Raw genomic sequence first — 71,494 nt, 5'->3', positions numbered from 1 at the left:
AAAAAGAATCTTCTTCCGCTCACTGTAAAAATGTAGCAGGAGTTTTAACGTGCCAGCAGCTCAGGAGGCTAAGAGAACTTGGCCACTCAATTTGCTCGTCCCAGTAACTATCCATCCAGAACACGGGGAAAAATTAAAACAGATCCAGACCTTTCCCACCTTCAGAAACAGGTCAGACAATACAACTGTCAGAATTTCTGTCTTTTCTCTGTAAATTAAAGCTGCTATCAGTCTATCTGGGAACCATGGCCCTGCTCCAACTCTGCCAAATTACTGAGAGAGAATAGAGATGCCCCTTCACACCAAGAGACAAGGAAATGATGAAAAATGCTGAAATAATTCAAGTAGGAGGACAAGAGCAAGGAGAAGCAATGTGTAAAGATCGGCACTTTCAGAAAGTGGGGCTATCAGACACCTGCTCAGTGGAGGCCCACTTTGGAAGCGCTGCAATATAAGCAAAGATCCCAGGCACCCGTGCACCTCTAGAGTAGGAGCTTTGAGGTCAGAAAGTGTCATTTCAATTTTGCATCATAGCACAGTACTGAACACAGCATAACTACTGAAAACAGGAAATTGAATGCAAGATATTCATTATACAGGTGATGGTATTGCTGAGAAACCAACCTGGACAAAATGAAGCAGCCCAGAAATTGGCCAAAGCAGGAGGCCACTCTGTGGGATGGAGGAACAAAAGATGGAGGCAGAATTATCAGAACCAGAGAGGGACACCACCCAACAGCAACTGGAATCACTGCGGCCTGTCCAGCAGGGGATGGAGTCACAAAGGTTATGCGGCCACCCAATGCAGATAGAACAGAGGCACCCTGGTTGCACCCTTACTCCTGTCCTTCAGCCTCCTGCCCCTGCCTCCTCTTGCCCATACCCAGAAGGAGGATGGTGAGGTAGGAGCCTGAGAAATGCAGCCTGTGGCACAGAGCAGGCTGAGGAAGGGCCAGGAATGGGCCCAGGAGCACAGGAGAGGAGAAGCACCATGGGTGTTTCCATGCGCTGTGGGCCAGGCCATGCTCCCAGGGGCTGGTATCAGTGACGCACAGGCCCGGGGAAGTTGAGGTGTGGTGGAGGGACAGACGGTAAGCAGGTAATTACCACCCTCCCCAGAGATGTGATAGGTACATCAGGACTCAAAAGGGAGTTGCAGTCTGGGGAAGGGTGCTTTTCATAGAGCAAGCGCCCCTTGAATGCCCCCAGGAAAAATGTTAAAATGGTATCTCCCAAGTGGGTAACACAGACTCTGTATTCATATTGCAGAATCTCTTCTCTTAAAAACACCATAAAAAGGTCCTAAAGGAATTATTGTTGCTCTTTTTATTTCTTGTTCCCCATGATCAAATGACTTCTGTCATCGTTGAGGGATTTCGACTGTCTCTGGAAAAGGATGTCTAGAGTAACCCAACCAAAATGAATGCTGTGGTAAGAAGGCCATTAGGCTGGAAAGACACACAGCCCAAGCGCCTTTGTAGACTGTACCAGTCAAGCAGGGAGGGAAGGGAGCAAGAACAAAGCCGGCCTCTGCAAATGTAAGGAGATTTTCCAGTAAAGTGACAATAATTTAATTATAAAACTGCTTCTGATACTGCTACCCATGAAATCTTTTTTGGCAAAAAGACTGACAGAGTAAGTACAGCAGGCTGAGTGATTACCGATAGGTTTGAATCAGAGCCAGATTCAAGGCACTGCACTGGCTCCCCGGGCAGGGTGCTCGAGGCGGCGGGCTTTGGATCCAGCCTGAACCCTTCTGCTAGCTTCTAAGCTGAGGCCACCGTGCTCCCTCGAGGCACATGAACAAGTTTTAAGTCAGTGCGCTGAACATCAACATTCTTCTCTCCTGATTTATTTATCATTAGTACAGAATATTAACACGAGTTGGATTGATTTCTGCAGCAAAACGCAGATGCTACTGCAATCACGTTAGATATCGTAACTACAGAAGCATCATGTTTAAAGAGCAAATCGCTCTCCCCAGAGAGAGCCACAGGAGCATTTCCACCCTTCACTGGCCCACGGTGCTTCTGTTTTGTACCCAAAGTTTTAACAGCCCATGAAAGCTGATAAACACCTTTCCATTAATAGCAGGCTAAGAACGCAATCATCATTAAGTGATTTTTAAGCCTGGGTGTGACTCCATTTATATTCAATTGGTTTTTTAAAATGTGGCTTTGTATTTTACTGGGAACCATCCAGATTTTTATTTAAAACAGAAATGCATTTAAAAAAAAAAAAAACTAAAAAAAGAAAAAATACTACACAGTTTCTGTTCTGGACCATTAATTTTTCAGTCAGATCTAACTATCATTTAATTGGTTCCTGATGCTAAAACTTGGATTCCACTTTAAACGCTTGAAACTAGAGCATATAGAATAATTTGTTATGCTGAGCTATTCATCCCAAATGTCCAGGGAAAATAAACCAATCTCAAAATAAAACTGGGCTACTTTCTGTGATGACATAAATTAATAACATAGTCAAAGAAATAAACCTTGAATCTGTTTGGCCCCCCAAAAAAATCATTAGAGTTTCCATGATGAAGTAATATTTAATGCATATGTTTAATGTAAAAGGAGGTCTGTTAACTAAAAAAACAAAAATTCTGTGAACATACCTTTAGAAGTTCTACCTGATTTACCAAGACTCAAAATCATAATTCAGAGAAATCTGTTTTTCTTGGGTATCTAAATGAATTTTGAGTACTCATTATATTTTCTTTTTATGGAGCAATTAAAATTAATTCTGGTAATATTTTAATCCTATGATTAATTTCTAGAAGGAAATTTAAACTTTCCAAAGATATTTCAAGGCAGTCTACATTGTTACTCTACAACTTCAACTCTGAAAAAGAAAATGCTTTATAGACCGACTTTTTTTTTTTTTTGTAAGAGTAGGAAAAAATTATTGGTTAACTTGGGAATTTAGCCAGAAAAGTGGCTTGGGAGATCTGCATTGTAAATAGGTTTCTGTTCACAACAAACAGTCAATTTGTAATCTGGCTCAACTAACCAGCTTAGAAAAACAACCTCTGAACTGGAGGAATTCCACACATGCAGATAAGCACTAGTGAAAATCCTTGTGAAATAACTGCTAGTTCAGCACGCAGCCATGCAACTTGGGAACCACTTCTCTGGAGAGATGCCAAATTAGTTAGATAATTGCTCCAGCCTGAATGCAGCCCTACAGGTGCTACCCAAAATTCTTTGGAGCTTTTCAAGGACAGCTTGCATGTCCTCAGCTATCGACCTAAACAATGTTTCTGCAGCATCGGGAATCGCAAAGTATTTTGTAAATGAGAGCTCTCTTTACCACTGACGTGAAGTTTAAAGACAATATAACTGAGCTCTTTTCCAGTGATTGAAATTGCAAAAAAGAAGAAGAAGAGGGCATATAATATGCAATTTATTTAATTAAGAGAAGGTTGGGCATATAATTGCCTAGTCTTCCAAAACTGGTTTTGAAATATACTAATAAAATTCGTTCTTATTGTTATTTTAAGTCTAACCCCCAAACAATGCTTTCATCTACTAGCTATGTGTGTATTTTTTAAAGTTTTCTATTCATCAGCTCCTGATTAGTTGTTTTTGGTTGTTTTCTTTTCTATTCCAATTTTGAGTAGCAGTATCAGAAGCATTTTTGTAATTAAATGATTGTTGCTTTTCTGGAAAAATCTCCTTACACTTGCAAAGGCTGACTTTGTTTCATTCTCTTCACCCCCTAGCTGACTTGTAGTCTATGAAGGCACTTTGTGTGTCTTTCCAGCCTCATGGCCTCCACACCAACATATCAGAATATTCGTGCTGCTGCATGGCTGAGTTTGAGCGTTGATCCAGGATCCAGGAGATCGCAGTTTGATTCCTGGTCAGGCACGTGCATGGGTTGTGGGCTCGATCCCCATCGGGGGGCGTGCAGGAGGCAGCCGATCAATGACTCTCTCATCACTGATGTTTCTCTCTCTCTCCCTTCCTCTCTCTGAAATCAATAGACATATATTTTCTTAAAAAAAAGATATTTCTGCTGATTTAAAGATCTCTCCTTGTTTTTCTTTGTAGCAACAGCTTCCACTGGCAGGAAGGTTTGTTAGCTTCAAGATACTGTTTGACTTCGTGCGAAGAATTCATCATCTCCCCCAGGCCCCTCCCCAGAAACTTCTTCCACCTCTGGTACTACCTAGATCTATGAGCTGGGCCAGGTCACAGGACAGAAAACTGGCCAGATTCGGAGATTTCCATTGCTCCCTCAACCTCCGTATCTAATCATGCACTAAGACCTGTCCAGTGCACCCCAAATGTGCCTCCATTTCATCTCATTCCAATCCTTTGCCCATTGCCTTTGATGAGGCCCTTATAATTTTTTGCCTGAATTATTGCAATATTCCTTCATATTCTCTCTCCACGTTCCTGCTCTCCCCCTTCCCCTTCTGTTTTAACACTAACCAGGTAGGTCCCTCCACTTTATAAAATCCTCAATGGCTTCAATGCCTGCCGTCTACTCTCTGAACTCCTCAGCAGGCCTTGTAAGACCTCTGGGCCCCATCTCTGACCAATCTACATATTTATTCTTGTTTGCATGTCCTCAGACTTCTTTCCTTTTTTGCTTTGAGTCTGCATAGACTATCTTTCCCATCCCTCCCTGTAACGTCTGTGTAGAGAATTCCTTGCGGATTTGGGTTCTCCTGCCTCCTACAAGGAACGCCCGGCCTCCCACCCCCATCTCCACCCTGGCAGTAGGGCTTTCCCTGGCCTTCCTTCCTGAGCACTATTCCTCCCACTTTTAGGACACTCACCCCACTGTCAGGGAATTAGCAGTTTACAGAGACTTGTGAGTTCCCTGAGGCTTGGGATGTTTTCTTATCAGTTTTTGTATTCCTAGCACCTAATCCAAGTCCCAAGAATCTGAAGGGCCAGGGCACTTGAAGAAGGAAAGAAAGGAGCCAGAAAAGGGAAGGAAGAAGGGGAGAAGGAGAGAAAGAAGGAAGGAAGGAAGGAAGGAAGGAAGGAAGGAAGGAAGGAAGGAAGGAAGGAAGGAAGGAAGGAAGGAAGGAAGGAAAGAAGGAAAAGGTCCAGAGAGGGGGAGGAAACCACTTAGATATCTGTGTAAGAATAAACACGTTTAACCAGCTGAGAGCCAGCTACTGAAAAACTGCACAGTGCCCCATACAAAGAAAGGAATACATCCTTTGCCTGTACTTGGAAGCTGTGTGTGAGGCCTGAAAAAAATAGATCTAAAAAGACAGTACAGCCTTTTCTAACATAACTGGTCATGTGTTGAGATTGGTTTCTGAAACCAATAATATCCGAAAGTAAAGAAAATAATGAATGCCAGAACGGTGTGCGGGGGTGGATTTTTCTCCAAAATACACCCCAGAGATTAAAAGGGAGGGGGAGAGAATAAAGATTGACTAGACGTGAGGGGAGCCAAAAAATCACCTTTTCCCCCCTTTGAAAGGCATCAGGGAAAGGAAAGGGAGACTGGACATTAATGGAAAAAATCAACCACTCTGATTACAATGTTACATATTTTTTACTCGCTCAGAAGGCCGGGGGAGGGGTCGAAGGGTGTGTTTTTACTAATGATTAATCTCTTTCTCTCTGTGTTTTTCAACCTGGTGACATTGTTGAACTTGGGGGAGGGGAGAGAAGAATTAAAGTAACAAAAAAGTAAGTTTTCTCTTATTCCACTAGAACAGATTCCTTAAGGAAAGTTTCCCTTGATCGTTCACTTGATGTCCCCACCAAAATCCCTGCTCAAGAGGGTTTTTCTTTTATGACTTGGCACCTAAACATTCTTTCTGTCCTTACTGTGAAGAGTCACCAAGTAAAGGAAGTTACAGAACAACATTTTCATCCCAAAAGCGATTTATAATAGATAAGGCACCTAAGTTTTGTCTGGTTAAAAAAAATGTAATGCTTCTGAGAGGATCACTTGTTAAAACATTTGCGAAAGATATGAATGTCTTACTCTAAAGGAGCCTGTTCTTTCTATATGGTGGCAAAAAAAAAAAAAAAGCCTAAAGACACAGCAGGAATAAATAATTGTCGGTGATTTATTTACAGAGCCCTGAAGTGTATGGTTCTGAACAAGATATTTCCCAGAGCTGCAGCAGCCTGACATAGCACCAGGCCCTTTTCAAGCTCCCAACTGCTCTTCCACAGACGCTTACCTCTGTTTTCCAAGCTGTATTTCCTGCTCCAAGGTCAGCAACTTATTTCATTTGCTTTTTTTCCTACCACATATGTCTGTCCTATCAAGCTAAACCTCTGGGGTCTCAGTTTCAGTGATGTGGGTGAGACTGACTCAGGGCCATTTAATCAGCAGTCAACCCAAACAGTCACCTGTATTTCATCACTGATGTACTGCCCTTCCCAAATAAGCAATTTAACATTCATTCATTCATTCATTCATTCATTCACTATACATGTAATGAGAAGCGAGTGTATGCCTGCCATGGCACTGAGTTCTGGGGGCAGAGGCTAACAGCTACTGCTCTTCAGTGTGAACTCATAATAGCAACACCAGGTAACAAGTGCTGTAAAAGAGGAAACTGAAAGTAAAGGTGCAGAGAGGAAGGGGAGCCAACACGGACGCCTTTCTCCGAAGCAAACCGAAGTTTGCTTTCAAAGGAGAGCGACTGTACTTAATTGAGACTTTGCTGTGTGAGGCTGCATTTCCACCTGAGCTGTAACCCCATTTCGGAAGCACTGTCACGAGTCACTCCTAAGAGTGGGAGCCATGAGCTCAAAAGTTGCTTACAAAGACTGCTCCAGAGCGATTAGCCAAGTGAATATGTTACTGATATTTTTTAGCACTTGCTTTAAGACAAGTGTAAGAATTAATTTATAGCTAAAATACTACCTATTTAATAGAGAAATATCAATCCATGAGGAATAAGTGGTCTCTGTCCTATTAGAGAAATCATATACTTTGGGGCATTTAAGGATATTGTATCACTTTAATACTTGAGATATATGGGGGTGTTACTGTCTATTTTAATGATGGTTTGAAAATGATGGTAAGAGCACATTTCTCAGTTCTCTCTCCATTGACCTCTTAAGCAGTCACTACATGAGTAAAGAGAAAGAACATTAAATCTGAGGTTAAAATGAATCTCACCCAGTTTCAGTGAAAATTGTGTTGAATGTATGCATGGAATTTATTTGGATTAACATTACTCACAGCAAAGATACCAAAAAAGACATCCCATGTGACAGGAAATTTGAGGTTCTCACCACTGTCCAGAGAACATATACATACCTTCCAGTGGTTATGTTACGTTGGAAGGGCACTGGCAAACATCTTGTATATGGCAACATTAAGTATGGGTCTGGAAGCCAGTTAGAAAAGCCCTAAACTGAGTTTATTTGAGGGCTTAACAATATAAATTGCAGTAAAAGAGAGACTCTCCTAGAGAAAACTCCTCTCCAATGTAACACTACAAACAGCCATCCAGAAACATATTTCATCAGCTGAGTAAGATCCCCTTGGCAGGCCATCTCCCCAGGGTAAGCCACAACATCTGTAACATCTCCAACCCTGGAGAAAGATGACATTCTCTCAATCCTGGAGGAACCGTATTTTCCCCTTAGAACAAAAAGCATCATCCTAGAGCACAGTCTTGTCAGCTTTATTACCACTGCCAAACCCCACCGTCTCCTCCCCCCAAACGATACACTGTCTCTCTCTCTCTCTCTCTCTCTCTCTCTCTCTCACACACACACACACACACACACACACGGAAATCACCGTAAAGTGTATGATTTCTAACAAGAATAATCATATCATTCATTGAAACTTCTCAGAGTCAAATAATTAAAGTTCTCTGATCTCTGGGGTGGTTAGACCCTCACTTTGGCTTTAGAGGTACAATGGTTTTAGAGGCTCCATGGCTTTAGACCCTCACTATGTTCCATTGGAAAATGAAAAAGGCATCTATAGCAGAGCCTGAAGCTTCTGACCCTTACAAGTCCTTCTTGGGAACACAACTCAGATTTTTACTTGGGCCCATTGCCCCCAAAATATAAGAGAATGTTTCCCAGCCTCCTTTCAGCTAGATGTGACCACAGGACAAAGCTCTGCCCAAGGAGCGGGTTAAGTGGGTGACTTCTCGCAGGCCTGTAGAAAGGACCTGACTCAGATGGGAGAGCTCTTTGTCCTTTGGGCTTCCTTCCTCCCGATTTGCAACATAGGCATGATGACTGGAGCTGTCACAGACAGATGGCCAAAGTGGCTGTCTTGGACCATGAGGTGACTTTGAGAATGTAAGTCAAGATGGTGTCTTAGTTAAGGTAAGCTAAGCTGCTGTAGCAAAGAAAACAGACTCGGTGACGTGGAAAACAGATTACATCTCTCTTGTGCACCGGGTCCAAGTGAGGGTTCCAGGCAATGGGCAATTTTGCTCCACTCATTCAAGGACTCTGGCTCATGGTGTCATCTTTGTTGTGTGGCTTCAAGGCCACTCTAGCTATCACTCTGCAGCCAAAGCCAAAATGGAAAAGTGGAAGCCAGGAAGTGGAAGGAAATGGAAGGCAATAGAGTGGAAGGCCAGGGTCAGGGATCTCCTCCTAGGCAAGTGAGGAAGGAGCTGCCAACATCATTTCTCTACACATTCCATTAGCAAGAGCTTCATCACATGGCCCCATCCCACTGCAAGGGAGCCTGGGAAATTCAGCGCCTCACTGGACAGTCACATTTTAGCCACAATTCTGTTACTATGGAAGAAGAGGAGACACCGATGTTATAAACAGATGCCAGTCTCTGGACAGATGGTGAGGCAGGATGATAGGTGTCTGGGCCCTGATGGCATTTGGGGAGCTGTGCTCTATATTAACTACACCTACGTTTCTTTTATTTGAGAGAAAATTCCATTTTATGTTGTTAAGTCACTTCTATTCTGTAGCATTTTTTTCTTTGCAGTCAAACATGATCCTAAATGGTACAAATTATCAAACCAGACTGTACCCTTAAACATAAGAACATTTTGGCTTATGAGTACAAAAAAATTGGTCAATTAAACAACTATGGTATTTACACTCTAAAAGATTACTCTAACAAGACATTGGAAATTATGGCTGTAATTTTGAATTAGCTTTTAAAATGGAAATTTTTCTTTCTTTTCTCATATTATTTGTCCTTTTTCTTGCAATATACCATGTAATTTCTCTGTGGCCCAAGTATTAATAACATTGGAGCAAAAATTAAGATTTATTTAAACAGTGAAACAAATTCTAGACTTACCAGTTACCTGATAGTTGACACCTCTTTAATCCAGATACTTTATTTAATATGTCATCTACTCAATTCTCCATTTTTAAGTTATGATTTTTAAAATAGGAACAATCACTTAACTGATAAAATCATGTATGAATTAAAAGAAAACATAGAAAGCAAGATATAGATTTCCCATGACATTTAGTAAGTAATTTCAAGTGATATATTTTATTTGATAATGTGTAACTTTTTTTCTTGAGATTGGTGAAAATAACATTCAAATCTAAGGGAACCTCATACTACTTTGAAATCATTTTTTGTTGATATTTGCTTTTATTTATTTTTGTTTTTGTTTTTGTCTTTGCAATTTTATAATCTTTTACATATTTTAAATAAGGTATCTGCATGCTTTTTAACCGTATTATGTAGGAAGCATGTGCACACATAAAACTTGCTTTTGGGGGATCATCCATAAATAAGAGCTCATTAAATTCAATTCTCCTCAATGCCTCAGTTAGCACAGTAACCCTTTTAAGTGATTTCACCACAGCCCTATCACATCGAAATGACTCGGAAATCTGCTTGTTGACGTCAATGAGGTGCTTAAGTATGGGAACCAGAAGACATGGGTTCTGACCTTATGGTCCAGAACTCAAAAACCTGATCTTGAGCAAATCCCTTACTTGCTTTTGATCCCATTTTTCTGATTTGTTAAAGCGAATGTTCAAATCAAATAATCTCTGTATCTTGTTCTACTCTACCAGTTATTTTCCCTGTTCTAAAAGTTCCCCTGACCATGTAACTACAAGGCCAAGCTTTTTTTTTTAAACTTTTTAAAAATATTTTTATTGATTTCAGATAGAGGAAGGGAGAGAGAGATAGAAACATGAATGATGAGAGTCGTTGATCGGCTGCGAGCCCGCAACCCAGGCATGTGTCTTGACCAGGAATCGAACCATGGCTTCCTGGTTCATGGGTCAACCCTCAATCATCGAGCCACACCGGCCGGACAAGGCCAAGCTTTGTAGGCTGTACAAATAGCATAGCTTCATAATAAAAATCCTTAAGAACATGGGAGTAGTCCATGTCAAAAATGTTTACACAATTGTGTAATTCATGAGTCTGTGTTCTCTGCCCTCCATGACAACTTTCAGTAACACTGATAGTCACCTTTTACTGGGAGTGTATTATTTGCCAGGCACTGTGCCAAGCGAATTACACACAATATCTCAGTTAATCCTCCCGACAACCCCGTGAGGGCAGAGGTATTATCCCCATTGCACAGATGAGGAATCAGAGGCTTAGAGTGATTAAGTAATTTGCCTGAGCCACACCGAGTATAGACTAGAACCCAGGTCGGCCTGGCAAACTGCTCTCTCGCCCCCCTTTTGGGCATAACACTTGAGTCACCCATATTTAATTATTCCATTAAGTCTCCATAGTAAATATTCTTTGTGTCCCTCCCGACTTCGTGCCCTTACTTCTCCTAATAATAGATGTGAACATTAATTGAGCACTTGCCACAGAGCTCTGCTCTTTAAATAGATTGTTTCATTTCACAACAATCCTTTGAGGTAGATATGCTAATATCCTCTCCAGGGAAGGACGCTGAGGTGCAGAACAGGTAAGTACATTGCCCAAGCTACCCAGCTAATAAGTGAAAAATAAATGTTTGAACTTACTTCTAATTCCAAAGTAAATAAAAATGTTTAAATTTTGGTAATATTCTAAATTAACATGTATTGATCCTTAACAATGTGCTGGGCCTTGTGCTAATGCTTCAGGTAAACCATTACATTGGATCTTATAAAATAGGTGTTATTGTTACTGATGTCATTTTTCAGATAATAAAACCCAGGCAATCATGGGTAAGTCATGAGAGCAAGTGAGAATGGTTACAAAATCAGGCTTTCACATCAAACAGACCACTGGTTAGAACTACTAGTTGTATGCTTTCAACAAATCACTTAACCCCTCTCTGCCTCAGTTTCCTCATATGTGAAATGGCTGTGTTACAAAGATTAAATGTGTAAGTATATGTAAAGCATTTGAGACACTCTGACATGGCACACAGTCAGACTGTTAAGGCAAAATAAATAAAAATCCAGATTTTGCCTTTTACTACCAAAGTTGCTTTATCTTTCTGTGCCATTTGCAAAATATATATAAAAATAGTGTCTACCTTGTAGTGATATTCTAAGGAGGGGATGAGTAAAGATGTACAGAGAGTAAATTCATAGAAATGTGTTAGGACAGCACATTGCACATAAGTGTTCAATGAATGTAAACTTCAATTGTTTTTATTCAGAGTATAGTCTTATTCTCATTTTAATTCTTTTCTCAGTCATACAAAAAATGTATGTCTCTGTCTCAGGAGCGATCAAGCCAGCCCTGCCTTTGACCTCACAGGAGCAGAAGTGATGCCTAAGGTGGTCAGCCACTCAGGTCATTTCAGGTGAGCAAGAAATGCAGGCCACCGCCTTCTCCTCAGCGCTCAGCCCCAGGAGGGCAGGAACAATTCTCAGTATCTGGGCATGAATGGTACTTGCTGTGCCATGCAAATCAGCAAGTAATTATACCCTGGTCTTGAAATGTTTTCTAAGAACGCGCCTGCCCTGCCCTACTGACTGCAAGGCTCTCAGAGCAGGCCTTGACATCCACTGTTTTGATGACTCCCACAGCGCAAGCTCTCGCCCAGAGTATTGACTGATTACTTGTTTGACTGACTGACATAACAACTGGCCCTTCCCTCGGAGCTGCTTCGCTGAGAGTGCAGGAGCCCTGTTCCCACAGGCAGGGGTGCAGGACGGTTACACGCTGCGGGAACCGGGGTTAAAAGCCTGCCTCTTCTGGTTTCTGATTATGCGAATTTAGGGGATATAATTCACTTCTTTGTGCCTTAAAAAAAAAAAATCTCTAAAATGCAAATTACCATAATCTCTACTCTGAGGATTAATTCATCATGTAAGTACTTAGAAAAATGTCTGCACATATTAAGTGCTCAATATATGTTAGCATTATTGACTGGCTAGCACAACTAACTTAATTTAGTTTGGGTCGCCCGGTCGTTTCACAGTCATATGGTGTGTCCCTATGTGAATGTAGAACAGAGGGAGTTTCCCTCCTTTGGTGGGGGTAGGCTGAGTCCGGCAGGGAGAAGGCTTCCCACAGCAGCTGTGGCCTGCCCATCACCCCAGCAGCAAACGTGTGCCAAGCGCACATACCTTCATGAATCATTTTGGCTGTTAAGAAGCATTCACCAACATGACCTTCTCTTTTCTTCTTGAGCCATGTTAATAAGGCTGTATCACTTGCCACTCACACTTACATACACATGCAAAAAAAATTAATCTTGCAACAATTATATCATGTAGACTTGTCCTTGGGCACTAAGAATAATATCTGTTCCTTCTTTCGCTTATTCTGTCAATATGCATTTACTGAATGTCCCACCACTTAGACACAAGGCTGGGCACTGTAATTATATCAGTGAGAATCCAGTCTTCACCAAAGTTTATAATCGGGGGGGGACAGAAAGAGGTAAAGTAGAAAGAGAAGTAAATAGGCAAATATAAAACCATGTGGTAAGCACAGAGTTTCAGGTGGAGCTTGTGGGGTAGGTTTTAAAAATTAGGCACCGAACCAAAAATGAGAGGTTCAAAGAAGGCTTCCCACAAGAAAGTGGCACTTAAGGTAAGACCTTAAGCAAAACGCATGTTAATTCTCACAATTATCCATTACGTGGGTGGAGAAACCGAGGCAGAATGATACTCATCTGAAGTTGTAAAAATGTATGAGAGTCTCAGGAATAAAACATTGTCCTGAAGACTTGGAGTTCTTTACTTGTACCATCACACCATGTCCCTCCCTCCAAAAGATCTAAACATTTTAAGTTTATGAGTCTGACAACTTCAATGGCATTCCTTACCCAGGCTATAAAATTCTAGCCCTGCCACCACAGAGCTGTGTTTTTCTGAATTTCACAAACTTAGAGATAACACTGACTCTAGTTTTCTGGCCAGCAACAGTAATGGAGCCCAGAACCTCAGTTTGTATTTGAAGACTAACTTTACAACTGCAAAAATGCTGGTGCCTGTAAAATCCAGGCCAGAGGCTGGGGGTGAAAGAAAGGAGCCTTCTCTGAGATTTCCTGCTTTAGGAGAGCGAGAACTTTCTAATCATTTTGTTAATCTTGGTTTTTCCTTCAAAGTTTTTTCCGGAGGGTTTTGTTTGTATCAACACAGGAAAATGTCATGTCACAGCAATATCTATATATTAATAGAGATGCTCTATCTTTTCAAAACTACTCTGGGAGAAAAAGTTAAGTAGCTATGATGTAATTATTTCTCATTTGATATTGCCTAGTCAGCAAAAATACAGAGGTTGGATCAACATGTCAGCTTTGCCTTTAGGCATCAACACGTAACCTACCTCAGAAAATACAGTTTATAAGAAAAATGGTCCTATAGTTCATGCACGCATATGTCCATCTTCAGCTCTGACAATATTACACAAGCATTCATTAACCAAGAAACTTTATATGCCATGGTAAAACTGGTTCAACCAAAATATTCAATGATGTCCTTTGCCAAGCATGTGAAGGCTGTTGCTCTTTCAGCCAAACCTGGCTGACTTCTCCTTCTTACAATCATGTAATTTGACAAATGAGGACATCCCATCCCACTCCCACCCCAATTCATTCCGTCAGATGGATTCTACTACATCAGTTCAAGTGTATAACAAAACAGAGAAATTATTATGAAAATAAAGATGCTATTTTGGCATAATTATAATCAGTAACTTGAGGCGTGCCAAAGTTAAGTCAATAAAGGTTATTTATAAAGCATGAGGTACCACAGTACTGTTAGGAATAAATAGAACCCAGGATTTCAATTTCTAACTTCAGCTAACTCTTTCTCAACCGAAAGAAAGAATTACCGCTGAAGTTCTAGGGAAGGAATAAATGTCAGCAAGGCTATATTTTGGATTCTTTATTGAAAGAATGTTTTAGAAATAAAACATGATAATAATCAGATACTTACTCCTACATGAAAGAATGGATTCATATCAACTTTTGCTTTCATCATCTGACTGTATGATGCCTGTAAAACTGAATATAGGCCAAAGTGCACGGAAGTGCAGAAAAAGCTGGAAGCTAGAACACGTGTTCTCCCAGGGTGATTCTTCTCTTTACTGAGCACTTTACAGTTTAAAAATTTTGTTTTAATTTGACCAAAACTCATCAGATGTCTTCTGTGTGCTGGCATTGTCCTAAGAGTTCTGGCCAACAGGGAAATCAAAGTCCCATCCCCATCATCTCAATCTTTGAAACAAACTCACAAGAGGTGGATGTTATCCTATTTTATGGTTAAGGAAAGTGAAGTTTAACAGGATTAAGTGATTTTCTAAAGATCCTGGAGCCCTCAGACTGAGAAAGTAGTAAGGAACCCTCCTCATTTGACTCCCACACTAGCCTCCTGTAAAATAAATCACTCTACCTCCAGGGGGTGCCCTTGAGCCCTCTTGTGGCCATTCTTGGAGCTTTTTCTGTTTAAAACACCTATTATCTTGAGGACAGCTCAAGCAGTCAGCTGACTGACCTTTGAACAAAATGTTGGAAGAAAGAAAGAAGGCTCAGAAACCAGAGAAGTGGGTGGGATGGAAGGGAGTGATGTAAAAAGGGGGGTAAGATTCTGGTCTTAACCTTTCTCTCCTCCCCGTACCTGAATAAGGGGAAAACTGTCATTATTTTAAAGCAGCTATGAATTGTGATATTAATGTACTCACACTTCTCTTTTAAATAAGCTTGGTTTTTATCAAATTTTACAGTTGCTCAACAAAAATTTAGCTGGTTACATAGAGGATGCAAAAGTTACTCCTAGATTCAAAATAATTTCATGTTCTGCCAAAATCGTACAATAACAAAGTCCATACTTATGATTAATCTTTAGGCTGTGGTTCTTAGCACCAGCTGAACATAAATTCGCCTGGAGAGCTTTCAAACATTACCAAGTCCCTGACCCTCCATAAACTAATTAAGTCAGAAACTCTGGAGATGGAACCCCAGCTTGAATTTTGCTTCAAAGCTCTCCTGGCTACCCTGCTGTGCATCAGAGGCTGGTAACCTCTCAGCCTTTCAGTGCTTCTCAAAGTGTGGTCCTGGAGCCCAGCAGCAGCAGCAGCAGTGGCCTCATTACCTGGAAACTTGTTAGCGATACAAACCATCAGGCTCCACCTCAGGTCCCCTAAAGCAAAACTGTGGAGACAAGGCCCTACAAGCTGTGCTTTAAGAAGCTCCCAGGTGATTCTGGCACATGCTCAAGTTCGAGAACCAATGCCTTAGAATATTTTGTTAGTCAAACAAATGAACAAAATGGAAATGAACTCATAGATACAGAGAACAGATTGACGGTTGTCAGAGGGGATGAGGGTTGGGAGGATGGGTGAAAAAGGTGCAGGGATTAAGAAGTACAAATTGGTAGTAACAGAACAGTCACAGAGATGTAGATTACAGCATAGGGAATGTAGTCAATAATATCGTGATAACCAGGTATGGGACCAGGTGAGTACTTGAAGCAGCGGGGGAACATTCTGTAAAGTACATGATTTTCTAACCACTTTGCTGCATACCTGAAGCAAATAATATTGAATGTAAACTATAACTGAAAACTAAAAATTAAAAAAGTTATAATCTATCTAGTTAAACACCCAAAACAGCTCCTAAGCCATTTTATTTCCTAACATGAGAAAGGATAAGCCACTTGAAAAATATGCTTTGTATTTGGAAAAATAAGGACCACAGTAAATAAATTCAAATTAAATGATGTTAAAAAAAAAAACAAAAACTATTATTTAATTCATTTTTCTGAGTTTTGCCTCTATTTTTCACTGATTTTTTTTTCCCCTTCTGTTTCTAGAGAGCAAATGCTCGCATTTGCAGAGTGCTGCCCTGATGGAAATGAGTTCCCTTTCTCTTTAATTGCATGAGACACATGTGAGCACAGAAATATGAGTTACAGATTTACATGTATTAATCTTTGTGAGAGCAGCATTCTCCAAGTATCATGCGAGCCTCACGTGACAGTCTTGGGTGCCACAGGCAGGCATAAGTTGTTTACATTAGCAAATACATTTCAACAAAAACACATGTTGCCAGTTAGCCCTCTCAGCTCCTCACACAGGCCATTCTGTGGGGAGTTAGACTCTGTTAGAAGAATTTAAATTTAAAAGTCCCTTTTTTATATTTGGTTTCTAACAACCATCTGAAGATCTCAAAACATTTTGGATACATTAGAGTTTCGATTCTCTGTAAATACAAGGAGTTAAATGTGACCGATCCAAAACCAAAGAGTAAAAGTAAGAAATGTAGGGCTCTGCGGGCCTCGCTTTGAGTGAACGTCTTAATACGAATGTTTTCGGGGGGAAGGGGGAGGCGTTGGGGGAACTTATCATCAGAAGCCAAGGAAAACAGCCCATGCTGGAGAACGGGATGTAGACAACCCAGAGAAGTGCCAGCCTGAAAAGCTGAGGGATGTCATTAAAGTGACATAGGCCAAGGACAAGCAAGCCATTTCCATGGGCAGGGCTACTACTCAGCTCATGGGCCCAACCTGTGGGTACAAAATGTAAATACTTATATATTAATTGGTAACTAGTTGGTGCTCTGAGCCCCCACAATGTCATTGTACCTCCCTGGCTCCCTGATGCTCCCCCCACACCTCCCCCACCCCCCCACCCCCTGAGCTCCTACTCTCCCCACCCCCACCCTGCAGCTGCAGAGCCAGTGCCAGGAAGAGCTGCCATAGAGTCTGTTGAATGATTTGAAGATCACCCCTGTATTCATCTAGGTCTCAAAATGACTCAAAAATAAGTGAAATACATTGTAGGTGATGTAACAAATTACTAAAATATTTAACTTCTTAGCTTCACACTGTATATTTTGTTCTGAGATGAAATGCCCTTAACCATACATATATTTTTAGATGTGGCGGTATAGTCCAGCGGACAAGGCCCTGTTCCTAACAGTAACACTGGCATCGGCTGCGTCCATAGTGCTCACTGGTGGCAGTCACTGTCACAGCTGTACTGACACTCCGCCCACCTTGCTTCTCTCGTTGCACACACCTCCTAACTAGACAATGCCATGGGCCACCAAAGGGCTGGTAGTTTCTCTCTCAGAGCAAGCATTTAAAGGAGCACACAGTGGCTTGGGAAAAAAAAATACATAAAAACCACAAACTTTAGAGTTTGAATATAAAAACATTTTTTCACTTTTATTTCAAAGTATTTCTTTCTGCTACATTGAAAGGAAGGGTCTCCCCGTGCAAGTGTCCCGATGGACAGTTGATGAGCCACGTTGCAGATTCTTAAGCCAGGCCCGTTATCCTGATTGACCATCCTCACGCTTCTCGTTCAAGCCCTTTTGGCTCATCGAGCGAGAGGAAGGTGTGGGAAGTGCATGGAACCGTGCAGTCCGGCAGACTGTAAACTCCAGCTTGACCGGGCCTGACTGTCTGCAGCAGGCTCAGCCACAGTCACAGCCTCTAACAATGTTTCAAGCCCCCTCTTCCCAAACCTGCTCATTCAGTTTTGCCTGTTGTCTGATCCACACCCATCAAGCCTCTCCACCTCTTCCTTTTCATTCTCTGCCAGCTTTCTTAGCTGGAAGCTCTACTTCTTGGTCCATTCTTGACCCCAGTGCCCCAGTGCCATGCCTTGCAACCTCAGGACAGTCGCTCTTACACACTCAGCCCCAGTTCCTGGAAGCCCGACCAGGGCAGACCCCCAAACCACTGCTTGCTCGGCACGGGAAAGAAGGGCCAGGTTCTGTCCTGAGCACTGGGACATTTTCACAAGGGGTTGCTGGCCTCTGATCCCTCCCTCCCCCACCGGTACTGCATTTAGTCAGCTGACTATGCCTAAGCACCAGCTCTTACAAGTTCCTTCTCAGAACTCTGGAATTCTGGCCTCACCAAGGCTTAAATTGTTCATGGCACTAGTGGTGAGTCATAGTAAACATAAAAGAAAAGACATTTTAAGATCTATGTAGGAAAAGAGAAAGATTCAATAAAGATGTCTATAGTTTTCAACATGGAAAACTTCCACTTTATATACCCCTTTCTGACATAGCTGCTAATAAAGAATTTCTAGTTAAACTAAGCCCCCAAAGCATGTGTCGTGTGGAAATTTGTTTCCCTTTCTTTGGTTACTCATTTTTAAGAAATTCTAGGAAATATTAATTTAGTGCCCAAGACTTTGCTTTAGCCTTGATTCCTTCATCCAAATTCTGGTGAGGTTTACTATGTAAAGAGGATTAGCTTTAGCATTTAATTTAAGCACTCTGAGGATTATATTATCCATAAATGTCAGTAAATAAGCATTATCTTTATCCTTTGGTATACAAGATGTAACACTCTTGCACTGAACTTGTTTTTTAGTAACAGTTGGCAAGTTTGGTGTAGGTGGGGTTTTTTTAGAAACTGGTGTGTGACCAGCAATGTAGGTCAAAGATCCATCTGGCACTTAAATTCCTTTATTTTCTCCCATTTGCTGTAGGCTTAGGTCAGTTCTGGTGTTTAGTTAACCGGCCCCGCAGCACTATCATTCATTTTCCCCAGAAGTAGACATCTTTGTCTTCAATCATATGTACTCAGATTTTAGTATTTCAAGTCCCTTCTTTATATAAATCCCTGATGTTGAGAAAGAAACACTAAATTAGATCTACCTTAGCAGCAGGAACATTCAGTCTTAAAAGCTTTTCTTATCGATTTGTGCTTTACCACAAATAGTTTCTTTTTGCTTCCTCTTAGTTTTATTATCACATTCCCTGTTATTATGATTCTGCTAACAGATCTGGCTAATAAGTTCATCAAAACTAATGCTCTCGAGAAATCACCTATAAAATTCGTTACCTCAGTCCACTACCCTAAATCTCACCTCTACCAAAATTATAAGGATAATAAAGAAAGTGTTAGATTTCCAACATCTCCCCAAAAGTCTCATTTTCTTTGTCAATTATTTCATTGTGCATTTACCGTTCAATATAAACATCAGGATTTTACTTCCCTTATGATATACTTGCAGAGCCTCCAATGACCTGATGGAGAAATATATTTACAAAATAAGATAAAGCGTTAAAGGTTTCACAAAGCAAAGACTTGGATACCTAAAAGCAGCCAAACAGAGCTCATTTTTCACATTTCTCCGCGATGGCAAGCTGCTCCTCTCTCAGCACCACATGTCTCTCCTACCTAACCATGGTGTTTGTTTCTCAAGAACATTTGTGTAGATAGAGCTAAGAAATTCCAGCACAGCAACATCTGACTGCGTAGGAATCCCTTAGGCCTTATTTATGGGAACATAGAAATGTGGACATTCCTCCTCCACTGGAGATCGGTTTCTTGTAGAAGTAACCAAAGATAACGTAGGCCTTTCTCACATACTCTGTTTTCCCAGAAGTTAAGTTTACATCACTGCTCGTAAGAATAGTCACAAAGGGTATTCTTTTTTAGTCCAAAAGTATAATGCTGTTTACTCGATAGAATTTCAATTTATGACAAGGCATTTTCTACTTCACCACACAAAATATGCTGCAGATATTTATGTCAAGATAACTTACAAAATATTATGATTTGTGTTTTTCTATTTCTTCCTTCCAGTCATTGCCATCTTTGTCCATAAGACTTAGTCAGAGTGAAATTATTAATACCAATAAAATGAAAGATGATATCAGAGGAAAAGAAGATTATGTCCTGTTATTAATTATCACCCAGAATCTGCACTGGTGGTTTTCTATCCTGGCTACATATCAGAGTCAGAATTTGTGAAAATACTCTTGTTCAGGTCACATCTCAGATCAAATAAATCAGAATTTCTGGAGTGGGGTCTGGACATCATGATTTTATAAGTTTCTTAGGTGATTTTAATGGCCATCCAGGATTGGGAAACACTGTTCATCTTGTACCAGGAACTTCGATTTTCCTTATAACTTCACTTATGTCTTTAGTTAGCCTAACGTTGCTAACCAAATGTTGCTGTTAAGGTTCATCAAGTATCCTCACTAAAAATGTAGTTTTAATTCGTTCATTCAACAATATTTGCTGAGTGCTTGCTGCGTCCCAGGTACTGTGCAGATACAGAGCACTGAGCAGGAGCCACGGGGCCTTCCTTTAGGGGGACAATGGAGTAAAAGTCAAGCATTTAACAGGTAAATAAAGACCACATGAAAAGTAAACCAAAGTATTCTAAATTATGATACGTGCATGAAGTAAAAGCCTGTGAGGCTGAGGCTGAAGGATAAAGAGCTGGAAAGAGTGTCTGGGCAGAGGGAACAGCACCTGGGAGCCACCAGGACAGAGCGGGGCTTGTCCGGGGCCTGAAAGCAGGCGCCTGGGCCTGGGCAACGTGGGCTGGGATAGAACAGCGAGGCTGAGCGGCGAGACGCACATCATCAGGGCCTTAAGGTTGTGTTAAGAAATGTATATTATATTTTAAGTCCAACAGGAAGCCATTCAGGTGTTTAGAAGTGGGGGAAAAAGAAGAGGGAGAGTGAGACGAGATCCAAGTCGTCCCAGTTAACATGGGAATGAGTGTCCTTCTTCACTCAGCAGGCGACATTCTGAAAGTAAAATGCTCACAAACTTGTGTGTGTCTGGTTGGTGGAACAATTTAATAGTGTTTATGAAAATAAAGCGCTTATCTTCAAATTCACCCCCACCACACACACACACACACACACACACACACACACACACACACACACACACCACTGTCACCTAAGGCTCATCCGCACTTGTGGAAAATCAACTCAGCTTTGTACTGGCTGTCAATACGCAGCAGTACCATTTCTTTTCATAACTTATTTTTAATGTACTGTTTGTCATTCTGAAAAAATTGATAAAGGGTGTGTGTCATCGTTCTCTTTTATTGCCAAACCTAGTGGCTGTTTTTTGTTACTACAGAGCCTGAGCTCCTTCCTAGGGGAATAAAACACGTCTTTCATTGGCCCAGGAAAGGCAGCATGGTTTTAAGCAAAAGCTGTTCATTTGATTTCCATTGATGAACATTAGCCAGTTGATAAAACTTCAAAGAGAAACTTATACCTACATATAAGCACAATGGATTTCTTATATGCTAATAAGGTTGGCGCTATGGAGAATCCCGGGAAGATAAATATGCTCTGGGATAAATATGACGTTTTGCTAAATGGCTGATTGATGGTTTTGATGACTTCTTCCAAGCCTGGCATAAACACAGTGCCCGAGAAGAAGTCCTCAGGTCTGTACTTAAATTATCATTGTGTGACTTAGACAAATCTCCTATCCGTTCATTAAAAAAAAAAAAAAGTGTTATCCTTTGTATTAATTTCCCAAGGTTGTCATAACAAATACTACACACTGGCGGCTTAAAGCAACAGGAACGTGTTCTCGCACCATGTCAGCAGACTCTAGGGAAGACTCCTTCCTCGCCTCTTCCAGTCTCCACTGGCTCCTGGCTTTCCTTCTTTTGTGGCAGCAGAACTCCAGTCTCTACCTCTGTCTTTACCTGGCCTTCCTTCCTGCGTCTCAAGTCCCCATCTCCTTTCTCTTAAAAAGATACATCACTGGATTTAGGGCTCAAACTAAATCCAAAATGTTCTCATCTTAAGATCTTTAATTGCATCTACAAAAACCTTCATTTTGAGTAAGATCGCATTCGCAGGTAGTGGGGGTAGAACTTAGATATATCTTTTTGATGAGTGATTGTGTGATGAGTTGAACACAATTCAACTCATTATGCCCTTGTAAGCTTTATAGTTAACATTATGATCAACTGCAAAAGAGAAATCTCAAAATAATAATGGTTTAAACAAGAAAAGTTTCTTTTTCTCTCAAGGTAAACCTCAAGTAGAGAAGACAATGTTGATACAGCTCCTCATGTTGTCAAGGACCCAAACTGCTTCTCTCTTGATGGTAAGAGGATGGCCTCTATCCCTAAATTTACCTCATGGACCAAGATAACTGCTGCATCTCCACCTATCACTTCTGCATCCCACTCACCAGGAAGGTAAAAAGATAAGGAGAAGAATACATTCTCTTCTTTCAACAAAACTTGTTAGAAATTCTTCACATTACTACCAGTCATTAGCCAGAATTTAGTCATATAGCAAACCTAGCTGTAAGAGAAGCTGGGAATTAGTTTTCATTCTGGGCAGCCATTTGCCCAGCTGAAAATACAAGAATTTTATTACTAAAGAGTATATGAAAAATAATACTGAAAGCCACCTGAAGATTTCTGCCCCAATAGCAAAATGATCTTCCAGGATTGTTTTGAAGAACTGAACACCCTGAATTGCTATGTTCTGTAAGGAATCCGTGCCTGCCTTAGCTGTTTTGGCTCAGTGGTTAGAACGTCAGCCTGAGGACTGAAGGGTCCCGGGTTTGATTCCCACCAAGGGCACGTACGTCGGCAACCAATCAATGTGACCTTGATGTTTCTCTCTCTTCCTTCCACTCTCTCTGAAAAGCAATGGAAAATATATTCTCAGGTGAGGGTTTAAAAAATAAATAATAAATAAATAAATAAATAAATAAATAAATAAATAAGTTATTTTAAAAAATGAATCAATGCCTGCATAGAAACTGACAAATCTTTGAAATGAACACTTTTTACAATAGTTCCCCTCCCTTTTTTTCCCATGGAACTATTTATTTATTTGGTCTCCATATGCACGAGTTAACAAGTTATCATGTTTATTGACTATTTCAACAGTCTAATCAATTCCCTTGATTGCTAATTATTAAGGTAATATCTCATTGGGATTGCTATAATAAGTGACATGAATGAAAGGTGCAACACAAGCAAAGGAGCATGTTTTCAGTAATTGGGGATTGCATTCAGAAGAAGGAAACAGACTTGGAACAAACAGGGGAGGGAGAGAAACAGCAGCGTCCACTTCAGCAGGCAATGAGCTCTCCATTTCACCTCCAGCTCCGGCAGCTATTCACCACCAACGAAAACTTGAGGCCAGTATAGGTCCTGATCAGAGGACATCTCATCTGAGCTGGTAGAAAAAAGAAATGTTCCAGGAATTCCTGTAACAGTGATATTCAAAGACAATTACAGAACATGGCATTGACTAAGGGAGTTAGCTTAATGTAATAGAGAAGAGGTGGGGAGAAAACTCAGCTCTAGGAAATAAAGTTTGTAGAAAAGAAGTCCCAATTAGCCAGATGGAGTAGTGGGTTGCCCCTAACTCCCTACTAGTGAGCAGAGAGCTAAGACAGAAATAAAAAAAGATCTGGGCACTAGGGAGGTAGACTATCAGGTGGCTTTTCCAAGGACAGCTTCAGAAAAACCTTTGTCGGATCCTGCCAACCACAAAATACGTTATCCTCTGGAACTTTGCCCTAAAGAGCAAGCAAACAGAGGATGCTTGCCAAAAAGTAAGTGGGGGAAGTGTGTCTTAATAACTTGATAGGTGAGGTGTCAGCACAACCTGCTGGTAACATCCATTTACCAACAGTGAGGACAAGTCCCACCAAGGTAAGAATTGACCACTATTTTCTAAAATACGTGCACATTTGTATTTTAAATACTGTGCTCGTTTCTTTATTGACCCATATCTCATGTAAATCCTAAAAACAAGATTGTGTTTGTGATAAAACCCACAGCCAACTCATTTTAGGCCTTCAACTGTCCTGTTCCTAGTTGTACATCTTCTACCCTTATCGAGGAAACCATTGTTTATTGAACTCTGTGTCTAGTTCGACAGACAATCCTGTTATTCTGAATCACTACTTAAGTGAGCAAATCCAAATCTCCCATTAATAAGCCTATGAAGGGAAGTCCTCTGGATTCAGGCACTGGTGGAAGAATTCATGTGTTTTCAAAATGGTAGACAAGGAAAGAGATGTTCTCAGTGTTGTAATTTGAAAGGCAGAGCCACAGTCCCCAAGACACTAAAAAAGAGAAAGTAGCTTGCGTATCATTCCAAACATTACCCAAAGTGCTAGAAATGATTGTGTGATAAAAGATAGAAAACTTTCATTTATTATTGGTTCATCCACTCATCATCTGACCAGCTAGCTACAGATCAGATGACTTTCTTCCTCCCAGAATATTCTTTTCTCTTTCACATCTGTTATAATCCCCTACAAACATCGTGGAGTCCACATAAAAATCATATAAGGAGACAGATGTCAGGGCACTTGGCGCGGTGCAAAGTAATATATCGATGCCCGATGTTGGTACTTCTACACGCACGAACGCTTTCCTCGAGGAGCATTTTGCTCACTCGGACTCACCCCGGGGCCAGAGTAATTGCCAGGGCGTTGAGAGGATTTTGTTTTATGTTCATTGTCATATAGATTGTGTTTCCATTTCATCTTCTAGGTCTTTATCTTGGTTCTTCATTTGTTTGCTGAATTTTCATTTTGCTTGCTCAGGGATAAAGATCTTCTGTTTATGATCTCTCCGCTGCACAGTTTTCTCATGCCGCAGCGTGGACTTGTTGGTGTGTCCTTACAGGCCTCTCTCAGGAGAGCACACGTGTGTGAAGAAGGCGTGACTTCAGAGGCTCTGTCATCGCTGCCTGGCCTAAAAAGTTTTAGAAAGATGAGAACAAGTGAGTTCAGTGGGTGAACTGGCGGTGGAGGGGAGCGGGGGCCCTCAGCCTTGCCCCCTGCCTTTGAGCCCTGAAAACACTGAAACATCCACTCGGACACAGATTCTGTTTCCCTCTAACAAGACCCCTTACACTCTGGCCTCAGTGTTCCCTGACAATAATAATCATGTTGGTGTTTTTGAAGGACCTCAATGTGAGCACTGAACCAATATGAAGTAAGAAAAAAGAGTCAGCTAATGAACAAAAATATCAACTTTATTACTGACAGACTATAGAGGACTTAGTTTACTGTGGGAACCAAATGGGCTTGTTTATTCCCAGCCTTCAGCCTAGTTCTTAGAAACAGCCCACCTGAGGGGAAGTTTGAGACCACGAGGCAGACACATTTACCCAAGTCACTGTCTCCACTTTTCTGAATGGAGAGGGTGAAAGAAGGACCCAAAACTCCCTCATTTTCAGGACTTTTAATAGAATAGCTTCCCACAGGCAAGGCCATTGGAATCATGGCTATCGCTAGGCAAAAACACAGCACCAGGAGGAGAAAGGAATTGGTCCAAAGTTTGGAAGTACACAGGGGTGATCTCTCTTCACAGAAACCAGGAACCGAGGAGGTATTTCTCTCTAGTAAATAATAGTAGGTAACATTTATTGAGTTCTCACTATGTGTTGGGTACTGCTCTGAAAGCTCTACCTGGATTAACTCATTTAATTATTATCTCCATTTTACAGATGAGGAAACTGGGGCACAGAAAGATTAAGCAATTGAATGAGAGAAAAGAAAATCATGTCCAAGTAAAAGGCTTACCAGGAGGCAAAACAACATTATATCACTTACTGAATTAATGAGAAAGGCCCTCCAAGATGAAGAGTTTCTTGTCTTCTATATTTAGGCTTTCTTCTCCCAACACATGGGGGCTGTAGAAAAATACCTATGCTGCTTGTGAACTGGGATGGCCTTGATAGGGTGTGACAGGAAGGACAGGAAGAATGTTCCCCTTTCTCTATATATGTCTCCCGATAGGCTGCTGTGGAACCTGAGTGAAATCCCTACTGACATCTCTCCTCGGGTTCCTGTTACCCAAGATCAGTTGTAAAAGATAAGTGTTATTAATCAGAAAGAATATATGCACCCTTATGTTCATAGCAGCACAGTTTACAATAGCTAAGATCTGGAAACAGCCCAAGTGCCCATCAGTAGATGAGTGGATAAAAAGCTGTGGGACATTTACACCATGAATACTACGCAGCTGTAAAGAAGAAGAATCTCATACTCTTTGGGACAGCACAGATGGACCTGGAGAATAGTATGCTAAGCGAAATAAGCCAGGCAGAGAAAGACAAACATCACATGATCTCGCTCATACGTGGAATCTAAAGAACTTAATGAACTGATGAACAGAACAGATTCAATGACATGGAAGCATAGTTGAGAATGTCAGAGGGATGGAGGAAGGTGGGTGGGTGGAGGGGGAGAGAGTAACCAAAGAATTTATATGCATATATGCACAACCCAAGGACAGGACAATGGTGGGGAGAGGGACTGGGGAGGGGGATGGGACGGGGTGGAATGGGTCATTGGGGAGAAAAAAGGACATCTATAATACTTTAAACAAAAATAACAATTAAATTAAATTTAAATTTTAAAAAGATTTTTTAAAAAAGAAGTGTTATTAAATGAGGGTAACAATGAGTTATATAATCAGCTTTTATCTCCTTGCAATATACTCATTTGGAGGTGGCAGTTAGCCCTGAGAAAAGAGTCCTGAGGAAATGAGACAGAGATTGGAGGAAAATGAGAGGAAGGGGAAGAGGGTTCTCAGGGAGAGAGGACTTGGTAAGAAGGGCTCGAGAGTGAGGGCACCAAGGACTAAACAGTGTGAGCACAAAACAGGGAGTGGGCTGTCCCCCTCTCTCCTTCACTTTATTTGACCTAATATTCCCAACTCTTTCTTAGAGGGATTTTCTTTAAAAACCCCTGTCATTGCCGACAGGTCGTTATTGCCTGTCTATATTGCAACAAAACCACTCATCTGTCCCTGAAGCTCTTCAACTGTCCACTCCCACCAGCCGACACCCGCTATCCCTCAGAGTCATGAAGTCAGGAGTGACAGAAAGGACATCAGTTCTATGATGCTACATATGTGACATTAGTTCCATAATATAAGTTCTTTCCCTGTAGAGTAGTTTCCTGTGGCTGCTATAACAAATTATCACAGACTACACGCCTTAAAATGAATTTATTGTCACATAGTTTTGGAGACCAGAAGTCAGAAATCAAGGTGTTGGCAGGACTATGCTACCTCCCAAGGCTCTCGGGGAGAATCCTTCCCTGCCTCTTCCAGCTTCTGACGGCTGTATGCATTCCCTGGCTTCCTTGGCCTGTGGCCACACCGCTCCAGTCTGCCTCCACCTTCACATCCTCTCCTCCTCTAAGTCCTTTCTTCTTCAGTCAGTCTCAGATCGCCCTCTGCTTTGCTGTTATACCAACACTCGCCATTGGATTTAGGGTCCACCCAGATAGTCCAGGATGATCTCATCAGCTCAAGATCTTTAACTTCATTTCATCAGCAAAGACCCTTTTCCAAATAAATTGATGCCAGTTCCAAGGATTAGAATGTGAATATTTATTTTGGGTGGCCACCATTCCATCTGCTATAACCCATCAGAAAAACAAGTGAGAAAAATGGGAAATTAATGTAGTGTACTGTTTTAGAACCTCAACCTACTTCACCCTGTCAAGAAAAAGTCTAACATGAGAGATTGTACAATGATGCTCTGAAAAGCATGCCAGAGAAAAAAAAACAAAAAACACTAAGTACCTGTCTCAATAATGTTGATAAGCAAGAATGTGATCTTGGAAGATGCATTTATCTTTTCAGGGCCTCAGTTTTCTTATCTATAACTGAGGGGTTGCTCAGATGTTCTTTGAGAACTCTTCCAACCTCAACATCTTATGATTCTGCAGAAAATTCCAGGCATGTTTTAAAGCCCAGCATGCACACAGTTAGAAAACAGACAAAAGTAACGTTATCACTGCTAGTGTTTCAGTCAGCAAACATTGTGAATGACTTCTTTTTGCCAGGAAAAGGCAGAGGCCTCAGTACATCAACAAACAAGCCATTGCATTAACCACAACTAAATCCTCAGAATCTCTCAGTGATGCTAAATCAACAAGTCCCACAAAACTAAACTGTTTTATAGAAAGTCCATCCTACTGAAAAGGAGGAGAGGGGAAAGAAGAAAGAATCCTAACCTAACTAATCCGAAGCAAAGCTGCCCACTTGGCTCTTTGCACACCTGATTTTGTACTGTGATGGGGAGACATTGTACTGGACAAAAAAAGTGCATGGGTTCTGAGATTAACCTTTGAGATTTTGAACAGGTCACTTAACCTTCCAGAACTTGTTTGCTCATGTGGAAAATGGGAAAACCATAAGAATGCATATTCCACAGGGAAATGGTGAGGACCCACCTGGAGCAAGTTTGGTAGGCATTGAGCAGCAGCTGTCTGGCATGTGTTGTTTCTTCTGTTTGCCCTGCCCAGGAGAAAGTAAACAGATTCGACCTTAATCAAACTTGTAAAGTTCACTTTTTACCGTTTTTCTCTACTTTTATTTCCCCTCTTGATGGTAACTCTTCCAGGCAAGTAACTTTTCATTTACAGTTGTTTATTAGTGAAACTGAAATTATTCATACCAAATGTTACCCAAAGCAGATTTTCAATCATTTTGCCTGTAACTGTAGAATGTATGTCATATTTGGATATGAGCAAGAAGATGACAGGAAATCAGGGGTGGGAGCAGAGAAGCTGATTCTGAGGTCCCTTGAAATGAAACTAGGCCCCCTCAGCTGACTCAGAAGAGGAATCTCATTAGACATTTTAGAAACACAGGCAAAGACTGAATGCAATAGTCCATGGACTGCCCTGTTTCTTATCAAAGCCAGAATGAAAGCTGGAATCTCACTCTAATCTGCTGCTAGAGATGATTTGAATAAAAGAATGACAGTGCATACCCTTAAGAATAAGTTTATTCCATTGTTATGTGCACCCTCCCCAAATTTACTTACTGTGACCACTTCCTATCCCCCAAGGTATCAAGGTGTATCATGAATGTTTGCTGAAATGATTTATATTTTGTTAATATTTGATTATTTTTTCACACCTAAATTTCCCCACAGCTGTTATCCAAAAACAGTGTTCCTGTAGGTTTCTAACCACAATTATGAAGTTCCCAAAAAGTACATGTGCTAGAATTAGCCTCCTCACTAACAGAGGTGGTTAAAAGTGAGTGTGAGCATTTGGAATGCAGTCAGGTGGGCCTGGGTTGCATCCCAGTTTGTGACTATTTGTTCTGTTTCTGTGATTATTTGGGGAAGTTATTGTCCCTCTTGAAGTCTTAGTTTTTTCATCTGCAAAATGGGAACAACAATAGTACCAATGTATAGTCATTACATATGAGCTAGGATCATCATCCAAGACATATACGTATGAACATGACACCTTATTACTTCAGATTGGAGAAGGGGAGAAGTATTTGTTTGAATTAATGGAATATTTAACAGCAAAATAATTTTAAAGAAAAGAACATAAAAAAGTCCCATACTATTGCCTGGTAAAGAGCTTGGTTGTCCCAATAACCAACAGATAAGACGTATTTGTGAGCCCATATAATAGACGCAAGGCGGGCAATTTGACTTGAGCGAAGCATATGAAAATGAACTAGGCTGCTCACAGGTCAGCCTAATAAACTTATTATCAAAATGGACAGATAGGTCATTTTTAGTTCTGATTAATTTAATCACAATGACAGTTTGTCAGTTTGGTCCATTTATTCTTCCATTCAACAACTAGCAATTATTGATATTAAGGAAGTTTGATAACACAGAGATGAGTAATATTTAGCCCATGATCTCCAGAAGCATACATATATGTCCTGCAAGACAATAATCATGAAGATAATCTAGATAATAATTTAGGAATTTAGCTAATTCCGCTTCACTATCTTTATAATGGAAAATCACATTCATTCCTTATTTCTCAAGATTATTGATGAAATTAAAGAACTTGTTGAATAAAATATTTAAATCTTTGACTAAACAGCAAATGGAAGTATATGGTTTATTTTTATTTTGACGTCATATTAATATTAAAACTACTTTGAAAATACTATAATAAAAATATAGACAATTGATTAGAAATTTTACTAATTCAAGTGACCTCTCAGAGCTGTCCATTGGCTTAATTTGTCTCTATCTGCTTATCTAGATGTTTATTTCTCCCCTATTGCAAAAATTAAACTGGAACAGAACTAGCTCAAGTAGGCAGCATTTAGAAGCCTGACTCAGGTTAATATATGTAAACTTGAAAGAAAGGAAAAAAAAACTGCCTTTTATTAATTTAGACTTTCACTAATGGGCCTTGTCATTCCTCTACCTGGTGTGGTTTTGGTTTGGTTTGGTTTTTTATCAGATGACCTGTTAAATAAGCTGTAGATAAATCACTTAGTATTCTCTTCATTGTGACAAAGTACAACAAATCAGATTTCTAGTTTCTTTCATATAAGTACATTTAAAAGCAAGTAACAAAAGATGCTAAATTTAATCCAGAACAGTTAATGTTCATACAGAACATTATATTCATAGGGGGAAATTTTTTTTTTATAAATTCTAAATTTGTGATATAATCAGTACAGTTTCAATGCAGTAGTGTAACCAGCCAGCCCTTTTGACAGAGGTTACTGGGATGAGTAAAAAGGGGTTATCTTTACCTTCCCTGGGCCAAAACAATCCAGGGATTGGAACTGGCACATGGTACATCACCAAAAAGTATTTCGACCTATCATTTTATTCTACTAAGACCCTGTCACTTTTTTTTTTTTTTAATTGACTTGAGACTAGGAGGTTTTGGTTAACTCTCACCAACATTATTCCAAACAACAGTCAGCTTCAGATAAAGCCATTTATTTTTTAAATTATGTGTAACTGTGCCAAGGTGTTCTTGGGGAGGAAAAACACAAAGTTTCCTCATAACCCTTGCTAAGAATCTCACCAAGGGGACTTGACTCTTTTTCAAATTAAGACTCAAACCTTTATTAAATATATTCTAACTAGCTACTACTATGATAGGAAAATCAACTTTCTGGATGAAGAATTTAGGGTTAAGAGAGGCAAGGAGAGTCTGAAGCGGATTGCTTGCTCTTTTACAATGAACACTTCAGAGAATGCTTTGTAAAAATATAAAGCATTATTTTACATTTTAAGCTTTATACTATACTGAAGTGTGCAGTTAAATTTTGTGTTAGATCTTAATCAAGGACTGCATGAGCTCACTAGGGAACGAGACGACATCTTTGATAAATAAATTAGAAGTGGGGTTTTTTTTTAATTACAGAATTGTTTAAAGAATTTATATGAGTTCTCTAAACGAGTCAAAGTGTTTTCCTATTCTGATTATTATTTATTCTTTTCTTTATTTGTTTTTGTTGTCAAAATTATAAGCAGATAGGAATTACAGGAAATGTTGATATATAATATATGTATATATGTGCATAAATATTTATACACACATTTATGCAGGGTGGCCTATTTAAAATAAGTGTTTTACATGGACCTCCTATTGGGAATATTTAAACATATATCCATTTCTCTATACATAAAATAAAAAGTATACACAAAGGGAATATATTCATAATTATGCGACTCTTTTAACTAAAAAGGGCTAAAAATTGACTGAAACAAAACACTATCATAAAGTTTAATATTATGCTTATAAGTAGGATAGGGATCTTATTTCACTCTCTTAAATGTTTTATGACAGATTATTTATATTTTTTATAGATACGAAGTTGATTATAAAGAAAAAACTTGGGTAAGAAAAAACCTCCCCCAAAATTCATTGTTCAAAATAATGAAAACCACAGTCAGTGACTTCCAAAACAGTGAGATATTCTCAGCTCAACAGTAATGTTTATCAACCAAAACCTAACAGTAGTAAAGAATATGGGGCCGGTATATCACAGTCCCCTTGGCTATCAGTTGTTTTGAAGATCTAGATTTACATCGATTTCACACAATTTTGTCCAGATTATTCATCTTTTTTTTTTGTTGTTCTCATAAAATGATACTACCCTTCTTCCCATGAGAAAAATTTGATTTTTCAGTTGCCCCTCTATTTTCCAGAACCACTTCAAAGTTGTTAAAGATTTCAGAAATTAAGTCTGATATGATATCACAGTGTTTTCCCCCAGACATTTGACGCTGCTTACAGTCTCCCTGAAGGTGGAGGAGTAACCTTCTTTATTATTTTGTGCAAGTGTATTATGCTTTCCTCACGTTAATGGTGAGGATATTACATTTGCCCTGCAAAATGATTTAAAAATGTGATGGTGACACTAAGAATTTGGATTGGTTACTAGATTTAAGATTTTGGCAGTTGGTAAAGTTTCATCATTCTAAAAATACAATGTTTAGAGACCACCTATGAATGCTGTAATTTTTTTTGAATGAAAACTGTATTCAGCAAAAGAACCTTTCTACAAATGGGTCTCATCCTTGCTTTTCTTTAATCACTAATGAGATAGAACATTTTTTTCATGCTTAGTAAACATTTAAGTTCTTCTTTTGTGAATTGTCTATCCAGTCTTTGGGCATTATTTTATTATGGTATTCATGGTTATTGTTATTTTTATCAATTTATACAAGTTGGGTTTTTTAAAAAATCTTCACCCAAGGATATTTTTTCCATTGATTTTTTTGGAGAGAATGGAAGGGAGTGCGGAGACAGAGCGAGAGAAACAGCGATGTGAGAGAGACACATCAACTGGTTGCCTCTCACAGGTGCCCCAACGGGCCAGGGAAGGAGCCCACACCGAGGTCCGATGTGCCCTTGACCGGAATCAAGCCCGAGGCCCGTCAGTCTGCAGCCGATGCTCTAACCACTGGACCAAACTGGCTAGGGCTGGTACAAGCTTCTATATATCAATATTACTAGTCCTTTAGCTCCATATTTGTGGAAAATATTTTTCTAGAATTCCTTTGGCTTTTAATTCTATGTTATGTTTAACTTGCAAAGTTTAATTTAAAATTTAGTAATCGAACACTATTTTTTAACTATGGTGAAACTGTTAACTATAGAATTGTTAACAGAGATAATTAATTTTTTTTAACTTCATGAATAAATGTTGATTATTAATGTTTTCTTCCTACTCTTCAAATCCACATATCATGTCTTTATGTTTAATTATCTATAGCCCATAGTCAGAGCAGTTTAGGGCCAGTGACCATATTTTCCAAAAATGCTAATTTTTGGACACAGTTTTGGATCATACTTTTTTATGTGAAAATCAAAAGATGGAAAATATGGCTGAAAAGCAAAATTCATGTTCGGGGTTTTGAATTCTCCTGAGGAGATCGATCTAGTGTACATTTGCTTCATATCAACTTGGATGCAACTGTGGATTATGATATGACAAGGCATCAGTGTATGTTAATGTCTTTGAAGCCCTGGAGTAGATTCCAAGCTACTTGGACACCGTCATATTATTTCACTCTTTTTTTGAACCCTCATAAGGAGCCCCCTTTGTGGCAGATCTTTTTATGGATTTATCCATATTACATCTAAACCCATGATCATATCTAAAAGGCTTAATATGTGAGCATATGTCTTAAAGATATTTATTTAAACTAAGAAACAACAAGAGTTCACTCATTTCTCCCACCGTCCCACCCCCTCCCATCTCTGGCAACCACCAATTTGTTCTCTGTACCTATGAACTTTGCTTCTTTGGTGGAGATGTGGGGGGTTGGTTTTTTAGGTTCCACCTGTAAGAAAGATTATATGGTATTCGTCTTATTTTAGAGATAATTAATTTTTTTAATTTCATGAAGAAATGTTGATTATTGATGTTTTCTTCCTACTCTTCAAAACCACATATCATGTCTTTATGTTTAATTATCTGTAGCCCATAGTCCAGTTTAGGGCCAGTGACCATTAATAAATCTAAAACAGAAGTAGGTTCTTGGGAGGCTGCAAGGGCTCTTGTATATGGTGACAGAGAGAAACCTTGAAAGTTTCTTTCTACCCCAGCATCTGACTCAAACTTTCTGTCTAGCAGACCCCTCATTCCCCATGGGCGGTTTGACCACCGAACCTGGAACTTTTGGGACATATTCTTTTCTGAGGAACTCTCATAAATATCTTTATCTGTGGGCCATTTAGTTTTGCTAGTCTGGTAGTAAAGCAAAGTGAGAGCAGCCTTGAACCTGGTCCAAATCCTCAAACCCTGGGAGCCCTCTGAGGTTGGGTCTAGCTCACTGATTGAGTTATAGCTTTTCAGTGAAATAATCCTTAAAAGGGCCTGGAAATAATGTAATTTTCCAGTGTTTTCAAACCTTCAAAAAATGTCTAAAGGAAAACACGAAGATGACAACATTTTAACTAAATCGGGAGAGGGTGAGAAGTTAACCTAACCTGTAATTAGAAGTAAATTTTCAATTTAAAAATGTAATACTATTTAAATTCAATGTGGGAAACAAAAGACTCAAAAAGCATTCTCAGGTCAGTCTGTAAACCATTCTACTCTCTGTTCGCTCGTCTTCCCCCAGCCCTGTACCATACATACCACATGGGTTTAACTACCTTTGTTTCCTTTCCTTTTTCTGTGATCATTTGTATATAATTAAAAGATTCAATTAGTCTTTCTTGTTTAATTCAGCTTATGCCCAGTGAAGAATTAGCTCTATCATATCCGTCACCCAGAACTCAGGTTAACAAATTACCACAAAAGAAATCCACCAGGTTAACTGCATCATCTTATTAAACCACTATATTCTAAACCCTGCCTCTGCTTTTTTCTTTTTAGTTGTCATTCCTTTTCCTTTTTGATTTTTTTTTTCTCTCTATTTAACATACCCTTGTGGATTTAAAGAGGGTGGAGGAAGATGAGAGGGTGTATAATTTGTGCACCCTTTCTAAACTATAAGGAAACAATAAATAAAGGTTTCAAGATAAAAAACATTATTTTTATTGACTTTCGTAGATCCTACTTTGTTTTTTGTAAAACAGAAACCAGCAAAATGACAATGCTTTGGGAAAAGAAGAATGAGTTGTCGACTGTGACCAAAACAAACCAACCAACAAACCAACCAAACTGTGAGGATGCAGCTGTAACTTGTATCGTCTTCAGCTTCTTCTGTAGGAGATGATACGAAATGCTCTCCGTGAATGCATCTCTGAGAAAAAAGAGGAGATGCTTCAGGGGAGAATAAGGAGAGTAAATATCAAAAAAACAAAAAAAAGTAACAATCCTTTTGCTTTTGATTCACAAATTATATTCAGTAGAAAGAACTTCTCAAAAAAAAAAAAATGGAATATGTGCATTTGAAAGAAGAAAGAGCATTTATACTCAAATAAGAACAATATATATTGTTCCTGGATGACCCCCACATTCTGTTTCAGAAAATTTAAACATTTACAGTGAATTGGTGACTTCAGTTTCTTGAAGTCAGGCTTGGGAAATATACCTGTAAGGAAACACACCTGTCAACAAAAGGCAGTTGTTAAAACCTCAAGAGTGACATGAACAAAATATTCAACATCCTCCCAACAGACAGCGTAAATATCAAAAGTGCAAATAAGTGGAGGCGTTCCCCCATGAGATAAAGCGTGGTATGTGTACAATTTCCAGATAAGAACCAAATTATGGCACTTAAACAGTAGCAGCACTGTTAGCTACATGTGATATCTGAAAAATATGACAACCATCTCAATCTGCTCAAGTAGCACTCAGGGTAAGGGTGAAATTTTATCAACGTTGGTTAACTTATGGTGTATTAGAAAACTAGCAAGGAGATAAATTGATGGATTAAAAGATAAAGTACCCGTAGGCAGACAAACAGACAGACAGATAAAGTTACAATCAAACGTGTACTTTACTCAGACAGAAAGATAATAACTAGCCCCACGAAGTGACAAGTCTGCTGGGAAAACCTTGAACATAGAATTTTCTGACTTTGTTTTTAATTTAGTTCTTCTAGTGTCATGCTACTTATATTTAGGGAGAACTCTCTAAAGTCTCTATGGCATAGTTTCCATGTGTTAAATGAACCCTAGAATATTTTCATATAATTTTTGAGGGTAAAACACATGTGAAATATTTGGAAAACTCTGGAAGAAATACCCTCTAGTAACTGGAACAATTTGATATGATATCATTTTCTTCAGTGATTGGAGTTCAGTCAATAGACAGTTATACAGTGTATCTGAGAAGTTATGAAGCATCTCAACGCATTACCAAGGGACCTTAGGAGGCTCTTTGTTGAAAGGGGTAACTGGCTATCTTTCTGGAGGTAATTTAAATGTAGGCTGAGGGAGGGGGCATTTTCTAGATCCTTTCCACTTCTTATTTTCTACGGATCCTAATTTCTCTTTCCCATTTAGAAAAATACTGACTCTGACCCTCACAGAGTAGAGATGGAAAATAAGACTCTGTGTGCTCTCAAACTTTACTTTCAAAAATCCCATAGCATTTGGAGATGGTCTGGATTTCTGTGACGGCACAGGTGGAGATCTCCCTTGAAATGAACCCACCTACTATTTTCCTTCATATGAACTCCCTCCTCGTGTTACCTTATTCTACACACAGCACAAAGGAGTGAGATTTTATTTATTTATTATTTATTTTTTGCCAGAAAACAGGGCACTGGATTGATTCTTTCATTTCTCCTCCTGCGCTTCATAAAACTGGGGAGCCATACATGCACATATTTATCTATCCCTTCTGGAAAAGGCCAAGATGGAACCAATTTTGGATCATTTTCTACAAGGGAGACAAACTTGAATTCGAATAACCTTTGGGATCAGTAACCGGCCTGCTGTGATGAAATGGCCCTCTTAGACGGCTCGCTGGCATTCGCTCCTGGCTGGCATTCTCCTACCAACAACTAGCATATGGCTCCAAGTTGCTCCCATAGACCGTGTCCTGGGGTCACTATCTTTCCCCTTCACTTGTCCCCTGACACCCCTCCACCCCAGGTTTCTTCTCCAGCACAGAAGTCATCTCACTTGCTATTTCAAATGACTTTACTCTAGTAATAGAGATAGATATTAGAGAGTGAACTAGACAGAGGTAAGTAATGACAGGTAAACTCTCATTTCACCTTTGAGCTTGGCATGGTTTAGCACAATAACCAGATTCCTAACAGGTTTTTCTAGATTTCATTCCCCCACTCAACGTACATGTTCCTGCAATATGGCTGTTCTTACACTTACATTTTTCTTTGATTCTGGGATAAAACTACTCAAACCACAATTTAGACATTTTACTCTCCCTTGGAAACTTTGGGAGAGAGTTCTTATAAACTAGATTCCTGAGATCTTTTATTAGGGTCAGGCCAACCTAACAATCTGCACATTAGCTTTCCTACTGCTCAAAAATGTCCCTGAATTTATCTTTCTCTCTCCTGGAATGACCTGCCAAGGGCAAATTCTAGAGATTTGTTCTTCTGCTCTCTTTAATTCAATCATTTCTCCTTTCCTTCTCTCTAGCACTTAAAACATTTCTGACTTTCTCCATCCCTCAGTGAGTATATTTGCTTTTTCTTGTCTCTGCATTTTCCTTTTAGTGTTATTTTTAAATGTTCCACGCGGAGGTTCTATATTTCTTTTCCCCAAAGGGCCCTGGCCCTTCAGTTGTGCCCACCACCAGTTCAGTGTACTAGTTAACATTTGGAACTTTAGAGTTAGACAAACCTGGATTCAAATTCCCACTGTGCTACTTACCACCTGAAGTAATTTCCTACTCGCTCTGCACTCCAGTGGTTAGAAGCTTGTGCTCTTACCAGTCGGATGACCTTGGGCCAGAGACGTAACAATGCTGAACCTACTGTCCTCAGTTGTCAGTGGCAATACCTACCTTACAATGCTGATATAGGAATAAATGTGATGATCAATATAAAAGTGTTCAGCGCAGTGGCTAAATAAACTAAACACTCTGTAAGTATTACTTATTACTACTATTAGTACTAATTCAAATTACCAGATCCATTTTGTATATGCCAGGCTCTCTGACTTCGCTTTGTTCTCAGTGCAAATGCTATTATTTTTCTTAAGCCCGGATTTCATTGCACCTCATTAGCCAGAGGCTTTCTCTCATGGTCCACATGAAGTTGAGAGTGGAAGGCTCAGGGAGCAGAAACATTGCCAGACTTTTTACACAGTCAAAGCCACTGAAACATGTCTGAATTTGAGTTATGGTGAGTCTTTACTTGTCCCATCTTTTCTGTGCGCTACAGCTTGCTCTCAGGGCAGCTGTCACCTAAATGCATCAAAAATTAAACATTAAGGTTATTATAATAAGTATGAGAGCTACAACCACAGACATCATTGACCCAGAGATCTTCTATGAAACCACACGGGGAAAACTTTGAGGGGTGATCAACATACATGCCAAGGGCTTCAGGATCACATGGTGGGGAAATCAGTGCTTCAGTTAAAGAGAAAGCCAAGGTGGGAATCTGACCACTGCCTCATCACTTCGCCAAACTCCAGCTTGTTTCAGCAGACGTGGCTGACAATCTCCAATGTCCCCTGCCTCCTGCTCCATTGCTCTAAAGTCCATTCCTCCAGACAATGAGAGCCTATTCAAGAGATTACCTTCCCAGAGACAAGTTGTTCCAGTTGTTACAAATTTTTGCTAGAAATTCCAAGAAAGTTTACAAGGTGCATTTTTAGGATGATGTGGGGTGTGTCAGAAGCATTCTAAGCACCAATCATTATACAAGAAAGAGCTTAGCTTTTAGATTTTGTTTGTGGTGGGGGTGATAGTGGGACCCAACCCATGCCCCACGCCCAAAGTAAAGAGAATACATTCTGTAATACACATTGTTATTATTTGCAACAACTAAAATGGAAGTTCTGTAGGAAGTGAAAACTGGCAGCTTTGTATATTAAACTAAAATTTTTTTGTTATTTGAAAACCAAAACTATGCTGGCAAAAGGTCATTTTAAAATCAGCACAGTAATGCAACTTAGCTGTAATGAGTGTAGACTCAAACAATGATGTCAGGTCTGCTAAGGATTTGCAAACCCTTGCAGATTGCCAATGAATAAATAAATAAATACCGTACAAAAACAATATTATACTCCTGAACTTACAGGAATGTTCAGCTCAAGGGGTTTACTCAGTTTAGGGTGTCTCTATGGCTTTACTTTCTGAAGTTGCTACCAGAAGTTAAAAAAAATTCTGTGTGGCTACTTTTCATGGAAGCTCAGATCGATCAAAGTACATAAAATATATAAAGCAGCTTGTGTCCTGCTTATCCCCATGATCATAAATGTAGTTAAAGCACAGGACCATGTAGAGTTCGGGGGTCTTCTTTTCACTAGTGAGCCCAAGATATTTCTCCTCTCTCATACCGATAACCGTGCTGGCACATTTCTTCCAGTCTAGTTCTGCATGTACTAAAACTAGGTGGTTACCAACAAAACCCAGAAGCATCATTTCCATTCTAATGAAATAATCCTGAAACTGTTCTGCTTTTTACTGTGGCTTTATCTGCTGTCCCACAGTGCAGGTTCCCGAGGGCCTCCCCCTTGGAATGACTCATTGGAGACAACAGCCAGAGGTGAGTTCGGAATCCTTGATTGGGAATTCTGATTCCGGATACAATTTACATCCCAATCTACTGCCTCAGTTCCTCATTATTTAGGGTTTGGTGAAGATGTTGTGGGCACATTTGCACGTGTGTTCCAACTGCTTTGAAAAGGGAATGGGCAAAGGAGAGTCCTATCCAAGCAAAACCAGGCAGGCATTTCAGATTTCAAGAGACAGCTGAAAAGAGACCCTCTGTAAGATCCCCTGGGTTTGAAGGCAGCCTGCGTAGGTCTTCACATCTCTCTCAGCCGCGCACATATAGTGGAGAGGGCGGGCCTTCCATCCTCAAATCTAAAAAGATGGAGTGATTCTGAAAGGCCCAGGTGTACCAAAGGTCAGAGGGATCAACCGACAGACCCTACCATGGGAAAGGGAGGGGGAAGATTCCGATGGAAAACTGCTGCAAAGGGGAAGCTAAGGAGGTGAGGAAGTTTCTGAAAAATTAAAAAGTTAGGAATAAGCAAAGTCAGTTGCCACGGGGAAAGGAGGTGGAGTGGGGAGGTTTAAAAAAAACAAAAAAAAAAAACAGCTGATGTGGTAATTAAGAATTTGGTGAGAGCCTAGGCAGGTCACCTCCTTTCTGAGATCAGAGCCCCATCAGAAATTCTTTCAAGTGTCCTTCTGCGTCGCCAAAGATGACAACAGCAAATCAATAAGTGCTTGAAATGCAAGGGGATGTTGGCGAGCCCCCAGGCTACAGATTTCCCGCCGCCAGCCTTTTCTGAACTCCTAGCGCGCCTTCGCACCGCCTCTCGTAAGAAGAGCTACCACCTCGTATTGCTGTTCTCGGGACGGAGGTGAGCGCTCAGCGAGCACATCTACTCGGCGCCGCTCGGGCCCGGCTTGGAGCGCGCGGGGAGCGCGGCGGCCGGCGAGGCGCGGGGAGCGGGGAGGCGCGGGGCGGCCGCGCCCGCACCCCTCCGGCCGGCCCCGCGGCGCCGGGGCTGCGCGCTCCTGGGTCGGAGCTGGACGGTCTCTGCCAGAGCGAAGGGCCCGGGCGCCTGCGGCCGCTGGAGCGCTCCCGCCGCTTCGTTTATTTACAAACACGCGCAGAACCGGTAACCGCAGCGAAGGACCCGCGCTCCCAAACCAAAGCCCGCATCCCCGGCGCTCCGTCCTGAGCCCCAGACAGTGGTCTGCTACGCTTCCAACACTCACCCCTCCCCAAAATGTCTTGATTTAACCACCTTCCCGGAGCCCAACAGCCCCGGGACGTTTTAATTAGGTAATTCATTAGTAAGTCAATACGGACACGTAGATATTCTTGTAGCTCTAGTGGTTAAGTGCTAATTTCGAAATGATTAAACGATACGGGAATCGGCGCCGCGTCGTCATTTTAATTTATATGCAAATCAATGGGTTCATCTAAAATGCCTTACAAAACAAAACAAAACAAAAACAAGTATTATATTGTAGCATCGGAAATTCTGATCAAACCGCCTGGAGAGAGAATTGGGAAACCAGACCTGGACGGGCGAGAAAATTGAGACCCGAAAAACAAATCAATAATGTTTGAGGCGGTTCAACATCTCCAGCCACTGGTATTTACATACTCGCTCGTCGTCAGATAAGGGGCCGGGGAAATTGCCTGCCAGGGCTGAGAAAGTAAACGGCGGCACCAGCCCGGCGCGGGCGCAGAAAAACACTGTACCTTTCCCACACCCCGACTCGGCTGAGCCAGGCCCGGCGGGGTCCCCCGCGTTCGTCCTCGGTCTCGCCCCGCTTTCATCAGAAAACGTTCTGTCCTCCTGGAGCTCCCCAGTTTGGTTCCCGCCCTAACAGTTCTGTCCCTCGCTTCATAACCTGAGCGGGGGGCATGTAATTCAGAACCTCACTAAAAATGTTCTGACCCTGTTCCGTCAAGTAGTGCTCTTCCCGGGCTGATTTTTTTTTGGGGGGGAGGGAGGACATGTTTGACTCCCCGTGTCCCACACACATGAAATCAGATAGGCGAAAAGACAGAAGGGCTGGGGAACGGGGTGGGTAAATGGTCCAGGGGAAGGTTATTATCTTTAGACTTGACTCAAAACTTAGCAAAAGGAAAAAGGTGGTTTGCAGCCGAGGAAATTCTTCAGAGCTATTCTAGAGCACTGAGTCTCATCAGGGATGGCCAGGAGAACCGACCCGTGCTGTGCATGTGGAACTGTAACATCCTTGAAATTCACAGATCCGTGAGGTCGGCGTCTCCCCACCCGGGCTCCCAGCCCAGGGAGCTGGTGGCACCTTGGGTGCTGCAGTCTTGTTTACAACCGCAGGCCAGGGAGAGCGCTGGCTTTGCCTGGACGCTCACTCCACCCCTTCCAATTTGGAGTAATCGGAATCTAAATACACGGCCCCTCGCCAGGGCCCACTGTTCCCTTTCTGCTCTGACAGGGAAAAACCTGAAATCCACGTCTTACATCAGCTCGGTGGTTTGCAGCCCCCCAGCACCCTGCCTCTCCGCTGCATGCCTAATGTATTCCCCGGTGGTTCTGGGCATTAATTAGTTGTTTAATAGGAGTATGACTAAAAATGTAAAAGAAGGATTAGGAGCGTGAAACGTATGTCCAGCTCCTTCCACACACTCGAGGAGGGAATGAGAATCATTCTGTATCTTCTATTTCTCCAGGAGCCATTTGCATTTCCCACCAGCTGCTCACTTCAGCTGCACTGGCGCAGGGCAGGCAGGGACCCAAAAGCTCAGAGCGGTGTCTGCAAAGGCTGGACCAGGGTTAACTAGCCCCTGGCCGGCGAGACTCCAGACGGAAGGGGGGGCGAGGGGTCGTGAGCTTCCCGAAGCCCCTTCATCCCAGCCTGGTTAGCAAACCTCTCAGTCCAGAGGGGAGGGGGCTGCACTCCCCGAGGTGCGCGTCTCCCCGGCTGCAGCCTGGTTCTCTCTCCCTCGTCTCTGCGGGTCTCTGAACCTTCCTGTCTCTGATTTTCTCACTTTTCCTCCCACTTTTCCGTGAGATTTCGCATCCTGGCCATCAGATGAAGACGAGGCCTTTCCGCTTGAGCATCTGTTAATCTCTATAAAATGAAAAGAAAAGAGAAGGGGAGGACATTAACCCATTACTCCGGGGGAGGGGGGGAGAAATCCTTGATAAGCAGAGATGAAAATGCCTCTCTGGGAAAACATCTGCCGGTGTGTTTTGTGACTTTAGATTTCAGTTGTAAGACTTGTTGATAAAACTTGATTTTCTTGCCTCAGCAAGATTTCAGAAACCGGAGATAAAAATTCCCAGAGACAGAGGGGAAATAAAAATAAAAACAGCGCGTGGGCATTTCCCCCTCATGTCTGTTCCCTTAAATAAAACTGTCTTGAATTTTCACCCGTTGGAGGGAGAAAGTTTGAGTTCTCGCGGATGTTATGTGAAGGTTAGTAATGGCTTTAAAATGTAGATCTCTCCTCCGTGTTCTTCGTGGCTGAAGGGGCTAACCCTTTCCATAAAACGAGTCCATCTGTCGACTGTTAGCTATTTCAAAGTGAAGGGATTTAGCATTCAAAACAAATTGAGCAAGTTTGTTTGCCTGTTTTTACTGCTAACTCAAATGAATTCAAAACACGGAGTAATTCATCAAAACACATAACATGTTCCAGACAGTCCTCCCTCCCCCCCCCCCCCCAATGCAGGAAAAGCCCCAAACCTATGTGGTGACCTGGGTTATTTTAACAACAGGCCTTTTTAATGTGCGCTATTTCACACACGTTATCCCAACCAGTCATTGTATTTTCCTAAAATTGGGAGAATTGGTGCGCCGATTTAGGAGGAGCAGCACAACTGAGAGGGGGGGGCGGGGGCCTGATTCTGTACTGAGGGCCAGAGGGGAGGGCTCTCCAGTGGCGGGCCTGGCTGAGCTTTGCTCCTGTGCAGGAACTAATATTGGTGGGAAAACCCAACTGAGAGCTATGCTGTTTTACAACACTTTCCAAAAACATACACTAACGGGATGCCCTTGAGACTGGAACAGCTCTGTCCAATATGCCTGGCAGAAGCCTTCGCACCTGGTCTTCCAGGCGAGTCGTGTTCATGGTCCTTCCGTCCAAGGGCAGGACTGAGCATAAGTATCCTGCTCGCTACCAAAACACACACCCTCGCTCCACTCCAGACATCGAAAAATCAGGGTTTGGAAGTAGGGCACGCTTTTCGGGGGGGGGGGGGAGTGGTGGTGAAAATAACCTCTCTAACTTCACATGGTCTTCGACTTTTAGGAGAAAATGTGGATTTGAGGGGAGCTTCCCTTCCCACCCCCACTGCCATCCCGTGCAATTTAATACCGTGCTCGACAGGAACCTTAACCTCGTCATTTTAAAAAATGAGATAGCCGTGACCCGGAGTGAACTCGTGGAGTGTAGGTACAGCAGAGGAAATTCTAGACTCTATGAGGGCCTGAGCCTTGCCCGGCGCAATCTCTCCGTGGACACCGGTGGGTGCGCGGCGGTGCCCGCTGGCGCGCGCACACTGGGGGCCGCGTACCTGTCCCCACCGCCTTGACCTCGGGAGCCTGAGTCCAGGCCCTCGGCGCTGCGTGGAGGGGCCCGGCCTTCTCGTGTGGACGAGTCTCGGCTCGCCGCTCCCGACTGCCCCCGTTCACCCCACTTTTCCAGATTTCTCCTGGGTCGTCCTCTCTCACTCCCACCCCGCCTACCTAAACTCCAGCCGCCTGCGCTCCGCTCACTCCCTCCGCCCCACCCCCAACCCCCACACCCGCAACCCCCGGTCTCCGTGACCTCTTCCCTCAACCCCGCAGACCTGAAGGAGGGTGACACACCCGCACGCTCAAACTCACACCCCACAGGCCTCTTCCCAAACGACCCCGTGCGCACCGTCCTTTGTTCCGTTTCCTGGGCCGCTTCCCCGGTCCCTTCCTCCCTGCCCGTCCGGGGTGGCCCCCCAGGAGTACCTTTCTGTCTCCCCCGACGCCCCGGCCCTCCCTCTCGGGTTGCTCGGAGCTGCGGGTTTGGCGCAGGTTTCCTCCCTCCCGACCTCCCTCCGCGTCTTCCTGCCTCTCCACGGCGGGGGCGCGCGCCCGCGGCTGGCTGCGCCTGTCTAAGCGCCCGCCCGGCTCCCTCTCCCGCCTGCACTCTCCGGGGCTCGTTCTCCGGCTCCCGACGCCTCGGCCGGCCCGCCGGCACCCGCCTCCCAGCCCCTGCTCGCTCTCCGAGCCCCTGCCTGCTCCCCCGCCCCCCGCGCTCGCCCCGGAGCCGAGCTGGCTCCCGGTCGCCCGCCGCGCCGCCCGCCACTGTGCGCGGAGTTTGGTGGAATCTTTGCTGACGTCACGTCACTCCCCACACGGAGTCGGAGCGGAGGGAACAGAGAGGGATGAGAGAGAGGGAGGCGGGCGAGCGAGCGAGACCGAGCGAGGAAGCTGGAGCGCAGCGAAGAGAAACTGCCAGGCGCGGCTAGACTCCCCAGGCCCCCGCGCCCCCGTGGACTCCCTCGGAACTTGGCACCCTCGGGAGCCCCGCAGTCCTCCCGGCCCGGCTCTCGGGCGTTTGCGGTGCAGCCCGCGCGCCTGGCTCGCTGGAAATCTCGCCGGGAAGCAGTGGGACACGGAGACCAGCAGCTTTCTCCCGGGAGCGGGTAAGTGGAGGCCGCCTGTCCCGCAAGGATGTGAGATAATGCGAGTTTAGGAATTTGTTCCACTTTGGAGAATCCTCACTGTAGGTGATTTGTAGCTCTTGGGGATGCCTCTCCCCACCCCCCACCCCCGCCGCGAGGTAACGCAGTTGGCAAACAGAACTTGCAAACCCCTGTTTCTTTCGTCCCCGGTCACATACACCGACAATATATGGGGCGCTGAGGTCGAGTGGGGAGCGAGACCACGGCTGGCATTTAAAAAGTGGTATCTCCCCTTAAACGCCGGTGCCAACATGGCAGGGACGAATCCTCAGCCTGAGGATTAGCATTCTCAAGATAAAGGGCTGGGTACAAAGTTTCAGCTACTGGAAGAGATTAGCCCCCTTCCCATTGTTACCAATTGGAAAAAAGGATTCCTTCGTAACTGGCAGTTAGTGACCTCTCAGGCCCAAACGAATTACCTGGGAGCCAGGACTGGATGCCAAACTCACACAATTACTTCGGATTATAAATCCTTTAAATTGATCACCAGTCAACTCCAGTCTTACACGAAAGGAGATACATATTAAATGGGTGCACGGAAGAAAACTGTTTTCCAAATGTCAAATAAGAAGAAAAATGATTCTAAATCTGAGAAATATGTTCCTCTTTTTATTCCAATTGAATGGCTTTTCTTTCCTAAGCAATTTAGAAATCAAATCATCATAGGGTCGCCTGATTTTTACTCTTTTTTGTGCAAGTATAATGTCTTACTAAACAAAATGGAAGTCTTTTATTATTATAAATTTAAAATAACAGCAATTCACACATTCTAAAATGTTTTAATGAAAAATTAACCTAATTTAGGGACATTTCCTTGACTTCTTTTTAGGCCATTTATAAGAACTGAAGATGGTTTTAATATCATTTTGGAGGCAATTCATCTAAAACTCAAATGCCAGTTATGCCAAGGAAACAAAGCAATTAAGCAAAATCGGTTTGAGGATTTTTGTTAAATGTAACAGAAGATAATCATGCACGATTTCAATAATCAAACTTTCCCTAAAAATTAAATAGCTACTTCATTTATGGGGTGTTTTACTTTACCTCAGCAAAACTACACTTAAATTATTCAGGTGCATTGTTCCTCAAAGTGTTCCTAAAGCATCAATATTAATTGGTTTAAAAGAAGGCTTAAACGGGTAAAATACAGAACTGTGTTATGCAGTATTTTAATTTCCTTAAATAATTACCTACTGCGAATTAATTTACTGGCTAATCTCACCAATTTACTTCATTGAAAACATATGTTCTTGTGCTGTTTATTTTTAAATTTTCCATTGAAGATTTTATTATAGGGTATCAAAGTGAAAGGAAAGGGGAAGGAATGTGAAAGGATTTGGAATTATTAGTACTATATTTTTCCAGCAATTTTTCTTAGGGCAATCATCAGAAATTATTTTTAAGCAAATTGTTTTATTTCTTAGAGTTTGCCTGCCTGCCTTGGTCACTGTGGTTCAGTGTGCTCCATTAGCTGTCTAGCGCTTTTTAGCATGCTCACAATAGAAAACTCGAGTTGGACAGAGCAAGAGTGCCTGCCATAGACACTCCAACCAGGACATGAACTTTTGGGGTGAAAACTTTTTCTATCGGGAAAAGTTGCACATCTTAATTTGTGAGATTAGACATCGAAGCCAGTCCCTAAATCCCACAGCCAAATTTGTCTTGTAAGACATGTCTTGACAGGGCAAGTTTAAGGATCAGCAGGCAGGGATTGGAAAATTATTTTTTTAATTTTAATGATCTTCCCTAGTTATTTAGACTCAATTCATCTAGTAGGCCTGGTCATTGTATGAAGCAAAAAAATTAATAAATGCCGGTTTCAGGGATCATTCTGACTGCCAAATAAATCCCCAAGTCACAAGGACACACAGGAGTGAGCTAAGGATCACGCCTTGACCTTCTTTTCAATCCTTAGAGCGAGTTCGTGAAGATTTGTTTTGTGTTACTTTGGTCTTCAGAACTGAAGCTTGGGAGTGAGGGAAAATGTGTAATAATCGACTGACTTTATGTCTAATGACCCTATCTTTTTATTTGGTATATTTCATTCTTTTAGAAAGTAAGAACTATTTGCAGTTACCATCTGCAGTGCTCCAGCCACCGGCTAATAATGCAGCCAGTTCAGACGTTTAAAAAAAAAAAAAAAAGATTATCGAAATGATGATGACATGCAAATTTCCCCTGAAATTATCATAAGTAAACATTTGAAGTCTGGACTAATAAAATCCCATCTGTGTTACTTCATATCGAGTTAGTAGAAAGCTGTGATAATGAATTTTGTAATATCTCACGAACAGACATCTCAATCAGGGACTAATCCTGTGATTTTACTGCAGAATCACTAAATCTGGAGCCGCCAAACTGCTACTTCTGGGCCCCCAGGCCCGCAAAGAGCCGCGGAGCCCCCGATCTCGCTGGCGGGTGGGAGAACCATGTGGCGGTCCGCACCCTTGGGTCCCCACGCTGCGGCCCCTCCTCTAGTCAGCGACTTTGGCCAGAGGCCCTGGGTCCGGCTCCTCCTTGCGGGAGAGGCCTCGGAGCAGGGAAATGCGACTCAGGCCACAGGCAGGCCCGCGGGTACCTGCGCGCCTCGGTGCCCCGCCAACCCGGCAACGCCCTCGCCCACCCTCGGCCCTTCCTCGCGCGCAGGGGGCCCTCCCGCCGCCCGCGTACCCTGGTTAGTGCGGAGCGAGGCAGGCGCGGAGATCCGACAGTCCGGGGAGCCCCGGGCCTCCTTTCATTTCTTCTGTCTTTCAAGCAGCCGCATCTCCTGCCCAACCCGACGGAGCCCCTCACCACCCACGTCTCCCCGCTCGCCTGTGGCGGAGACGGGGGAGCGCGTGAAGCCTTAGGCTCGCTGCGCTGCGGTTGGAAATTTGAAAAAGATTTGGTTTCCCCGGGAGGAGAAGGGGAAGAACTGGGGAAAGCCGGTCTCTCGGGGCTATTTCTCCATCCTTGGTGGGCAATAAAGCCTCTGCGCACGTTTGCCCCCGCTCTTCTCAGTCTCTCCCTGGCCACACCGTTTCTCTCCTCTGCGATCTTAAATCATACTTTAGGGTAAATAAATGGCCGGGTGAGTATCTCCAGGGAGTAGTGTGGCTAAATATGGAAAAGTGGCTCCTGATGGATGAGAGGCCCAAAGCCGGCTTGTTCCAGGAGACCCCTAGGCCGAGCGCCTTGGAGTCCTGTTCGCTTTGGAGCCTCAGAAAGCCGAGAGCAGCTGTCTGGGACAGGGGCAAGGTGACTCTGACTTGCTACAAATGTTGACTGAGTTCTGACTTCCGACTAACAGGCGGGTACTGTACAGAATGGTGGCCTTCGCCTACAACTCCCCAAGATAAAAGGCCTCTCCACCCCAAAGTTTGTACCTTCTGAAGGTTACCCGGGTGCCCACACGGGCTCTTAAACCCTGATGGACACCTTGGGAGTCCACAGCCCGGGGCCCCGGAGCGCGGTAGCTTTATAGGCCAAGAGCCCCTGGGCCCATTCGCTGCGGCTGTGGAGGGAGATCTCTGCCCCATCCCCGGACCAGGCTGGGGATGAACCTGGGCGGCGGGCGGCTGTGAGGCCCGAGAACCGAGCACAGGGAAGGCGCCTACAGGCGGGTGGTGAAGTTACCCGCCGCCCCCCCCCCCCAGGAGCCTCCCTTGAGCCCTGCGCCGCCTGGGCCGCCGCCGCTTCACACAGCCCTCCTCCTCTTCTGTTTTGCAGATAACGGGGAATGGAGACCAACTGCCGCAAACTGGTGTCGGCGTGTGTGCAATTAGGTAAGGCTCGCTTCTCCTGCCCCGTCCCCCGACGGCAGGCCGTGCCGCGCGGTGAGGCCGCGGCGTGGGGCGCTTCCCCGAGGGGTCGGCCAGGGCAGGAAGGAAATCAGAACCCGAACCGGGGTGAGCCGCTTGCCGCGTCCCTAAAGCCCCCCGACCAACTCCCTCAAACGGGAGCTGCTGGCACCCCGGGAGGCGCAGAGCGAGGACGCCCCTTCGCGGGGTGGCCCAGAGGGCCCGCGAGACGGGAGTGCCCTCCTGCTCTTCCTTCTAACTGGGTCTTTGCTCTTTGTCCCTCTTTCTCCTGCGCCCCGCTTTCCCCCCACCCCTACCCCCGCTCCTTGCCGCGGCTGCGGGGCGTCTCTTTCCGCGCACGTGGGGCGGGCGCGCACGGCCCAGGCGTGCAGCCGGCGGCCGTTGAATGCCTGTTCTCCAAAGACTCCGAGATCAAAAAGGTCGAGTTCACGGACTCTCCGGAGAGCCGGAAAGAGGTGGCCAGCAGCAAGCTCTTCCCGCGGCAGCATCCTGGCGCCAATGGTAAGGCCGGGAGCTAAGCGCAAGCTGTGAGCTGGGCGCCGGCCTCCGGGCCCCCGGGACTCTGGCGAGGCGTAAGCAGGCGAGCCCGCCAGACCCGCGCTCCTGCTCCTTGAACTCAGACCCTGGGCCTCTGGGTGGGACGCGAAGCAGCAGTCCCAGGGACGTTCATTCCTTTCCCCAAATCATAGCGCACTCCTAAGACTCTCGCTTTCTCCCTGGTTCCTTGTGGCCTAACCTACGCACACCCCAGCCTACCTCGGCGCCTCCTGCTGCCGTGGAAAAGTGGTCCAACAGCGACCTCTGTCGCTCGCCACGACCCAGTGCGGGCAGCACCGCCGAGGGCCCACCCAGTCCCGGCGGCGCTCAGCCGCGCCCCGCCCAGGCTGGTGGGTGCGGAGTTTACCGCGGAAGGCGAGCGCGCGAGGCTCGTGTTGGGGAAGCTCTGCCTGGCCCGGGAGGAGGGGGGAGCTGACAGCAGCCGCTCAGCCAGAGGGCAGCGAGTACGCGCAGCAGCCGAGGGTGGAATGGAGTGTGCGCCCCAGTCGACGCGAACCTACCTGTTGTGCTGGTCGCAGGGCCTCGGAGTTTTGGTGGTGTCGGTGCTCGATTGGCTGGTTTCACTATGGACGAGTCAAGGGACATTGCTGCGCAAAGCCTGCAGCCTTGTGTAAAACTTAAAACGTCTCCAACCCATTGCACAGGCCTTGCATAAATTGAAACTTGTCCTTTGGGTGTGTGTGTGTGTGTGTGTGTGTGTGTGTGTTTGAGACAAGACAAGCTTTCCTTGGAATACAGGAGAAACTCAAGCTTACTGTTCCTCTATTCTCTGGGTTTTCCAGGCTCCTTAATAAATAAGTGCCTAGCCTTAGGAGGTTGTTGACCTTTGATAGTGTGAGGAGATAAAGCGAGCTCCCCAACCTCCACCCCCCACCCCCGCCCTCGGCCCCTAACCCCCTCTTTCCGGATTAAAGAGTAAGGGTACAAATGTAATGGGTGCCGGAGGGGGGCGAATTGGGACCCTGGCCAAGTAAACAAACCGTATTACCAGGAAGAAAACAAAGGCCCTGCATTCGGGCTTCCCAGTAAATCTGAGAGAAAAACATCTTTTGTTTTAATAAAACGTCTAAAGTGGTCCAGGGCAGACCGGCCTGGACACTGCACAGTATCGCGAGTCCTCCTGCTGGGCCAGTTAAATGCTCACTTGTCCGGGATTAACCCCATGGGGTTAAAGGGGGCCAGGCAGAGATAACGTCGGGTGATTTCTGTCATTAAGATTGTGTTAAATTCTTCTTCTGTTTGATAATTGGTCGTAAAAATAAATTATTAGACCGGAGTATGTTTGGGATACGGTTAAAAATCAAGAGCAGCCATGACTCCCGGGGAAAATACTTTGTGCGGGTCCAGCCCTGGCTCCAGCCAGGCTAGAGGAGCTCCCCAATCTGACTTTGCGCGGGGAGGACTGGCCGCCGCCCAGCCGAGACTGACATTTCTCGCTCCGCTGGGAGCTGTAGAGGCAAATGTCTCCTCCCACCCCCACCCCCACACAAGGTTCTTTGACCCCTGGAAAGGTTTCTGCGTACAGGTGGCCTCCCCGTGAGCTAGGGAGGCAGGGCCCCTTAGGGGAGACACCTCGGGTGGGATGGGGGCTTCGTAGGTGGGAGAGAAGCGGCTTAACTGGAGAGTTCTGTCACAGTCCTGGCAAAAAAAAACCCTGGATGTTCGCTTTTAATAATTAGCAAATAAACGAAGAACTAGAAATCACCATTCTTTTCAAGCCCAGATTATTTTAATGCAGGTTGAAGGGCTGTTCCCCTACAATGCCAATAGTCTCTTTTCTACTTTTTGGACCAAAAAAAGAAAATTGCTACCTAAACATGTTTAATGCCATTAATGAAATAGAGGCATGTGATAGTAAGAAATGCTGAAAGTCTTGACTTTATTGGCTTTTAGGGATCTGGTAGACAAAAAAAAAGTCACACAAGAGGAGTGGGCAAAGCTATAGTACCCTTGAAGGAAGGTTGCCAGCGTCCTCTTAATTTATGCAAAAGGCAAACTCATGGCCACAGCCTGCTTTTAAAAGAAAGATGTTTCTTCTTTTTGTTTTTAATAGTTTTTATTTACTTTTAAAAAGAAAAAAAAATGTTTACAATGACATGTGGTTTTCAAAAAGAGCCAGTGTATTCTATTATTGGCACTAACTTCTCCTCACCCACCAAAGCCCCATGTCCTCATTGAAGACTGAAAACATTCTCTGAGAAGGCAGGGAGGGCTTCTGGGAGGCCCAGAGTCGCTTCCCGTGGAGTCCCAGTCCCCTTGAAATCCAACAGGCTGACCCACAGCCTGGCTCGAACCCCAAAAAGAGATGGAGCATGAGGTCAGCTGGAGACCTCTTAGGCCAGGGCTCTTCAGGGTGGAGAGGGGAATGGCCAGGCATGGCAAGTGGAGCCAGGGAGAGTTGGCACGTTGAGCAGTACCCACCCCACCCACCCCCAGAAAGTAAGATCAGAGACCCCTGAGAACCTATTCCTAGAACAGAGATCCTTTGTTTTGCCTTGTTTTGGGGTGTCCTGCAGGGAACCTCCTTGCGGAGCTACTCAAAAAGTGGTCTTGACCTTCAGGAACGGAATGGGCTGAGCTTCCCGTCAGTAACCCTAAAGTTTAGGGGCGGTGGCTCTGGATCCCGAGCTGAAGTCACTCCAAGCTGTGTCCCCTTGGTCCTGGCTCCTGGTTTAGCTCCCAGACCTGGGGCGGGGGACCTTTGCCCGGCCTCCACCAGAGACGCCATGAGTTTTTAAAAAGCTTTGGCGCAGTGGCTGGGTTGAAAGCGTTCGGCCTGGGTCTCTAGCGTCCGAAAACTTGGTTCCCTCGGGAGAGGACTCCCAGGCCCGACGCGGAGTCGCGGCCGCGACGCACACCCTGTCACCCCGCAGCAGCTCGGTCCCCGACTGCTTCAGAGGACCCGGGATAACCCCGCCGCCGCCGAGGCCACGGACCCCTCCCCATCCATTCAGTCAGCAAATGTTTGCCGAGCACGTACAAACGTGGGGTCCAAGGTACCCCCTGAAAGCAAACAATCCAGGTTCCCTCCGCCGTTAGGAAGCGAGTTGAATGCTGGCAAGGCCACCGGCGACCGAGCCCAGACCCTCCGCGGCGAAACGCGAACCGGTGCGCGGGGCGGCACTCCGGGCTCCAGCCTTGTCAGAAAAAAAAGGGCGGGGGAGTATTTAGAAGGGTGGAGGGCTCGCAGTGCGGCGCTGGGACAGAAACGGGGGCCTGCCAAGGTGCGTTAACGTCTGAGCTAGCAACGACGACAGAGGGGAGCTGGGCAGGGAGACGAGATGGCTATTTTTTATTTTTATTTTGGACTCCCCCACAAATCAGTGAGTTGGCAGAAGCTGCCTCTCCGTTTTGTGTTATTTTTACACCACCCCCCAGTCAGGGAAAATTGGAACAGTTGTGCCAAGGTCGTCCGTCCCCGCGGCTCCCCGCCCGCCCGCAGAGGCAGGCTTCTTGCGGGGCGCGTTCCCCGCAACAGCGGGGCGTGCGCGCCAAGTTTGGCGAGGCCGGTGCGCGCGGCTCCCCGCACCGCCCGCTGCTAATACATGCAGCAGCGGTTAGCGCGGCTCCCGGGAAAAGGAAATGTATAACGAAAGCTTATTCGTGAGCAGGAATATACTAATGGAACAATCTGATGTCTTCTTAATCCTATGTAAAAAGCTTTGTGGTCTTCCTAATATTGACTGAATGGGTAATTAATGGCTCTTCATCTAGGCGAAAACCCTGTAATCCAAAGATAGGCAAAAGACAACAAGCCCAAGGTAGAAGACAAAAGGCCCAACAGCGGCTGCTCCCCCCTCCCCACTCCCCACCCTTATCCCGAGCCTCCAAATGGGAAAGTTTCAGGAGAGAAAAAAAAGCAGGATGGCAGAATTCACATACCTTTCCTGGGCTAGACTTCGCCACTGAACCTGGCCGCCCAGCTCAGTCCTCCACTACTGGGTCTTTCCCTACCTGTCCTCCCGTCTTCCTTTCTGTCTTCCAGCTTCTGGAGGAAGTCACCCTCACTAGGGCCCTCAACAGCACCTTCCCCCCCTCCCGAAAGCCCTCATCTTTCATTTGGGGAAAGGATTGACAACAGGACCAACACACAAGGTCTTCGAAAGGTTCAGGCAAAGGAGCCAGCTCCTTTCGGATCCAGATGAAGTCTCCTTTCTTTCACAACCCAAGGCAGAGAGAGCCTGTGAGGACTAGGGTAGTTGGGAGAGGAGTGAATAAATTAACAGAAGGAGAGAGAGCTCGCAAAATTGTGTACCTGCGTGAAAGAGTGATCTGGAGCGACGGAGTCAACTTCATTGTTAAGGATCTGACATGAAGAGTGCCCAAGATTCTCTCAGCATGTTTTTAACAGGCTGACATTTTAATTTAAATCTTTAGAAGTAATATATTACTTGGGTTACTACAATGAGCTGGGTTCCTTTTTTGTCAGCTGACAGCTTTTAAAATATTATTTCGCTAGGGAAATAAAAGCTTCATCTCAGATTATAGGTGGGTATTTTTGGATTTATGTGATTTATGGTCACCATGACAACTAATGCTGAATGTTAGCTCCCAGCATGTCTGGGAGAGGGAAGACTGAAAGAAGGGAGAGCGAGAGAAATAGAAAAGGGAGACGAACATGAGCTGGAAAGGGAGAGAGAAAAGAGAAAGAGAAAGAAAGGAGCATTTTAATCTGTTGTTTTGTGTTTTAAGTGACTTTAGTTAGTCCCTTGTTACTTCTCTCTCTCTCTCTCTCTGGGACTGAATATCGATGTTTATCTTACTCCCACTTCTCCCTCTCCCCCTACCCTAACAAACATTTACACATTCTCTCGATTTTACTTTTCCATGACTAGTTGCATTGCGAGATCAAATGGGGGCCTAATAAACCTGTGGGGCTAGCATGCTAATGTGAAAAGGCATTACAGTGTATGGGCTTAGTGATTTCCCCAGCCCCCCGCTACCGTGTCTCCTCTAACCCTCCACCTTCTCGTCACCGGCCAGTGTGGGGGCACTTACACCTGCCGCCTGAACTCCCTCATCTAGTCACACCAGACCTCCAGTGGTAGAGTGTGTGGGGACAGAAATATGGGGACCAATTGCATGGACCTAGAGAAGGTGGATATTGCTTAGTACATATATAAACTTCTGATTCTGAAAGAATTCCTTCCCCCCCCCCCTTTTTTTAAAAATAAGCTAGCACTTTTTTTCCACTCAGGGGATGTGAAAAAAAATAGCCACCGTAAAGCCTTTAATTTCTGGGTTATGGCGGGGGGGGGGGGGGGGACAACACAGGTAGAGAGGGGGACCTCTCCAGCTTGATTTTTGTACGGAGGAAAGCCAGGCAGAGGAAGGAGGGGAGGAAGGGCGACTTCTTGGGCAGGGTGCAAGGTCTCCTTCTGACCTCTGCGCCTTACACCACGGGGCTGGTACACTCATGCCTGTCACGTGGCTCCCAGTGGAATCCAGGGTGGGCCTCGTCCTTGAGCTGGCCTAGACCAGAGCAAGACTCCCACCCCTCTAAAACCTGACAGCGCAGGGGGACATCTAGTTGAGTAATTTTCCAGATGAGCTCTGAGGACACTTTTTTTTCCCCAAACGTTGTTGGCCCCTTGGTTGGTTCCCAATCCATACGAACCGCTGCAACTGAGAAGTTGACGGCGCAGTCCAACCAATCTCACTGCCACGGCCAGAGGGGTTTTGTGCAACTAACACTAAAGAGTGTGAAATTAAATAAGACCTTAAGACTGGTGATCGGTGGCAAATACCAACTCTTCTGACCCCCTATCACACGTTTCCCTCCTCAAGGGGCCTTATTTAAAAGAATCAGGATGCCAATCCAACCGAGGTGATACCTGATGTCTTTGGACACGGAAACTTAAACCCGCACTGGGCTTCCTGTCCTGGCCCCGAGGAGGCTGTGGAGCACCTCCGGCTTCCCTCAGTGCACCACGCTGAGTTTGTCTGAACTGAAATTTTCTGTGAGGGAGGCTGAAATACTGATTTCTAGAACCAGTCCAAGAAGGGGTGGGGGCGGTAGTGCCGAACCAAAATACAAGATTTCTTTTCCTTCCAACTTCTACCTTATCTGTACTGCCTGTAGCTGTGTACCCACCCACAAGGTTTTTGTAAATTAAATCTCCAAAATCACCCACCACCACCACCACAATTTTTATTGAAAAGTGTTTCTTGGTTCCCCACTACACACTTGCTTTCCGCCATCTGGACTTTTCATGTTGTTATATTCCTGCCGCCCATAGAGTGAATCTTACTGGGCCTGCGAAGTGCGTCATTCGGGCTCAAAGTTTGTGAAGTGATTAATCGATTAGGAAAGAGTTGAAACTCCGGCTAAAAAAAAATGTGAAGAAACGTCTCGCTGGCTCAGATTGTTTAGAGAGCTGGGGATGGGGGGGTGATATATTATATATATGTATTCTATAGATTGATAGATATACATATGTACGGTTGTGGTTTTTCTCTAACCATGCTCCAGATAACTGTTTTTATGCTCCACTTGACTTTGCAATAGATCGACACGATTTAAGATTCCTTGTCTTTTTAGGCTTTTAGGCTGCCTGAAGATCACCAGCACTTCCAACAGCTCCCAAGCTTTGGCACTATGAGATGCTGTCACTTGCCCTTGGGTTTTTCACCCACTTTGGAGGCTGGTTTAGGTCCTTCCTGGTGTGTGTTTGTCCTGATGAAAGTTCTATTAGTCAAGCAGAGCCACCTGAGCTTATATCAAAATTCTGCAGGTTTAATGAGAGATATGCTTAGAAATCTGCATGGCTCTGTGGAGCCTCTCAGCTCTCCCAAGCAAGGAGTTTTGAAAAACACCCTGAGCTTGCACCAAAAATTGAATGCTTGCCTTTCATTCTTTGATGTAGTGGCGTTTCTTCATGAAATGAGGCTTTAGGGACACGGTACAGTGGGGATCGCAGCTACGCTGAGGTTTAAAAGAAGAAACTGGGATATGATTAGTAAACACATTGGGCAGAAAAGAGCTGGATTCATATTGACTTAGTTATAGGTCATCGGCTGGCAGTACAATGGGAGGAAATATTTACTTTACACATATACTTTATGATCTTGGGGGAATTAGAGGAAATTCAATAAGAAAATGGCGAGAAACATCTAAAACCCTTATTTGAAAGACTTAAGCAAATTAAAGTCTTATCAGATTAAAACCCACTACAAATGTAAGAGCATTGTCTTCAGTGAAACGCTGTGGGGTCTGAGGAGATTCTCCTCCAAATCTCAGGGATAAAATGCGTCATTTAAGCACCAGATAATGAACAGAATGTAAATTAATTTAACCTTCTTTACCAACAGGCTGCTGGTGTGTAATATGTATAATTTAGTGATAAGATTGCAGGACCTAGTATAGCTGGATGTATGAGCCTCAGCCGATGCAGACCTGTCATGTGGGGATGTGTTCTGCTCTGAGTAGGTGTGTGTATGCCTGGAATGGGGGTGAACTGGAATAAAAGGTTAAAATTAGAAATGCTGAATTAAAGCTTACTGTGAAGAAAGTCCCCCCTTATAGCTAAATTCTTCTTAGAGTAGGATGATATTGTGCGGAGAGACTGAAGAGCAATTCCCGTTCGGTTCCTCTCACTGCTCCCAAGCGTGTTTAAAATGGGGGAGGAGTTGCAGATAGGGTTTTGGGGTGGGAGCAGGGCAAAGGAGACACATAGGTTACCAACATTTTTGTAGTCCGTTTCATCTACTCTGCCCCAGACTGAATACGTTTCCCAATCTCCTGAACAAGGGCAAGGAGGGAGTTTTCTGAAGATACCCCATACTGGCGTTGCAAATCATTGACTGTAACGTCAAACAAATACACAGCCAGAGATGATAACGCTAACTCCACAATAAAGCAATCGCCAATGCAGAACCCAGGGGCGATTAGTATGTGCTCTCCGGCTGACCTAAGCCAGAGGACAAAGGGACTTTCAAACATTATTTTAAATGATACATTCGGATTTCTTTCTTTAATTTCTTTGGAAATTAATTTCTTCGGAGATAGTGCTGCAAAGAGTTGGACGTCCCCAAAGGTGTTTTGTTTCCTTTGTTTATAGAAGTGAATAGTGTGTTGTCTTTCCTAGCTGAGGGTTGTCCTGAGCATTTGCCCTTCGCTCACACCCTATCGCCTCTGCCTGCTTGGACTTTTAACAATTCATGACGGCCTTGAGCTTCCTGGGGGGGAGGGGAGACAAAAATTATCCTTGAAATTGGTTATTTGGCAACATTCTTAATTGTATGGAAACTCATTAAGGCATAGTTTATATATAATTAGCTCAAGGCTGTTGATTCTACAAGCTTTATGGATTTCAATCTGATTGATAATAAAGTAAACAAGAGAGTCGAATTTAAAGCTTGGCTCTCTCTCTGGTTAGGACGAGCTTAATACAGTGTACAAGGAATTTGAAAGATCTGGGATATGTGTCTTAATCAACGTTAAGTAGAATGGATAAGCTTTCAGCATTTTGAAAATGCTGGGTTAGGGTTTCTATTCTATTGTGTGTTTTCTGTCTGGGGACTAATAAGCATTACCGAGAACGTGATCTGAGGGGACTTTTTATTCTTGTATAAATCCAGAGTGAACCACCAAACAGTTGTTCTTTTAAAGTCAAGGTAATTTTCTTTTGACGGGTCCATTTGCTTCTCGATTTCTAATTTATTAGCCTGCCTTCTCAGGGATAGGTCTTTTTTTTTCTTTTCTTTTCTTTTTTCACAATTAAAATAAAGCTGCTTCAGATTAGCGCAGCATTCGCCTGACAGGCTGTTCGGAAAACCTAAGATCGGAGAGGTGATTTGTTGGTGTTTTTAAATATTTCTGGTTTTAAGTAGCGTGTCTCCTTTCCACAGAGAAGAAAAACACCTCTGGATGGAAAATGGGTGTCGAGAGACACAAAAGGAAGGGAATGGGGGTGCTTGTTATCCGTGTACCTCCCAGCTCCCCCCCTCCCCCAGCCTCTTACTCCCAGCCTCATCCTTCCACCTCCCCGCCCGAACAAAAAGCCGCTGGTCCGTCGCGGGGTTGGAGCCGGCGGGTGTAGACTCGGCGGGCGCGGCGCGCTCCCGGCCCAGCCCCGCGGAGCTGATAGGCGCGGGCAGCCCCGGCCCTCCGCGCGCCTGGGGGCCTTCTGATTGGGTCGCAGCCACGTCACTCCGGCCCGAAGAAGGGTCTGGGAGGAGGCGGAGGCGGGAGGGCTGGGGAGGGCCGGGGCCGAGTGACGTCTCGCCACCAGGAAGCCCGCCTCTGGTTTTAAGATGTTAGGCCGACAGGGGAACGCGGAGCCGCAGTGCTGGTCCGTCGCTGGCCCAGGTGCCGGGAGCTGAGCTGCGGCGAGGCCGAGCTCCAGCCGCACGGTCCGTGGGGTGGGGGTGGGGGGGGTGCGTGTGCGCGACGCGGAGGGTGCGACCCAAGGCTCCCGCGGCCGCCGCCGCCGCCGGGATCCAATATCAGCTACCTGTCCCTGTCACTCTTGACACTCGGCTGTCAGGGCTGCGCGCGGGGGGCGGGCAGAGCGCGCCTGGCGTTAGCTTTCCTTATTGGAAGGGTACTGGGGAGAGGGAGGGGGGGAAGAAAGGGGTCTTTGCCCACTCTCGTTTCGCTTTTGGAACTTGCGAGCCTGCTCCCCAAAGGCGCCCGGAGCTGTAGCCTCCCGCCCTCGTTCGCATGGCTCCGTTGGCCAGCTGACTTTCGGCCGCTGGGACCTTTCGCTTTAAGCCTTCCGAAGGAGACGCGGCGGCGCGGCCCGAGGACTCCGCGGGGGTGGCGTTCCCAGGCTCTCCCCGTCGCGGACACCGCGGGGAACCTCGGCGCCCAGAGCGCAGCTCGGCCCGGGACTGGTCGGCCGGCGCGCTCCTCCGCCGGTGAACTGCATGAAAGGCCCGCTGCACTTGGAGCGCCGAGCAGCAGGGACCAAGCGGTTGGCTGCCCCCCCGTCCTCTTACTGTCACCATCCCCAGCCCCTGGCCATGGCTTCGGTCCTAGCTCCCGCTCAGACCCGCGCCCTGGACTCTACCAAGCACAGGCTGGAGGTGCACACCATCTCCGACTCCTCCAGCCCCGAGGCCGCAGGTAAGGCGCCTCGCCGCCCCGCGTACCCCCGCCCGGCCGCCCTGCGTCGCTCGCCCCTCTGGCCCGCAAGGAAGCCGGCCCCTGCTGGGGGGAGGGGGAGCGCGGCGGGCGCGGTCGTTCAGCTCGCAGCCCGCAGGACTTCCGACCCTTTCGCTCAACCATCGCCGCCCGGCTGGGGTGGCGCGGACGGCGCGGGTCTCCCTGCCGCTCCCCGTATTTCTGCCCAGGCCTCCCCTTTTGCTTCTTGGGTCACAGAGATCCCAGCATCTGCATGCGAGGAGGTTCAGAGGCCGCTCCCCATCTCCCACCCCAGGCCGCGTTCCCCTCTAGGCTTTCTGATCCTGAGAAGCTCCGATTGTTAACAAAGTATCTCTGAAACTGTTTCCGAAGAGGAGGAGGTTGTTGGTTTTTTTTTAAACTTGAGTGCCAGACCGAATCCCAAAGCCCGCGTCTCTAGCCTTCCAAAACCGCATCAAAAAAGCTGAGCTTTCTTCGAGGGGGGCCGGTACAAAGCGCGCGGGTGCGCGTCCCGGGAGATTTGGTGTGTCTGCGCAGAGGCGTATAAATGTGCTCGAAAGGACAGGCTATAGAAATGAATGTGCCGCGGTCGCCGGCAGATAAACATGTAAATAAAACGGACGGGCGCTGGGGGGAGGGGAGGAGACGGGGCGCGTTCTCCACACTCACAGCCGCACCCCCCAGGCTCCGCGCCGCGCGCACTCTGCCGCCCGCTGGCCGCCCAGCTCTTCCCGGCGGGCGCCTCTCGGTCCAGTTGAAGTTCTCGGGTTGCCGGCGGGCACTCTGATGGGAACCTTTGTGCGTTTCGTTTTCAGAGAAAGACAAGAGCCAGCAGGGAAAGAATGAGGACTTGGGCGCCGAAGACCCGTCCAAGAAGAAGCGGCAGCGGCGGCAGCGGACTCACTTCACCAGCCAGCAGCTGCAGGAACTGGAGGCCACTTTCCAGAGAAACCGCTACCCGGACATGTCCACGCGCGAAGAAATCGCCGTGTGGACCAACCTTACGGAAGCTCGAGTCCGGGTAGGAGCCCGCGCGCGCGGAGCCCGAGACTATGCCAGGCGGGAGGGCGTTGTAGAGAGATGCAGGCCGTGTAGACGCGGAGGGAGTGTGGCAGGCGGCGCCGCCCCGGAGGGTGCGGGTGGGGTGCCTTTTGCAAAAGCAGGAGGCCGTGCGGCGGGCCCAATCGCGAGGTTACAGCTCCCCCTTCCGAGGCCGCGGCGGCCCGGTGTCGGGTCTCGGAGCGACACCCGCCCAGCGCCGCGCCGCCCCGCGCCCTGCGCCCTGCCGAGCTGGGCCGCATGGCATTCATTCCCTCGCGCGGGGTATTGTGTTCCCGGCTTGCAATCGCCAGGCGAGCGCTAATAAAATCCCTTCCAGGCCAAGCGCGGAGAACAGGCTCCAACCTGCGCGCCTTTAACAAGGAAAACCGGCCAGAAACACGCAAGGGTTGGCCCTCCTTGGGAAACTTTCGCGCCTGGCCTGGTCAGGCCCTTTCTCTACTCGTCTCTCGCCCTCCTTACTTAGGTCTTTGCGCTTTTTTTTTTTTTTTTTTTTTTTTCGGTCGTTCAGGTCTCTCTCACACCCAACCCCCTGATTTTGTGATTTTTCGGAAGCCATTTTAATACTATCTTGCTAGTTCTCTTAGAAAGAAAAAGAAAAAGACGTTTCAGTTTGGTTTATTTATCTTTTCTCAGGAGATTGTTACGCCCTTCCTCCCAGTTATATTAGTTTTATCAAAGAAAAGTCTTACCTTTGTAGCAAATCTGTACTTTATGGATTGGCAAAAATGAACTTTAAATCAGTTACCCAGTAGCAGCATCCTGGTTTATGCTGGTCGGTGGAAAACTCCCAAAATTGTTAGGATTCTGGAAACAGAAAATACACATAGGATCCAGAAGCTTTGCTGTAAAAAAAAATAAAAATAAAAAAATTTTTTTTTAAAAGCTCTGGATAGAAAAACAGAGGCCCCAGCCAGAACAGAGAAAGCAGAAAGAAGAAAACATGTAACAATATTGATGAAAAGCATTAAGGCCAAAATGCACTCCCAGAGCAGAGGGAATGAAGACACTCTCTGGGTGGCATTTGTGTGAAGTATGAGGCTAGGCTGGTGTAAAAGAGCCGGAATGAAGTGGGGAATGGTTTTAGTTTAACTGCGGGGAGCTAGCGCTCCGGCGGGCCGGCGTGGTTTTGCGAAAGGTCAGTCTTTCATTAGCTCTCCTGCGCAACGGGGGAACGGGCCTCTCACGTACTCTTCTCGCCTGGGCAAAGTTTAGACGGAGTAGGGTAGAAATGGCAAGTAATTAAAATAAAAGCACAATCTGTGCGTCCCGTGGAATCCTTCAGAAAAGCCCTCCCCCAGTCCTCCGGCTTCTCCGCAGCCCTTCCCAAGTCCCCTGCAGCCTCCACTCTGGGCTCTCGCTCCCTCCCGCCGCCTCCTTCCAGGCCCGCGGCTGGTCCGGCCAAGCGGGAGCGAGGCGTGCTTTTTATAGCATTCGGGTGCCAAAGAGGAAGGGGGGGTACAAAGGAAATCAAGAATGAAAGGGGGAAAAAAGGGGAAAAAAGCGGATTAGTCGGCTGGGCCCGGCTGAGATGTGTAACGTGAAACATCACCAGTGTCAGCTCGGAAATCTCCGACCAGGCCTCGCTCCAATACACAAAAGCCGCCGTCTGGGGCGACTGGCGGGGCCAATGTGGATTGGGAGCGGGGTTGCGGCGGGGCCACCGGACGCGGTGGGGGCTGGCTGGGCTGGGTGGCGGTCTGCAAAACCCAGACCCGACTGGGCCCAGAGGGAGAGCGTGGGGCGCTCAGGCCTGGCCTGGGATGGGCGGAGGGCGAGAAGGGAGAGAGCAAAGCGAGGGGGAGGCTGCAGAGGGACCCTTTCTAGGTTTGGGAATTTACGCGCCAAGTTCGTTGAGTTTAATGAGCTGTCGGGGAGCTGGCCTTTTGCTTTTTACTTGGTTATTTTGGTAGGCGAGGAAGGGGTCTCGGCCCGGCGCTTGTTGAGGGGAAGGCGCAAGTTCCCCCGGAGTGGAAGGTGGCAGTGCAGATCCCAGAGGGAAGGGAGGAGCTGTGTGGGAGAGAGAGGGCTCTGGTGCCCTTTCAGCCCCATGTCGTCTTCGTTGAGTGTGTGGCTTTAGAATGGAAACAAGTTTGCAAGGCGGCGAGGGAATGGTTGGGTGGAAAGCCTGCTGACCCGCGTTTATTTTTGTAGTAAGTGTTTTGGACCCTTGAGGAAGGCCTGGCTTAGAGAATGAGCTGCCACAGGCCGCCAGGCGTTCAGCTGGGGTTTGTGGCGAACCCAGAGCCCGGGCTCTCTGGCCTGAGCCGGCGGCCTCCCTCCCTCGTTCGTTCTGGGCTCCGGACTGGTGACTGCGCAGCTTGGGGCGCGCGGGGCGGTGTGGGGGTGGGGGAACCGTTGGTGACTAGGGTATGTGTCAGAGAGGAGGCGGCCTCCGGTGCTCTCTGGGATCAAGGTTTTACTTATCCGACCTGTGGCGTCTGTTTGCTCCCTGCCCTCCACCCCAGGTTTGGTTCAAGAATCGCCGTGCCAAATGGAGAAAGCGGGAGCGCAACCAGCAGGCCGAGCTGTGCAAGAACGGCTTTGGGCCGCAGTTCAACGGGCTCATGCAGCCCTACGACGACATGTACCCGGGCTATTCGTACAACAACTGGGCCGCCAAGGGCCTCACGTCGGCCTCCCTGTCCACCAAGAGCTTCCCCTTCTTCAACTCTATGAACGTCAATCCCCTGTCGTCACAGAGCATGTTCTCCCCGCCCAACTCCATCTCCTCCATGAGCATGTCGTCCAGCATGGTGCCCTCAGCGGTGACCGGCGTCCCGGGCTCCAGCCTCAACAGCCTGAACAACTTGAACAACCTGAGCAGTCCATCGCTGAATTCCGCGGTGCCAACGCCCGCCTGTCCTTACGCGCCGCCGACTCCTCCGTACGTTTATAGGGACACGTGTAACTCGAGCCTGGCCAGCCTGAGACTGAAAGCAAAGCAGCACTCCAGCTTCGGCTATGCCAGCGTGCAGAACCCGGCGTCCAACCTGAGCGCTTGCCAGTACGCCGTGGACCGGCCGGTGTGAGCCGCGCCCACGGCGCCGGGATCCTAGGACTGTGCCGGACGGGGCAACTCTGCCCTTGAAAGACTGGGAATTACGCTAGAAGGTCGTGGGCGCTCAAGAAAGGGACAGAAAGAGAAGAGAGAGAAAAGGAAACCACTGAATTAAAGAGGGAGCTCCCTTGATTTCAAAGGAATTCCGCAATGTCTGACATCTTTCACTAAAAGTATTTCCCACAGTTGCAAGGACACACACAAATGTTTGACTGGATATGACATTTTAACATTACTATAAGCTTGTTATTTTTTAAGTTTAGCATTGTTAACATTAAAATGACTGAAAGGATGTATATATATCGAAATGTCAAATTAATTTTATAAAAGCAGTTGTTAGTAATATCACAACAGTGTTTTTAAAGGTTAGGCTTTAAAATAAAGCATGTTATACAGAAGCGATTAGGATTTTTCGCTTTCGAGCAAAGGAATGTATATATTAAATACCACACTGTATGTTTCTAACATATTATTATTATTAAAAAAAATGTGTGAATATCAGTTTTAGAATAGTTTCTCTGGTGGATGCAATGATGTTTCTGAAACTGCTATGTACAACCTACCCTGTGTATAACATTTCGTACAATATTATTGTTTTACTTTTCAGCAAATATGAAAAAAAATGTGTTTTATTTCATGGGAGTAAAATATACTGCATACAAATTGGTCTGGATTTTTTCTGCCCTCCTCTGTCGCCTGGCCAGGGTTTCTCAGTCACTACCTACTAAACAAACCAGCTCCCTCTGCCCGCCTAGTTAAAGACACCAGGCAGCAATACTTATTTAAATTTGGTAGAAATAAATCATAGTCATTCATCAGAAACAACAACAACAAAAAGCACCCCCAGAAAAAAAGAGCTGCAAAGTCTGGTTTTGTCTCCCAGATTTTTCTTTGGCTTAAACCCTGAGGATTACATTATTGCTAGAAAAAATAATACAAGAAAGGAGAAAGAAATTTAGAAAACTCTTGGAATTATTCTCATTTAGTCCTGGGGGAGAAGAGTGGGGAACCTGCACCTCAAGTAAATTGTGCTGGAGAAGTCCATGTGTATGTATACATGCACAGTTTATATACATTTCTCTCGAGGAATATGTCTATAATAAGTTTATAAGGAAACACCTCCAGTTCAAAATATTTAGGCCTCCACGTTTATCTTTCAGGCTTAAGTAGAGAGATTCTTCATGTTATATTGCATTACTATTTCCAAATCCTTTCGAGACATTAAAAGAAACAAAGACAGGTTCTAATAACTACAGCCCCTTAGTTTCTCAAAGAGCCCAGGGGTTGAGAGGTTAGAGTGGAGTTTCCTGAGTCTTGTCGAGCAATATGTAGTTGAGACAAAGGTCATGCTCCCCGTGTTTTGTTTTAAATAATATTGACCCATTAATTCTAAACCTGCTTGTTCCTGAAATTATACAGGATTATAGTTTGCAAACTGCAGGACAATGATTCAGATCAAGATGAATTACAGCCCTGGCCCTCCCTCCCATCCTCTGGCTTCTAAACTGGGAATGAGGGTCTGGGTGAGTGTTTGACACAACTTAAAACACTCGCTCTTCCTTTGTCGGTGGCTTTCAGCCTTTTTTTTTTTTAAATGTGGAATTTGATTTAGTAACAAATAGTAGCAACTACGAGCACTTCCCGAACAACTCATCGCCGTGGCGCTAGGAGGGTCGATGGGGGAGAAAAAGTCCTGAGGTCCTTTGCCAGCCTGGTCAGAGCCGCCCCGCACCCCCCAAGTGGGTGAGGGCAACCACCACCCAGGGAGAACCCGGCGTGAAGAGTAGCCGCCAGTTTTGTGGAGCAGAGAAAACTTGTGGTTTTGCGCCTAGGTTTCTTTTATCTGAAACTTTACCTATAAGCTTTTGGAGCGCAGACACTGAGTCTTTGTTCTGCAAGGAACTGCTGCTGCTGCCGTTTAAAGAGATCGCAGATAATGTCCCCGATTTAAGATCAAGGCTCAATGCACATTAACTTTCTCTCCTTTTTTAAGCTCTGCCTCCGACCTGTGGAAGGATCACGCGGCAGTGGGGGGCAGATAAAAGCCCTTTGGACGAGGGTCACCACCGTCCTTGTTGTTCACTTGAGAGCACTGGAGAGGAAAACGGTCCCCACCGGCGGACTTTGGCTTCTGGAGCTGCGGGGCCCCAGGGTCTGGGCCTCCCCGAGCCTCCGCCTGGTAGGGGGGAGGGGCAGGGGGAGGGGCGGCTGGGCCTGGGAGCAGGGATTTGGGGACGCGGGGCTGCGAGCGCTAACGAGCCCCGCTGGATGGATCTGCGTCTCGGGCTGGTCCTAGAGTGACTTGGGCGCGCTGGGTCCAGGAGGTGGATCTCGGCCTAGTTTGCTTGCTGAAGTAGAACTTTATTTCGAGGGAATCAATCAATCTGCGGGGAAACAAAAAAATGGAAATCGAGGTTGGGGAAGAGTTGTCACTTCCAGGGCTGGAGCCGTGCGCGCTGGGGGCGGAGACTCGGCACAGCTGAGAAGCCCTTTCTCCCACCTCAGCTCCTTTCCCTGGGCTTCCAGGAGCAAGAATTACTACCTTCCTCACGCCCCTTCCTCCCCACACCGCCCCGGCGAGCCCGCGGGCCCCTTCCCGCAGCGCCTCTTCCCTCCAAGTGCGAAAAGCCTAGTTCCCGAGCCGGTGGAGTCGGTCCCCTCGCTCCTCCCGCTCCCTCCCGGTCCCCCCTCCAGCCATCGCCACTGCCACCAACTCGGTTCCACTCAATCGATTTTTGCTGCATGTCAACACTTATTACCGGTGAGTGTGAGGGTAATTTTTCTCCTTCCCTAGGTCTCTTAATGATTTCTGAGCTAGTTGTGTATTAAAGTGCTTAAATGAATCTTTAGGTAATCTATAGCATGAACACCAGCCTCCTCCGCTGGACAGCGGACGTGGCGAGCTCAGGCCGGCGGGGAGCCCGGGCCCCGCGGGCCCCCGCGCTGCGCAGCCACGTCTGGGCGCCCCGAGGCTGGGGCCTGGGCGGGAGCCCGGAGCCGAGTCTCGGCCTAGGGGCTTCCTTCTCGCCACCTGTGACTCTAACCCTTTCTCCAGCTTGTCCTCGGTGTTTAATCTTTTAAAATTTATAAGGCCCCAGGCTCTCCCTCCCCCTAAATTTAAATTGGTGGAGACCTGGGGAAAGGTCACGTTGGTCTCAATTGCCTCCCAGTTCCTAAATCTGAGTTTTACCGTCTACAACTTGGTTATAAATTTAATTCCAAAAAAAAAAAAAAAAGTGGGTAGTCTGGGACGAGGGGGTGGCCTGATTAGGAGGCACATCTTCCCCTATGCCTCTGTGCTCTGCATTTTTGTCCCACCCCTCCACCCTCTTCCTGAGAGGTGCTGAAACCCGGGAGTCGCTGTAGGAGTGTAACAACCACCACCACCACAAAATTAATGGGGAAAAATAAAAGAGCGTCTTAAAAGTCCCAATACTCCTCGAAAGCCCCATAAATTAATCCTGTAAAGAGGGGGGAGCTCTTTTAAGGAGAGTCTATAAAAACCAGGCGCGTTCTGGAAGGAGAACACCCTCTCCCTCCCCCCGGACCCCTCGTGGAGAATGTGCCCAAACAAAGGTCTGTCCTGCAATCCACATCCTAATCCACCAGTGCCCTCCTTGCTGTCGCCGGGCCTCCCAGCCTCTGGTCGCCCACAGTCGACAGGACTAGGAAGGGAGTCACCGGCTCCTGGATAGATTTTTTTTTTTTTTTTTTGTAGCTGGGTGGGGAGAGAGGAGCCGGTGTAATCAGATCAGAGGCCTTGATGAATATAGAGTCCCTACTGATTGACACAAAACCAGGCAGGCTGCAGTTGATCTAAGCGCACAGGGAAGAACAGACTTGGCTGACTGAGGGAGGACAGGTCTCTAAGTAAACAGGAAAATTTTCTTGTAGCAGATTTTTCAGAAAGAATTTTTTTTAAAAAAACTATCCTTTCTCCGCAGCCTTCCTCCTCTGAGGACTGCATTTGAACTGAACTGGAGAAAATAATAATTGAAGACAAGATGTAAAGTAAAAAACAATGGGTTAAGTAGAAACCCAATCATAAACACATAACTAATTTACCTTTTCTAGTTTTAGCAGAGGAAACCAGGGAAATTTTACTGTAACCTTAAGTTTATTTATCACCCTTGTCTCACCCACTCCCCCAAGAAGGGTGGCCTTCTCATCTTGACTTTCCATCTGAAAAGATAGAAACCAGAATTTATTGTGTTTGGGATGCATAACTTCACAAACTTCCGTGCTGAGTATTTTATGTAGCTGTTGATTTTAGATTTTGTTAGCGGATTACAGAAGGCCTGCAAAAAATAAAATATCCTATTGAAGATATATTTAATTCTACTTAATTACCTTTTTAAAAAAAATCATTGCTATTCTTGTTTTAACAACAATGTGTTCACAGTTCAGTGGCAGCTGTGGAAAACAGAATTTGAGGCTTAAGTTACTCAGCCAAAGAAAGGCTAAAAGAACCATCTAAATTCCTTTTTTAAAACATTTTTTTAAAATTTAATGAATACATAGTAAAGGTGTTTACTTTCAGGGGCTTGTGTGGGGGAATAGCAATTTTGTTTCTTCTCTCAGAAGGGCCAAGAGAAGTTTAGATGCACTGGGCCTTCCCTGAGCAGGGTGTGTGTCTACACTCCCTGACGGATCTTTCCAGACCTATTCTTCCAGCAAAAATGTTGGTATCCTTCCTTCTTGCTCTCTCTGAGTGCTTACCTTCTTCCTGTACCATTTTCTTTATTCACACCAGTGTGATCCACCCCTCCTTCCCGCCCCCTCTATGGACTTAGAAAATGGCCCCCTTGCTGCTGGAACCTGATGTACCCCGACTATGCCTTGGGGTGGCTCCTTACAGCCAGAAATGCCCTCTATCAATGCTTCTCGAGTCCACAAGCGGCAATGCCTTTCTGCCCCCGCCTGACAGTTTCAAGCATTGAGGGGAGGGGGGACCCCCTGGCACGCAGTCTTTGGCAGGAAACTTTATCGTCGTCGCTGCAGGAAGATGAGACCTAGACTGTCTCTGCTGTCCCTGAAAAGGGGGTGGGGCGGCATGTGAATGTGACTTGGAACCCAGACTAGTGGCAACCCAGCTCCTGGGCGTTTTCCCTGCTCTGCTTGTGTGAACAGCCCCAACTCTGCTTTCTCTGAGTGGATCTCTTGGTGGGGTTACTGCACCCAGTTGAGGTTTGATGTCATCTCAGCCCTTCCAGATGGACCGCAGGGACTTCTGTCACTTCACAAGGCTGCCTGCCTTTGGTTGACCCTGGCAGGGGGTTTGGGGGGGGGCGGTGTACTAATGTGCCCAGAGGTGAACACCCTGCAAGTATTCCCTAGTGCCAAGGAGGGGACTTGGCCTATTAGAGTCCAAGCTCACTTTGTTAGAAAATAATATAATAGCAAACAAAAGAAAGTAAAATAAGGCCCCTCTTCTGCGGGCGCCAGGCCTGGGGAGATAGTCACTCACTGACCTCAGCGCCTTCAGCCCCCCGCTTAAAACCTGTGAAATGGTAGGAGCCACTCTTATCTGATGAGGCTGTCTTGTTTGTTTCTCTGACCGAAAAAGAAAACAAACAAACAAAAACAAAAAGGAAAGAAAGGGGGAAAAAAGGAAAAACCAACAACAAAAACACCCCGCCTGCAAAAGCTGGGCTGCAGCGCCGGGCGCGCAGCGCTCCCCAGCGCCGAACCTCCGCTCCAGGCGCAGCGCGCCAGCCCGCCACCCGCCCGGCTCTGCGGAACGGCCGCCTGGACGGCTAGCCAGGCCCTTTGGGGTCCCTGGCTTCCGCAGGGCCACGTGGCCCCGCTCTCAGAGGGACCCAGGTGCCCCTGCTCCACCTGGATGTGCCCCTAGGGCATCTTCGCCTTGGGCCTCGCTGGCCGCCTGGACCGTGGCTGGGGCCCAGCTGCGTCCTGCTGCGGTTTGTTCGCTAGAACAGCTGCTCCATGAAAATGTTCATCTTTTGGCGGGCGACCTGGGGTAAGGGTGCTGGCAAGACCTGCCACCTCGCAGTGTCCCGACAGTATTTTCAGGGCGCCACCCACGCACCTCCGGAGACCCCTCTCGGGTCCGGCACTAGTGTGGGCACGTCCCTCCGGACAACAAAAGCGGAATCTAATCCTGGGCGGCCGCAGCCAGCCCCTGCCACCCCCCGGCCGGCATTCCAGCCCGCAGCCCCGGGGGAGCCGCGAAGCCCCTGCCCCGGGGCGGTTCGCAGGGCCCCGGGTCGGCTGGGCCGAGCGCCACCTCCGCGCGCCCTCCCGCTGCCTCCGCACGCGCCGCTGCTGCCCCGGCGGCTTCGTCGTGGGCGGTCGGGCCCCCGGGGCGCGGCCTCTGGGCTGAGCCCGCGGGGGCGCGTGCTGGGCCCGGGCCGCAGCGACGGCGTCTCCCCCCGGCCCCCCTCGCCCTCTCTACCTTCTGCGCCTTGGCTCCGCGGCGGCCGTATACCTTGAATGGGTCATCCCCGCCTAGCTTCCCGGGAGCTGCCTCCCGAAGCCCGAGGGTTGAACATTAACCAGCCTGAGCTATAGAGAGGGGTAAAACGTTACATATAAAAATGAATCATCCATCCGCTCCTGGGAGGGAGGCCCTATAGCGAGCGCTGCGCCCAGAGCTTCCCCGGCCAGGTCCCCGGCCCCCTGCCCCGACCCTTCTGGCGGCCACTCCTCGGGGACCATTGGCCGCCGGCTGCTGAGGCCCGAGGGGGGCGGGAGGGATGGAGGGCATCCAACCACCTTCCCCCCAGCGCGGCCCGAGGTTAAGGCCCGCTGACACCAGCGAGGTCCTTCCCTTTCACACTCGAGGTGCGCGGAAAGGTCTGGAACAGCTTTCGTCTTCTACAGACGTTAGCAGCTGAAGTTCTAAGAGAGGCTGCCAAGAGGGTCGAGAGCCCAGGCTGAGCAGTGGACTCGGGGGGTCGGCCGCCAGCCCTGTGCCCGGTCGCTCGAGCCCCGCGTGGACACTGGGAGGCAGGGCTGGGGGAGAGGGGAGGGAGTGGAGCCGGAGGAGGCGCGCGGTGGGCGGCGCTGGCGCCGGGCCTGGCCTGGCTGCGGCCTGGGACACCGGGCGAGTCCTGACTCCGGTCGCACCCCACCCCCACTCGCCTGGGCCCTGACCTATTTGTTTCTTTAAACGTAAGTAACAGAAAGTAACAATGATACTTCGGCACTGACTTAAGTGCTAGACCCACGTGCCCAGTGTCAAATATACAGAACTTATAAAAAGATTACAGATCTGGAGAAAGAATTCAAGACTGCACCCCCTGAGTTCCAGGGCCTGTACCTGGAAACAGCAACTCCTGGGGCTCAGCAAATTCCTGAATAGAAAGGTGATTTTGCTTCTGTATCTCTGTCTTTCTCTCTCTGTCCAGCACCCATTCCAGTCTCCCCCACTCAAGAAAAGAGGTTAAGTGCATGTAAGCCAGAGAAAGATGTGATGTGACATCAGGAATTTCTAGCCAACATGCAGAACAATTGTACCTCTTAGGAAGATGGGTTTCCTTCTATGCAAAACAGCTGCTTTCCTCACAATGCAGTGCCTGACCCATTATAACCTCTCGGTAAATCTTTTTTGAAGAGGTAACACCTCTCCACTGGACACCCTTTGGACCCTACCTCTGGCCTGTTCATTAAAACAGTATACTTTTTAATGAGAGAATTCACCGAAATCTTTGCACTTAGGGGTGTGAGTAGGTGGCTGTGGTTCTGTGCACATGTGGTATGAACTCTGCATCATTCTATTACTCTCTGGATCATTTCTTAGCTTCTTCAAAGTCCACTGCATCTTCTTCACAGCCTGTATAGTGGTTATGAGAATTTCTGGCAGGGGTTGGAGGGTGGCCTCAGAAACATGTGGACA

At 45.6% G+C, this 71,494-nt stretch overlaps 1 protein-coding gene across 4 annotated transcripts; it reads left to right on the top strand.

The window, feature by feature from the left end:
• The first annotated feature begins 44,766 nt into the window (after positions 1 to 44,766).
• On the top strand, positions 44,767 to 64,291 carry PITX2 (paired like homeodomain 2). Of its 4 annotated transcripts, none has more exons than XM_081123426.1 (5): positions 44,767 to 45,032; positions 48,780 to 48,835; positions 49,235 to 49,372; positions 60,332 to 60,537; positions 63,044 to 64,291. In XM_081123426.1, the coding sequence occupies exons 2-5, from the start codon at positions 48,790 to 48,792 to the stop codon at positions 63,605 to 63,607; spliced, it is 954 nt and encodes a 317-aa protein (XP_080979552.1). In that variant the 5' UTR covers positions 44,767 to 45,032; positions 48,780 to 48,789; the 3' UTR covers positions 63,608 to 64,291. The 4 variants fall into 4 exon arrangements, with proteins under 4 accessions (XP_080979552.1, XP_080979554.1, XP_080979553.1 ...); XM_081123427.1 differs by having other exon boundaries at positions 44,948 to 45,032; positions 49,274 to 49,372; XM_081123428.1 differs by lacking the exon at positions 49,235 to 49,372 and having other exon boundaries at positions 44,774 to 45,032.
• The last annotated feature ends 7,203 nt before the right edge of the window (positions 64,292 to 71,494 follow it).

Source organism: Miniopterus schreibersii (assembly GCF_964146895.1).
Source record: "Miniopterus schreibersii genome assembly, chromosome: 1".
NCBI classification, from domain to species: Eukaryota; Metazoa; Chordata; class Mammalia; order Chiroptera; family Miniopteridae; genus Miniopterus; species Miniopterus schreibersii.
Note: the sequence above shows the minus strand (reverse complement) of the source record. Positions and strands in the feature narration are given on the sequence as shown.

What these genes read in the sequence shown, in the direction of transcription:
- PITX2 (XM_081123425.1), top strand. Translation starts at nt 59,300, where the DNA reads ATGAAAGGCCCGCTGCACTTGGAGCGCCGAGCAGCAGGGACCAAGCGG. An exon ending in CTCCAGCCCCGAGGCCGCAG is followed by an intron (nt 59,499 to 60,331) that starts GTAAGGCGCCTC and finishes TTTCGTTTTCAG; the next exon opens with AGAAAGACAAGAGCCAGCAG. An exon ending in TTACGGAAGCTCGAGTCCGG is followed by an intron (nt 60,538 to 63,043) that starts GTAGGAGCCCGC and finishes CCTCCACCCCAG; the next exon opens with GTTTGGTTCAAGAATCGCCG.